Raw genomic sequence first — 66344 nt, forward strand, 5'->3', positions numbered from 1 at the left:
CCTGGTGTCATGGCTTTCTTTGAAAACAAAGGACAAACATCATCATCATCATCATCATCATCATCATCATCATCATCACCACAGAGTGATTCCAGCCTCCTGGTGGGCCAGAGCAATATGGAGATAGAGAGGTCCAGACCCTTTACGGCTTTGTTTCCTCTCACAATCTGGACAAGATGGCGCTAGGCTTTCAAGATAAGCTAGGCCCTGACGCTTGTTCTGTGCCACATTGTAGCCAGCAGGATTATCGGTCTCCTTCATGCAGTCTCCCTCCTCCGAAACTTTGCCCAGGCTGTGCCCCCTGTTTCTGCAGGACGCTCCCCCTTTCCCCCGGGCTCTTGGAAACACTTGCTTCCTATAAAGCCCAACTTGAGTGCCTGCTTCTACGAGAAGCTTCTCCTGATTGCCCTCCGGCGGTAGCCCTCTCTCCACCTTGAAATGACTTTGTATTTATTCCTGCAGGAGGGCACGCAGGCCGCACTGGCAGAAAACCCTTGTTCTGCGTTAATGGGGTGCGCTATCTGGACGAGCCACCAGGTGGCGCACCAAGCTCGAGTTCTTCTAGTGGACTCTTGCTGCACCAGTCACCCCGAAATTAAGGACAACCATCTGAGCATGCTCAGATCCTAGGCAAACGGACAGCCTTGCAGCAATAGGGAGCCACGGACGTTTCTTAAGCAAGGTATAACAAAGCAAAAAGGGGGGACAGCTAGGTGGCAAAGTGGATAGAGCTCAGCCCCTGGACTCAGAAGGACCCTGAGTTCAAATTCAGCCTCAAATACTTAATAATGACTTAGCTATGTGACCTTGGGCAAGTCACTTAACCCCATTGGCCTTGCCAAAAAGAAAGCAAAAAAAAAAAGGATAATGAACTTGGAGCCGGAGGTCTTCCATAACTATGTCATACAGTAGAAAGGAACCTGTCTTTAGTCCAGAACCAGATCAGGGTCTCGTCTTGCCTCTGCTACTTATTAGTTGGGTGCCCTTAGGATTCTCTGAGCCTCCACTCTTTTCTCTGTAAAATGGAGATGAAGATCTTTTCCCTAAAAGCCTGGAATGACAGGAGACCTAAGTTCAAATTTGGTCTCAGACACTTAATAGCTGGGTGACCCTGGACAAGTCACTTCACTCTGTCTCGGTTTCCCCTTCTGTAAAATGAGCTGGAGAAGGAAATGGGAAATCACTCTACTATCTTTGCCAAAAAACGCTAAATGGGATCATATCCAGGAGCAGTGCAGCCCCATAAATGGCCAGGTGAGACATCTCACCCTCCCAAGAAGTGTCCCTATGAAACCGAATAGCAACATAAATAAGGAATGTCTGTTGTTACTAATAATTGCTATCGTTATTGTTTTTATTAGTAGTAGCAATACTGCGTTGAATATTTTCAAGCATCTCCAGTTGAAGCCCAACTCACATTTTCCCACTGAAGCAGTGTTATTAACGATGAAGGCAAAGGATATTCCCACAAAAGTCTTTTGTGCCCCGAGTGTGTAATAAATGTTTGTTAGCTAGCCGACTGGTTAATATTAATATTTCTATTTACTGTTGCTGCCTAGACTTGTGATTTTAATGGTGTAGGGACACGGTGAAGAAACTCTCAATGAAGACTAAGAGGCAGAGGGGATTTGGGGGGGTCATCCAGTTCCCCCCCAAAAAATTTGATGGATGTCATTGTTGCCCTTCATTCTTTTTTTTAAGGTTTTTTGGCAAGGCAATGGGGTTAAGTGACTTGCCCAGGGTCATACAGTTAGGTAAGTATTAAGGGTCTGAGGCCACATTTGAACTCAGGTCCTCCTGGCTCCAGGGCCAGGGCTCTATTCACTGCATCCCCTAGCTGCCCCCTGTCCTTCACTCTTTTTTTTAGGGTTTTTTTTTGCAAGGCAAATGGGGTTAAGGCCACACAGGTAGGTCATTATTAAGTGTCTGAGGCCAGATTTGAACTCAGGTCCTCCTGACTCCAGGGCCCATGTGCCACCCAGCTGTGCCCCTGTCCTGCATTCTTGAAGATCATGATATCAAGGAGGTGATGACATGACATGCAAGTGAAGTGGATTTTAGGGAGACAGGACTGTACAAAGTCACCAGGCTCGCTTCCTCCTCTGGAGCCATCTGGGGGCCATTTTTTAGATAGGAATACTGAGGCAGAGAGTAACTTGACATGTCAGGTTACATAGGTTCTTTATTTGAACCCAGCTCCTCAAGATGATAACCCAGAACCTGGAGCACCAACTGGACAGAGAGAGTATCCCAGCAAAGTCCTTCCTTGATTTCAATATTGACCAAATCCTCCAACAAGTGAAGTAAGTGCATAGTCTTAACAAGACTATGGATCTGAAGAGCATAATTACCGAGCTGTGTGACCTTGGACAAGTCACTTAACTCCATTACCTTGCAAAGAAAACCAAAAAACAGACAAAAAAAGAACTGGATAAGATAGAGTTGCACAATATGAAATGAATGCTTGGACTGAAGGGAAGGGAAACATATTCAAAATCTTTCTCTAGTATTTACTATCTAGATGATATCTTGGACAAATCATGTCATTGTCCTGGGCCTCAATTTCCTTATATTGTATGGGATGCTCCTAGAGAGGCAGAATAGGCATCTCTAGGATTTCTTCCCCTACTCATCTCCAAAGGAGGTTCATTTCTTCTAGGAGAAGAAGCAAGAAGTTAGGGTCAGAGATGAGCCACTCTATTCTTCTCAAAGACAGGGGATTCTGGGATTTAGAAGCACTAAAGACAGGGGGAACTAGGTGGTACAGTGGATAGAGCACTGGTCCTGGAGTTAGGAGGACCTGAGCTCAATTCCAGTCTCTGATACTTAGCTATGTCACCCTGGGTATGTCACAACCCAAATTGCTTCACTGAAAAAAATTCTGGGTAATTAATCATTTTATTAATAATGTTAGCATATTTTAATAAAAAGAGTAAGTGACAATCTTGAATGTCAAAGACCAATCATGGAACCCACTAACTGCTTATACCCCTTGGAGGGGTGGGTGTCCCTGGGGGTAGAAATCAACTCTGATTGGTTAATAAGTAATGAAGAGGATTAATATTATAATGAGAGGTAGACCTATTCTAGTGAGGGGCTAGAGAATGTGACTTTCATTTCCTTCAAATCACACTCCCACCTGGAACAATTTTATCAAAAAATTTATCTCCACCCAGATCTGAGCAGAGCACAATAGGCTTCCTCACCCAGGTGGGGTCAGAATAAGATAGTTAAGAACTTTGACATAATAATTACCTAGTGACCTTGGGCAAGTCACTTAATCCCACTGCCTTGCCAAAAAACTAAAAAAAAAAAAAAGCTTGTTCCATCTCATTAATCTCATTATCAGCAGTGTCCTTTAGAGACTGAATAATCTAGATCTGAAACAATTATTGATGTTTTTGTCCTTCCTTCTCAAAGAAGACCATGACATCAGGAAGGTGATGCCATGACATGCACATGAATTGGATTGGAATGAGGGGGGGCTGGGCTAAGTCACCAATCCCACTGTCTCCTCTGGAAACATCTAGATTCTGTGACCAAATAGAAATCAGGACGACTGGAGATCTTCCTTGGATGCATAGCAATTAGGGTTAAATGACTTGTCCAAGATCACATAGCTAGTAAATGTTGTGTCTGAGGTGCAATTGAACACAAGCTCTCCAGACTCCAGAACTAGCACTATCCATTGCACCACCTGGCTGCCCCAATTGAAGTGATATGAGAGAAATAATCATTTTTTTCAAGACTAAATCTGCTTCTTTACATACTATTAATCTAGGAGATGTAATTTTTATGTTCAAAGGTCGCTTATTTATTTGATGGGAAAAACTTTATTTCCAAGGCCTGACTTCCTGCTCATCAAATACCAATTCCACAATGAATACACATAATAATTAGGAAAGGATTGATCCAAATCAGCAGCAAAACAAATCAAATTAGACAAACGAGAATGCTTTTCTGACAATACAGAGTGATGGCACTCTCCACTTAGGTTTGAGGTAACGCAACTCTACCAAGTGAGAGAGTACCAGATCTCATCCATGAAGGAAATTCCCCAGTTTCTAGCATAGTAAACTGGGGGTGGTGATATCTGGAGATTGCCAGCTCTTCTCATGTTGGCTTCTTCCCTTTAGTGCCCTGAAGAAGTGTCGGCATCACCCATCTTCTTTCCAAACTGGAAATCAGAAGCATCCAAAGAGAATGAAGAGGCAACAAATCTCTTCCACCTCACTCTTGACAAATTAAATCCACCTGTCATGGGGTGCTGATCTCGAGGAGAGATTCCCATACCAATGGACTTTGGGGCTTGGATTATCCAGAAGATGCAACAGTTAGATTAGATGGCAACTGAGATACCATCCAACTCTGTATTTAGAATCCTGTGGTCTCACTTTCCAGGTATGTGACCTGGGCTAAGCTTACACTTTACATTTAGGTGAAACCTAGAGCTTCTCTCCAAAGTTCCAGGTGGCTCAAGAAATCTATATTGAAGAAAGGAATTCTTACTCTGGGGGGCTATTGCTTTGCAAATATCTTGGCTCATTTGAGCTTCACAATTATCCTTTTCAGTGAAACACAACAGGTATTATCATACCCTACAGAGATTAAAAGTTCTGCTCAGAGCACCCAACTAAAGTCATGGGATTGTAGATTTAGAGCTTGAAGGAATATTATTAGAAATCATTTTATAGATGAGGAAACTGAGGCATGGAAAGGTTAACTGACTTATCCAATGTCACATGTGGCTAACAAGAATAAGAATAAAGAGTTGAACTCAAGTCTCCTTGACTCTCTATCAAAGGATCCTAGATTTAAAATAATGGGGGAGAGGGAGAGAGAGAGTGATGTAAAGAGAACAATTTCGACCTGATAAAAGGAAAATTTTTCTAGTAATGTGAGTTGTCCAAAATTAGAATGGGTTACCTTGAGAGGTGGTGAGCTCCCCATTGCTGGGGAACTTCAAGCAGAAGCTGGAGGACCACTTCTAGGGTCCTGTTGGAGGGATCCCTTTTCAGGTACAGGTGGGATGAGATCATAAATGAGGAAAGATGTTTAGTGACTTAACCAGGTCACATAATTAGTGAATATTTGAGGCAGGATTTAAAATCAGATCTTAAATTCAGATCCAGTGTTCTATTCATCAAAAAGCCCCTGAGATCCCTTCCATCTCCAGAAATGGATTGTTTGGCATGAGGTGATTAATGATGTGCACTCAAAACACATTTCTCCAAGCATAGAACTATTTCCAGAGGAAAAGCTAACATTTCTTAGATGTAGCTAAATAGCCCAGTGGAACCTACAGCCAGATTCAAACCTGTCCTTAGATAGTTACTGACTGTGTGACCCAGGGCATGTCACTTCACTGCTATCTGCCTCAGTTTCCTCAACTGTAAAATGGGGATAATAACAGCATTTACTTCCCAGGGTTGTTACAAGGATCAAATAGGATAATATTTGTCGAGTGTTGATACATTTTACAAAGCGTGGTCTGACACAAGGTTCAGGACACGGGTCATCCCTTGAAAAAATTCACTCAGGTTTTCTCCAAATCAAGTGAAGGCATTTATTTGGGGGATCACATTCCTCAGGAGTGCGCTGGTCTCCCAAAGAGAGAGAGCAACTCAACTGAAGAGAGTGGGCTTTGAAAGAGGCAGGAAGACGAGGTCATCAGGAATATGCAGGTGAGGGGTATGGCTCAAAGGGCAAAGGTGAACTAACCAGGGATAATCAGGGTGGTAATTCAAAGATTTAATAGTTTCAGACTGGGGCAGAGATTTATTATCTTGTTGATAGGGTGGTTATCTTGTGTCTGGTGGCAAGAAATTTCACTGAGGTTCAACAACCTCATCAGCTATTATCAAACCAGGGTTTGCCCAACGTACTTATCAAGGAGAGTTTTTAACTATGAAATTCAATATGGGCAAGACTGTGGTGAACCAGGTTATGCTATTACATTGTTGTTGGAATTGCATGTTGAACTTTTGAGAAAGTATTTTTTTACCATAAGAGCTGCAAAACTGTTTATACTTGCGGCTGGGGCGGCGCAGGCTCCTGCTGCTGGGCCTCGGCCTGGGCCGGCTCCTCCGGAGCAGAGCCGGCCGTGGTGAGCGGGCAGAACCTAGTGCTCATGGGAAGCATCTTCAGTATCCTGTTGGTCACTATGATCCTTATGGCCATTTGTGTCTACAAGCCCCTTCGCCGTCGCTAACTGGAAAATAGCTGAACTCTACAGACTCCTGTGTCAATGGGAACACGACAAGCAGTGGTACGTGGGGACCACTGAGGCAGCTGGGAACAAAACCCAAGTACTTGAAACCCACACATTCTCTGAAGGAGGCAAAAGGAAGATAGAGAAGAGCTTCTGCTTATAATCAAATAGACCAACCACTAACAAGTGTTTTTTCCCCTCATTCTGTAGTATGTAAATAATCAGATACTTGAGAGATTTTTGCTTTGGTGTAACTAACAGAAGACAGACTTGAATTATTCAGGTGTGTACTGTGAAGACAGCAAGTTTACTTTTGGCATAGTGTATGTACAAGCCCTCTTGGAAGGTATTAATCCTTAATTTTTACAGATGTTAATAAGAATTCAAACATAACTTTGTTAGGTTTCATGTTCTGTCAGATGGAAATGAAAAATGAGAAGAGAAAATTTCTTTTCAATGGCAAAGTTCATGGTTGACCTGAGAAAACCTAAGTGCAAAGCCTTTTTCAGGGAGCTGGTACAACTGTGCACACTTAACTATTGCTTCAGCTTTTCATTCTCAACATAGCTCTGCCCCTTAAAATCAATATCTTAGCAAGGCATGTCCCATATGCCTAAAAAGCACTGTTTAACTGGAAATGTTGTGTATTTTTTGTGTATGCTTGATTCGGCTTAAAGCACTGAGCTATATTTAATAACTATCTGAAAAAGCCAAAGTCCCACTTAGAAAAAGGTGCTCAGGTAGGCACCCTGGTGATGCTCCAAAACCAAGGGCAACACTTTGCATCTGGAAAGTTTTATCTTAAAATCAGCTATCTACCTTTAAAATGTAAATGTAAAAGCTAAAGCCCAGAGACTCATTACAAACTGTGCCCAAACAAATCCTATACTTTAAAAAAAAAAAAAAAAACTGGAGCTCCAGCCATGACCAGTCCTGAGTTGAAAGGGTAAATCAAGGCTTCTCAAGGGCAGCTTTGCATATCCACTGTGTATGGTGGACCTGAGTGTTTACACAAACTAAATCTTGACTAGTAAATGCTGCTATTATTTTGCACTGTTGGAATAAACTGGAAGGTTTTTGTGCTTTCTGTTTTTTCAAATATGACAATTTAAGTACAGAAGTATCACTAGTATTTATTTCAGAAGTGCTAGATTTAATTATTTGGTTTGTCCAAATGTTTCCTTTATGTTCCATTCAAATATAACACTGGTTTTGTGTAACCAGGGTCTGGTGAAGTGGTTTTTCTGTGTGTGTGTGTGTGTGTGTGTGTGTGTGTGTGTGTGTGTGTGTAGTGTGTGCCCACACATACATTTGTGCATTAAACCTTGGTAATGTATCACTTGATACATTGTTATCCATAATAGCAATTAATTTAGGTGGCCAATTTTATGTTTTCAAGCAAAATTTGAATTAAACTGAAATCCTACATTATAACAAAAAAAAACTGTTTATACTTTTAAACGCAATGATTTCATTGCTGGAACTACATCCTCCAGAAAAAAAAGGGAGCTGAATTTGGACTTAGAAAGTCCTTGGATTTTATTCTCATCTCTGGAGTTATAGCCATGTTACCATGGACAAGTCACCTAAGCCCTTTGACCCTTCCACATGGGGCTGGTGTCAGGATCCAGTGAAATGATATATATAAAATGTTATGCATGTCCTTAAGCACTCCGTTAATAATAGTTATTATTATTAATAGTATAATAACCAACAAGTTTTTCTTAAACACTACTATGTGGCAGGAATTTCATGAAGCAATCTCTATTCTGGAGGAGACATTTTATTGGTTGAGGTAACAGATAGACATAAAGATATAAAGCATAAATATACATATTTACATGCATATTACTACTTTCATATATAATAATAGTTCACAGTTACCTCCTGTCTTGAGATATACAAAGGCTATATTATCTCATTTGAATAAGCGATCTCATTTGATCTTTACAGGAACTTCTAGAGCTAGGTGCTTATTAGAAGTTGTCATTTTTGTTAAACTGTTTTAGTCCTATCTCTTTGTAATCCCATTTTTATGGGGTTTTCTTGGCAAAAATCCTAGAAGAGTTCGCCATTTCCTTTCTCCAGCCCATTTGACAGATCAAAAAACTGAGGCTTCAAGAAGTTTAAAAGATTGGGGGCAACTAGGTGGCACAGTGGAGAAAGCATTGGCCCTGGAGTCAGGAGGACCTGAGTTCAAATTCAGTCTCAGACACTTAATAATTACTTAGCTGAGTGACCTTGAGCAAGTGACTTAATCCTATTGTCTTGCAACCCCCCCCCAAAAAAAAGAAGTTAAAAGATTTTCTCAAAGCAGGAAATCTCTGAGGCAGATCTTGATTTAAGATCCAGTGCTCTATCCATATAGCACTATCTCATAAGATTTCACAAAAAATTTTGCTTAAATCTTTTCATTTGATCCTTATGACACCCTGGACAGCACAGATATATTATTTGTCAAAAAAGAGGGGCATAAAAAAGAAAAGCAGCTGGGGAGAGTTCTGATCTCAAGGAACTTATGATCTAATGGGGAGAGTGAGAGACAATATTTAAAAAAAATGAAAAGCTAAGAAGACGAGGGATGGAGAGAGAGAGAGAGAGAGAGAGAGAGAGGATTGTTGGTAAAGGAGCCAGGTAGGAAAAATAAGTTGATTGCCCCTGCACACCCTCTTTCATTGGAGGAACCAGGAGGAATTCTTTGGTGATCCCAAGGGTTTTCATGTGAACCAGGTAAAATTGAGGGGACTTCTCAATTCTTTGGCCTGTTGCCCCTGCTCAGACAATTTGGGAACTTTACACTATGAAAGGACTCAATATGTTGTCACAGATTCCACTTACAAGCACATAGATCACAAGGCCCAGAGAATGAAAAGGCTATTTAATAAAGAAAATAAATAGAATTTGTAGGGAGGAGCCTAGATGATAGAGTTGCAAGAAGAAATACAGCAAGCTTACCCAACCCCAACTCCAAATTCCTCCAAACAGAACTAGAAAATGCATCCAACTAAACCCTGATTGGGAAATCCAAGAAAAAATCATTTTTCCAGTCCTGGTGATCATAGAGAGAGAGAGAGAGAGCTTGTTGGTGTTGGGAATGGGATCTTCCTGGGAGCATCACATAAAGCATTTCAGTATTCAGAGACTAGAAGAGAACCTAGGCTGTGCACCAGGCTTAACTAAAGTCCCAGACCCACACCAGAGCACGAGACCTCATGTAGGATGTTGGACAGATACCTAGTGGCAACACAGTTCCAGGTCACAGTTCTAGGAAGGACTGGAGAGGAATGCGATCTGTGTCAAGGATAAGGAACTGTCCCAGAGTAAGAGATGGTTGCGGGCCCTATATTATGTTAACTAGGAACAAGTTCAAAACCAAGCTTCAAAGAAAGGCCTCAATTTAAAGCCTGCAGAGGAATTATCAGGGCAAAAAACCAGTAGAACTTTTCAGATGGCTTGAATTCAGTGGCTGAATCCAATCGAGGTCTCTACTGGAACTCCAAAATGGACAAATCCACAGGCCTCTTATTCAGACTCAAACCCAGGTCAGGAACTCACAGAGTTCAGACCTTGAGAGACAGTACTCAGTCTTGCCCAAGATCAGAACATTTGGGGAGCTCTGAAAGCTTTACAGGCCCCCAGATGATGAGGATGTTGTCCTTCGTTCTTGAAGAAAAGCAAGACATCAGAGAGGTGACGCCATGACAAGAACTTGAAATGGATCTGAATTGGGGGGGTGGGGGGTGGCAGGAGTTGTGCTAACTCTCCAGCCTCACTTTCTCCTCCAGAACCATCTGGATCCAGTGGCCAGATATGAAGGATGACTGGAGTTTGAGTCAGTGTAAGGTCACAGTGAGTATCAAATGCCTGAGGCTAGATTCGAACTCCCATACCTCTGACTCCAAGGCCAGTGCTCTGCCCATTGTGCCATTTAACTGCCCAAGTCCCCTGATGGAACTTCCCTAAGAACCTGAAATAAATACAGCACCCAATCCTCCAAGCAAACAACAGCAAGATCACCCCAGATATACTTCTAGAAAACAGAGAGCCTGGCCCTAGCATAATGTCCAAAGTCAGGAAGTGGCAAGAGTGAGCAAATTTTAAAAATAATAATCCTACCACAATAAGCTATTATGATAACAGGGACATTCAAAACACAAAGCCAGCGTGAATGATAGATTCCTGCCAAGAGAATCTGAGTCCTTCTGAAAGGATTCTGGGAGCCCCTCCTCCATACAAGGTAGAATAAAAGCCCCAGGCTTCTTGCCCTGATAGTCTGACAGACTGGGGTAGGTCTTTATCATGTCCACTTCTTCCTTCATGGGGACTTCAAAATCCCCAGGAAGATGAGGAAAAAGTTGGAGTCAATGCTGGCAGGAAGGGGCAGTCTGTGCCAAGAACCTGGGCCACAGATTCTGGGTACCACGATTCTTCTGGAGACCAGAGCTGCCTTTGTAGTCATCGATTTGGCAGTAAGCCTATTCTTTTTCCTCTCCATGACTGAGCTCATCATCTCAATCTGCCAGAGACAGGCTAACGTGGCAGCAGAAGGGAGTTTCACGTGAGAGCCTGGGCCCTGATTTCTCCTCCTCTGCAGGCCAAACTAGGGGAAAAAAGCCTGTGCTGCCAACCTCCAAGCACCACACCAGCCCCTATTGAGCCTTTTTTCTGAATTGCACTGGGGGAAAGGCAGCAAGATGACAGAATCAGAGAATTTCAAGAGTTGGAAGGTACCCTAGTCTCATATAATAAAACCCAAAAAGAATCCCGGTGTGTGAGGCAAGTCACTACCTGCCAACTTATTCCCTTTCTGACAGGTTCTCATTGTTAAGAAGTTTTTTTCCCTGACATTCGATCTAAATTCACTTCTTTGTAATCTCCCCCCACTGTTTCTAGGCCTCCCAGTCTGTGGCCAAACAGAATAAGCCAATCCTCCCCTCACAGGAAATCTCTTATACCGCCCCCCCACCCCACCCCTTTTCTCTAGGTGAAATATCCTCATGTCCTTCAATATATCCATGTGGAATATAGATTTGTACCCATTGACACCCTTGGTGCCTTCCTTTGCATGCTCTCCGATTTGTCAATATTTTTATGATTGTATTTTGTTTTTTCCAACCAGTAAAAATCTACCTTCTCCCCCTCCCATCCTGAATCCACCCCCTTCAACTGAGAATGAAAGAAGAAACAAATTTTCTGTGGCAAGCTTGTATAACAAGACAAAATTTCCCATTTCATATTCAAGAAAATATTAGCCTTATTTTGCATTCTGAGGCTTTTACCTCTCTATCAGAAAACAGACACCATGTTTCATTGCTGCTCCTCTGGAACTGTAGTAAGTCATTACCCTGATCAGAGGTTTTAAGTCTTTCAAAGTTGTTCGACTCTATGATGTTGTTGTCACTATAGAGATTGTCTTCCTGGTTCTGCTTACTTCCCTTTCCACCAGTTCATCCAAGTCTTCTCCTGTTTCTCTGAAATTGTCCCCTACATCATTTCTTACAGAAGGTAGTGTTCCATCATTCCATAACTTGTGTGTTGACATTCACCAACTAATGGATATTCCCTAAGTTTGCAGTTCTTTGCCCCCCTAAAAGAGTTATAAAACTTGTATCCATCTAATGTATAAAGCTAAACCTAACCTTAATCTACTATCAAATTTTCCCTTCTCCTCTCTCCCTTTTATTTCTCTAAGTGAAAAGGGTTCCTGTACCCAGTTCTGAGTATGAGCATGTGTGTGTGTGTGTGTGTGTGTGTGTGTGTGTGTGTGTGTGTGTGTGAACAAACGTGTGTTTTTTACTCCTTTGATTAGTTCAGATGAGAATGATGTGTCAGCTACTCCTTCTACCCTTTTATATCTCTGACCTTCAGCTTTAAAATGAAGGGACTGGACTAAATGACTTCAGAGAAACCTACTGCTTCTAGCTCCATGATGTTAAGTGGAAAAAGCAGGGTTGGGATTTGAACCCAAGACATCTCATTCCATATCTACTGCTCTTTCCAGCCTACCTCTGGTCATCTATGTCATTGTAGACCCAAATGCTCCTAAATCAAAACTGAGTGACCCCACTACGATGGCAACAATCATACACATTGATAGATATCTTTCCATACATTAACTTGAATAATCTTTAACACAATCTATTTTATACTGGCAGTGTACACTGGGCATTTGATACTTGAGGTTTTATTTCCTCAACTATAAGAGTGGCACATGGTTTCAGTGTCTTAAACTCTATGCTTACATGAATCAGCTTCAATATAGGGGAGGGAGACAGAGGAGAGAAAGCTATCCCCCCAACCATTATCTTTGGTTCCACTACATGACTTAGTACATAAAGTGCAGGACCTAGAGGCAGGAAGACTCAGCTTCTTGAGTTCAAATCTGACCTCAGACACTTGCTAGTTTTGCGATAGTGGGTAAGTCACTTAACTGGTTCTTTGACTCGGTTTCCTCATCTATAAAATGAACTGAAGGAGGAAATGGCCAACCACTTCTGTACCTTTGCCAAGAAAATCCCAGATGGCATCAGGAAGAGTCAGACACAACTCAAAAATGACTCAGTGAAAAGGGCAACAACAGAATCTAGCTCACCTCAAAATTTGCACAGAAGTGGATCAAAGAATCAGCACTTGAACTGCTTCTTACTCAGGGTTAGAATGCACATAGCGTATGGGACAGATCAAATTCAGAAATACATGAAGGAATCCATGGAAGACGACTATCTATGGATGTTCCTTCTCTAACGCAGTAGTTATAAACTCCATAAAGGTTAGGGACTCTCATGTGTTGTCTTGGCAGCCCCAGGTCAATCTTACAGTGACTATTTAATGAAAAACGTCTCTCGAATGGAATTGTTTGGACTAAACAAGGCCACTAGCTTTCCAGTCAAGGTCAGAAAATCAAAAGAGCATCTGGTCCAACCAGGACAATAATTTTCTTTACTTCAATTCTGGAGTTGGGGAGGAAGAGAAAGGGACAAGAACTTCTATTCCAGGGTTAGTTCTCATTCCAGAAACTCTGTGTCATATCCACGTAGTTGCTGCCAAGTAGTTTCTCCAAAGGAGAAAAGGATCTTTTGGTATCATTATCCTGGACAGGATGACCTGGCAGGTCAGGATGACGATCTGGTCAAATGATGACTCATAAACCTCTGGCCTTGAAAGTATCTGGGCCCCACTTACTTCATGACCAAAAGTTCTGTCAACCAACAGATGCAGGGCATCCGGGCAGGGTTGTGTTCTAAGAGAGTCCACAGAAACTTAGATTTGGGGTCTGCATGCAATACTGCAACTCCCAGAAGAATTACAAGAATAAACTCAGGCTTGTTTTCACGCTAACCATAATAACTGGGTTAGCTTGGCCGGGTTATATGGCTTTTGCAAGCCACAGCCAGTGGCTGCAAGGGAGCTGCATTCAGAGATGTGATAGACAGAAGCCTGGACTTGGACTCAAGAAAACTCAGATTCTAATCCTGCCTCTGACAACTAGCTAGTGATCTGTCCCTGGTTAATTTATTTGACCTCATTTACCTTCTATTTCCACATCTGTCAAATGAGTTGTGGTAAATATTATACAAGATATTGTATGGAAAGTTATCTACAAATGTAAATTATTATTCCACTCCTAATGGGCTACTCTAGAGACTTGAATCAACCTTGATTTGGGGGTATTTGGGTCTATAATGACATAGGTGACCAGAAGTAGGCTGGAAAGAGCCTGTTTGGAATAAGATGTCTTGGGTTCAAATCCCAACTCTGTTTTTAACCTTTGAACCATGAAGCTAGCCTTTGAATTCATTTGTTCTAATCCCTTCATTTTAAAGATGGGGAAATTGAAGACCAGAGAGACAGAGGGATTAGCCCAAATTCACAGGAGTACTAAGTGGCCAAGTCAGAATTCAAATTCATATCTTATAACTTCGAATTTAGCAGGAAAGTTCACTGCTCTTTCCCATGGGCCAGGTGTCTCCCAATGAGATCTTGAGAAATTCACAGATGGAGCACACTGCCTTGGAAAGATCCCTGCCCCATAAAGAGATTTTCAAGTCAAAAATAAAAAAAAAGGTGGAGAGGATCACTTATCAGGGATTTATTTTATAAAAGTTCCTCAACCAGATACAATTTGAACTAGATGATCTCCAAAGCACAGTTTTTCCAGTCATTTCCTTCCCTGTGCCTCGGTTTCCTCAGCTGTAATAGGAGTTGGATGAGATGATCACTGAGGCTCTTTTCACTTCCGAATATGGGATCTTATGATAACCTTTTAACGGAGATATTCAACACCAAAGACTCCCAAGCTCCCATTGACAATGGACAAACTTTTAAAAAGGATTAAATAATTTAATTTATAACTTCTGTGACAATTGCTAGGTGCCTGATGCTTAAGTTCATCACAAACTGCCATAGTTCACAGGATTCCTAATTAAGCATTGTATATTTTATCTTAGCTCTGCACTGTCTAAGCTACTGCTAGGACATATCTTCTTGGTAAGACCGTCAGACTTTGTTCAGTTCTCTTTCCAGTGGCTATCCTCTCTGACGGAGAAATTCCTCCTGTGAACAGTCATCTCCAACCCACTAGAGAACATTTGGACCTCTCAAACTCAGAAGGTGGCCTTTAGGTCTGTGCACCTCCATTTCAGGATAGGCATTTATTCACCTAATAGCAGAAAAGGTCATACACACAAGAGGCAACAAAAACCCAGACTGGGTAGACCATGTGCTTTAGATGCCATGTGCTTTTGGACCTCAGGGAAATTGGGGTAAAGGCTAAGAAGTCATCCTTCCTTCCATCCCTCTTCAGAAGAAGTCTGCCACAGCCTTGATACCATTCATAGCCAGAAAGGAAGAGAGAGTGAGGAGGCCAGTGGCCCTTTTTGTACATTTATTGAATTCTTAAGTCTTCCTGCTCTGCAGCCAAAAAGGGAAAGTTTCATTATCTCCAAGAGCATACTCCTCAAGGATGAGCCACCTGTGTCCAGAACCAGCCCTCCCCCCAAAGTTCCTGTGTGGTACCCTTGAGCCAAAAATGTCTATTCTGAATATGTTCCATGGCATGTCCAGAGTTTCTCCAGTGGGAGACACTGCTAGAGTTCTAGGATTTTTTCAATTTGCTTTTGCCTGGCATTGAATCCACAATCTGGAGCTATTCTATATCTCTAACTAAGCAGTTAGGTGGTACAAGTGGATAGAGCACTGGCCTTGGAATCAGGAGGACAGAAGTGCAAATCTGACCTCAGAAACTTAGCACTTACTAGCTGTGTGACTCTAGGCAAGTCGCTTCACCCTGATTGCCTCACATCCAGGGTCATCTCTAGTCATCCTGGTTCATATCTGACTACTGAACCCAGATGACTCTGGAAGAGAAACTGAGGCTGGTGACTTAGCACAGCCACTCCCCCTCACTCAAATCCAATTCATGTGCTTATCATTGCCTCACCTCCCTGATGTCCTGGTCTTCCTTGAGAACAAAGGACAAACAGCACATCTCCATCCTCTATTGTGTTAACCTTTTAATGCTTGTCTTGACTCTTGTGTTGCACTTTAAAGTGTCTATATAGCTCGGGTCTTTCTGTCAGACATTATTTGGGCATCTCAATTTCATTAAAGGTTCATTTTATGCACATAGGATTATTCACAGTTTTCTTGGAATTAATTCAAGAATATCCTTTGCCCCCAACCTGGGGCTGCCAAGTGGCAGTAGTAGTAGCTGCAGTGGAATAACAGAAGTAGTAATAATAGTAGTAGCATTACTAGAAGTAGTAGTAGTAGGGGCGGCTAGGTGGTGCAGTGGATAGAGCGCCGGCCCTGGAGTCAGGAGGACCTGAGTTCAAATCCAGTCTCAGACTCTTAATAATGACCTAGCTGTGTGGCCTTGGGCAAGCCACTGAACCCCATTGCCTTGCAAAAAAACTAAAAAAACTAAACAAACGTAGCAACAGTAATAGCAGTAGTAGCAGCAGCAGCAACAGTAACAGTAACCATAGTAGCAGCAGTAATAGAAACAGCAGTAGCAGTAACTGTAAGTAGTAGTAGCAGCAATAGCGGTGACAGTAGTAGTAGTAGTAGTAGTAGTAGTAGTAGTAGTAGTAGTAGTAGTGGAAATAATAGAAGTAGTAACAGTAGTAGTAGCAGTCACATTACTGGTCGTAGAAGTAATAGGAAAAGTAGTAGCAGCAATAGCAACAGTAATAATAGTAGTAGTGGTGGTGGCAGCAGGAGGCACAGTAACAATAACAACAGAAATAGTAGTAGCAGCAGGAATAGTAGTAGCAATTGCAGTTGGAGTAATAGTGATAGCAATAGTAGCAGCAGGAGAAACAGTAGTAGTAGTTGTAGCAGTGGTGATAGTAGTGGTGGTAATAGTAGTAGTAATAGTGGTAGTAGTGGTGGTAGTGGTAGTAGTAGTAGTAGTAACTGTTGTTGTTATAGTAGTAGTAATAGTAATAGTAATAATAGGAGTAAATAGGAGCAGTAGTAGTAATAATAGTAGTGGTAGTAATAGTAGTAGTAATAGAAGTGGTGGTAGTAGTAGTAGTAGTAGTAGTAGTGGTAGTAGTAGAAGCAGTAGTCGTAGCATTACTAGCAGTAGTAGAAATTTTCCCTTGAATTTTTCCCACTGTGAAGGACATTTAAGGTGAGGAGGTGTGGATGGAAGAGCCATGGGATTTTCTTTAGCAGGGGAGTGCCGTGCTCAGATGGGGAGGAGCCTCAGAATCCAGGGAGCCGGCTTCTGATGCTTAGGAACTGGTGGTCCCAGATCAGTTCTCTGATGCTCAGTCTTCTCAGGTATGAAATAGAGATGATAAACGATCCCCTCTCGCTATTCCCTTACAGGGTGAATTGTGGAGGACATGACATGCTCTCACCTGCAGTTAGGAAAATCCCTTTGGTGGCTATCTGCCAATCAATCAGCAAACACGTTTAATGCCCTCTGTATTGGGAAAGACTTGCCATGAGACCAATTCAAAAGCTATTGGGGAAGTGAAGCCGAGATGACAGAGTAGCAGGAAGCACAACAAACTCCTCCCCATGTAACTCCACCAAACAGATCTGGAAAACACACTAGGACAAATCCTGATCAGGAAAGGCAAGAAAAAGGCACAGTGAGCTTTGGTTTTAACCCAGCTCACCAGACACACACACACACACACACACACACACGCACGCACGCACGCAAGCACGCACGCACACACATGCACACACACACACGCATGCATGCACACACACGGTCTATGGATGCTGGGGACAGGCCGGCCAGGACACCACATGGAGCACTATTCCAGAACACAGACATGGAAAGAGCATCTACTTGCCCCAGGTTAGCATGAGGCTCCAAGCCCATCCCAGAGCACGGTGACCTCATGCAGGATACTGGAACAGGTTCCAACCAGCCGCTTTGTTACTCACTCCCCAGTTCAAGGGAGCAGACACAGAGGGGAATGAATTGTGCCTAGGACTGGTGGTCTGGGGCGGGGGGCAGTGAGGTGCCAGGCCTTGGTTGTGTACTGAGCAAGGAGTAAGCTCAGCAGATGGGTGACTTTGACCCCAGGAGCAGAGAAAAGTCACAGTTCCAACCTTCAAGACAATCTGAAACTTGCAGAGAAATAACTATGGCAGGAGTCTCAGACCAAAGGCAAGTCTGTTATTCTGTCGTTCTGAACCAACGGAGGGCAGGTAGTGGTTTAGGACTATGGCAGCCAAATGGAAGTCTAACGAGAACGGAGCCCAAAGGCTTTTTGTTCAGACCCAAACAAAGGACAAGAAGTTGCAGAGCTCGGATCGGGGAACAAGGGTAAGACTTGTCCTAGATGAGATTCTGGGAGCGCTGGAAGCAGCCCAAGTCCCCAGCCTGAACTGGCCCTGAAGCCTGGAATAGCTCAGCACCCCCAATACCCCAAGCAAACAACAGCCAGACAAGCCCTGACCTTTCCTCCAGAATTGTGGCAATGCCCAACTATAACATAAAACCCAGTCAGGAAGGAGACTGGAAGAATGAACAAACTCAAAAAGAATTCCGCCACAAAAAGCTACTATAGTGACTGGGACACTTTAGACACAAACTTAGAAGAAGCAAATGAGTCTAAATTTCTCCAAGCTAAGCCTCAAAGAAAAAGACAACCTGGGCACAAACTCAACTAGAATTCCTGGAAGAGATGATGCAAGACTTTTAAAAAATAGCTTAAAATGTTTTTACAAAAAAATTGCAAGCACTAGAGGGGAAAATAGAAAAGATGTGAGAACAATGAAAGAATTAGAAAGGGAATTGGGACAGTTAAGTGGCTTAATGGATAGAGCACTGGCCTTGGAGTTAGGAGTACCTGAGTTCAAGTCCAGCCTCAGACACCTAATAATTACTTAGCTGTGTGACCTTGGGCAAGTCACTTAACCCCACTGCCTTGCAAAGAAAGAAAAAAAAGAAAAGGAATTAACAGCTTGGAACAAGAGAAACAAATCTTTGTCCAAGCAACAAACTCCCTGAAAATTAGAATGATCAAATAGAAACCGAAGACTACACAATTCAAGAAATATTCAATCAAAATCAAAAGCCTGAAGAAAATAGAAGAAAGTGTAAAATTATCACACAGGGAAAAAACTGACCGACAAGACTGAACAAGGAAAGTTCTGACTAAAAACAAGAGCATAGTCATCCAAGTAATAAAGAAGTAATAAAAGAAAACTCTCCATACTTCCCAGAACCAGAGGACAAAGTGGAAAGACAAAGAATTCACCAATCACCTCCTGAAAGAAACCCCCAAATGAACCAGAACCAAGAAGCCAAAGTCATAATAACACAGTTTAGAGCTAGTGCTACAAAGGAGCAGAGAACTTGAAATTTGATATATTAGAAGGCAAAAGATATAAGTTTAAAGTCAAGAACAAGTTACCCAGAAAAACTGAGAATAATTCTACAAGGAAAAAATGGTCTTTTAATGAAATAAAGGATGGGGGCAGCTAGGTAGCACAGTGGATAGAGCACTGGCCCTGGAGCCAGAAGGACCTGAGTTCAAATCCAGCCTCAGACACTTAATAATTACCTAGCTGTGTGGCCTTGGGCAAGTCACTTAACCCCATTTGCCTTGAAAAATCCTAAAAAAAAAAAAAAAGAAGAATGGAAAGTGCTAAAGAGGAAAACACTGGGGAGAGAAAGGGAGGTAAGGGGAAATTATCTTACATGTTTTGGATGCACAAATAGAAATCTATAGAAACAAGGAGGGGGTAGGGGGACCAGTAACACTTTAACTTCATTCTCATCAGAACTAGACACACCACACATATACACACACACACACACACACACACAGAGACAAATTGGATGCAGAAATACACTTTATTTACCAGGGAAATGGGAGTAAGAATAAAGGAAATTAGAGGTAGAGTATATTAAGGGAATGAGTAATTCTAAGCAAAAATAAAAAAAAACTTCTAAGGATATATTTATATATTATATAATTATTTTTGAATATATTTATGGGGTTTTTTCTGTACTGGCAAAGAATTGGAATCTTAGGACAGGAAAGAGGTCCCTATCCATTGGGGAATGATCAACACAAGTTGTCTTATAGGAATGTGATGGAATGCTATTGTGCTATAAGAAATGAATGGGGTGGTTTAAGAGAAAACTGGGGGACAGCTAGGTAGTACAGTAGATAAATAAAAGTGCCTTAAGTAAATAAATTTTTTTTAAAAAATAAAATTGAGAGAACTTATGTGATAATTCCTCTTTTTGCAAGGCAATGGGATGAAGTGACTTGCCCAGGGTCATACACAGGCAATTATTAAGTATTGAGGCTGGATTTGAACTCAGGTCCTCCTGATGCCAGGGCCAGTGTTTTATCCACTGCACCACCTAGCTGCCCCTGGGAAAATGTATAAGAACTGATGCAGAATGAAATAAGCAGAACCAGGAAAATATTTTATACAAACACAATAATATCATAATGTCTTGAAAGTCTTGGGCTCTCTGATCAGCATAATGACAAACCACAATTCCAGAGACCTAATGATAAAACAAACTGCCTACTTCCTGATGGGTGAAAGAATCAGAGTGAGAAATGAGACAAATTTTTGTGTGACCAATTTGGAAGGTTTTGCTTGAGTACATATTTGTAATAAGTGTTTTATCTCTTTTAATTTCTCAATTGAGGTACAAGACAGAGACTGAAAAGATGGATTTTTGCTAATTGAAAAAAATACTAATTTTTTAAAAGAAGGCTATGACACCTGAAGAGATGATGAAAAAGGGTAAAAACATCACTTATACAAAAATATTCCTAGTAGCCCTGTTTGTGGTGGCAAAGAATTGGAAATTAAGTAAATGTCCTTCAATTGGGCAATGGCTTAGCAAACTGTGGTATATGTATAACATGGAACACTATTGTTCTATTAGAAACCAGGAGGGATGGGAATTCAGGGAATCCTGGAAGGATTTGCATGAACTGATGCTGAGTGAGATGAGCAGAACCAGAAGAACACTGCACACACTAACAACAACATGGGGGTGATGATCAACCCTGATGGACTCGCTCATTCCAACAGGGCAACCATCAGGAACAATTTAGGGTTCTCTGCAATGGAGAACACCATCTGTATCCAGAGAAAGAATTACGGACTTTGAACAAAGACCAAAGACTATTACCTTCAAGTTAGAAAAAAAAAGTTATATTATTAAGTAATTTTACTATCTCATACTTTATTTTTGTTCCTTAAGGATATAATTTCTCTGTCATCACATTCAACTCAGATCAATGTATAACATGGAACTAATGTAAACACTAACAGAATGCCTTCTGTGGGGGGGTGGGGGGAGGGAAGCAAGAATGGGGGAAAATTGTAAAACTCAAAATAATTAAAATCTTTCTTAAAAAAAATAAAGAAGGCTATGATGGAAGTCCAGGCAAGGAGTGATGACAGTCTGAATCAGGGACGTATCTCTGTGAAAAGATATTTGGAAGAGATGTTCATATATGTGATAAAATTATGACAACACATTAGATACATGGAATAAGTGAGACTGAAGGGTTGATGAAAGGTAGGACCTTCAACAAAGAGGGAGGAAAGTTGAAAAGGAGGAGAATTTGAAGGGAAAGAGGAGTTCTATTGTGGATGTGTAGATTTTTTAACAAACCCAATGAGCCAGGTTGCCTGTGGGTGATTAGTGATTTGAGACTGGTGTTCAAAAGAGAAATTAGATAGATAGATAGATAGATAGATAGATAGATAGATAGATAGATAGGTATTTTTAAGGATAGGAGAGACTTAAGTATGTTTGTTTGCAGGCAGCATGTTTCCAATAGATTGAGAGTTTTTAAATAGTATTTTATTTTTCCCACCTACATGTAAAAACAATTTTTAACATTCATTTTTTAAAATTTTGAGTTCTAAATTCTCTACTGTCCTCCCTCTTACCCCAGACTCCATATAGAGAGAAAAGCAATTTAGTATAGGTTATACATGTGCAGTCATGCAAAACATATTTCCATATGGGTTTTTTTGAGGCAATCAAGGTTAAGTGACTAGTCCAGGGTCCTACAGCTAGTTCGTATCTGAAGTCATATTTGAATTTAGATCCTCCTGGCTACAGGACCAGTGCTCTATTCACATCATCTATCTGCCCCTCCATTATGCTTTCCCATATTTTTCACATTGTGAAAGAGGAAAAAAAAGGAAAATAATGAATGTTTTAAAAAGAATACTTTGATCTTCATTCAGACCCCCTCAGATCTTTCTCTGGAGGTAAATAATATTTTTCATGAATCCTTTAAATTTGTCTTGGATTTCTGTAAAGCTAAGTCATTCATGGTTGACCATCATACTATATACAATAACTTCCTGGTTCTTTTCATTTCACTTTGCATCAGTTCTTGTAACTCCAAGTTTTTCTAAGAGCATTTTACTCATCATTTCTTATAGCAAAATAGTATTTCATCCTAATCATATGCCATAACTTGTTAAGCTATTCCCCAATTGATTGGGCACCAATTCTTTGCCACCACAAAAAAGAGCTGCTATAAATTTTTTTACATTCTGGTCCTTTTCTGTTTTTTTATGACCTCTTTGGGATACAGAACTGGGTCAAAAGATATACACAGTTTTATATCCATTTGGGCATAGTTATAAACTGTGCTCCAGAATGGTTAAATCTATTCACAACTCTACCAACAAGGCATGTGCCTCAATTTTCCCACATCCCCTCCAATATTTGTTATTTTCTTTTTCTGTAATATTAGCCATCTAATAGGTGTGTAGTGGTACCTCAGAGTTGTTTTAATTTGCATTTCTCTAATCAATAGTGATTTAGCTCATTTTTATATGACTAGCTTTGATTTACTTCATCTCAAAACAACTTGGTCATTTATCAATTAGAAAATGACTTGTATTCTTATAAATTTGGCTCAGTTTTACATATATATGTATATGTGTATATATATATATATATATATCTGAGAAATAAGCTCTTTATCAGAGAAATTTAATGTAAAGATTTTTTCACAATTGTGATTTTTATCATATTTTATCATATTTCCTCGCTGTCCTTCTACCCTATCCATTCTCAAAGGTGTTTTATTTCTGACCACTGTCTACTTCAATCTTCCCTGGCTTGTATCACACCCCTCCCCTTCTCTTCTCTCCCTCCCTTCCTAAATAGATTTTAATACCCAGCTCAGTATTCCTTCTTTGAGGAAATTCAAATTCAAATATTGTAAAAGTTCTTTTGTGTTTCTTTTATGTGAGATAATTTACCTCATTCTACCTCTCCCTACCTCCTTCTCTCGGGTCATTCCTCTTTCTATCCTCCTTAATTTTATTTTTTTAGATATCGCTCCATTATATTCAGCTCATCCCAGTATCCTCTATCAATTTTCACTCCTTCTAACTGCCCCAATAATGCGAACGTTCTTAAGAGTTACAAGTATGATCTTCTCATCTAGGAATGTAAATAGTTTAACTTTATTGAATCACTTATGATTTCTCTCTGCTGTTTACCTTTTTGTGCTTCTCTTGAGTCTTGTATTTGAAAGTAAATTTTTTCTGTTCAGCTCTTGCTTTTCATCAGAAATACTTGAAAGTTGTTTATTTCATTAACTATCCATATTTAGTTTTGTTGGCTCAGTGATTCTTGGTTGTAATCCTAGCTTCTTTGCCTCCAGCAAAGTCCTCCATTCCTTTACTGAAGAAGCTGATAAATCGTTTGTTATTCTGACTATGGCTCCACAATGTTTAATTGTTTGTTTCTTACAATTCACAGCTCTGAAAATTGACTACAAGTTTCCTGGGAGTTCTCATTTGGGGATCTCTTTTTTTTTTTTCAATTGATATTTTATTTTATTTTTTCAATTACATGTTATGAAGGTTTTTTAACATTCATCCATATGCACATACATATTTTAAGTTACATAATTTCCTTCCACCCTCCCTTTGCCACTCCCCTCACCTCAGCAGTGAATAAGCTGATGAATATTATACATAAGCATTTATGTTTAAGATGTTTACAGATTAGTCATTTTCTATATGAGGAATTGGGATTAAGGGAAAAGAAAATCAAGAAATAGGAAAGAAAAATAAGAGAATTTTTTTAAAAAATGAATGTAGTGTTCATTCAGATTCTGTAGGGTTTTTTGGTTTGATTTGGGTTTGCTTTTTTCCCTTCCTCTGGATGCGGATAGTGTTGGTGATAACAGATCTTCTAGGGTTGTCCTAGTTCCCTGCAGTTGTCCAGTTCTCTGTTCTGTTTTTTAAGAAATTATTTCTTCAGTGAGCTTTTGTACCTGCTTTTCCATCTGTACAATTCTACTTTTTAAAGAGCTCTTTTCTTCAGTGAACTTTTGTACTAAATTTTTGTACATTGATTTTCTTCATGAATTATGAGGTGAAGTCTTTTTCTGAGAGAGTGGGGAAGAGGAGATTCCATGGGTGTCTTGAAGGGAAGGTTTGGAACAGCTATTATGGTGTATAGGATAGAGAATCGGTCAATGAGGAGCAAAAGGACTGACTTAATACAGTGAAAATCCAGTGGCTATAAATATGTAGCATCCCCCAAGCAACACAATTGAATGTCTTCTTCCATCTCCATTTAATAGCACCTGAGTGGGAGGGGAAGCAGCAGGTAATGGGAGCAATCTAAGACTTGGGTTTCACCAGGTGGGAGAAGCCATAGACAGGAAGTTTCTTTGATTTGAGCTTGGAGGATGGTAGAGAGTTTAACTGGTTGTGGACTGTCATGGTGGGGGAGGGAGAGGGGCCGAAAAGCAGCAGGGATGATGGACTGGGGTATGAAGAGAACAGAGGCACCGTGAGAATAAGGAATTAGGTTAAAAGCAGCGAGGCAAAGGGAGAGATGGAATAATAGGAGATGCAGATCAGATAATGACAGTTCAGAGTTCTTCATCAAGGAAGTAGAGCATTAGTGGGGGATGGCAAGAACAGGGGTGTGACCATCCCCTTGGGGAACTGAGGCCGAGTGGAGGAGTGAGTCATGGCATTGGAGTAGAGAGAGGAACTGGTAGCTTAGCAACCAACCATGTTGGAGTTCACTACTATGAGGGCAAGAACTGAAGTAGAGAGGGACACTGTGGACCTACTGAGAAAATAGAGGGAAGATCCAGGAGGCTGTTGGGTAACAGCCAGCAGAATCTAGAAGCTGGGCTACAGCTAGCTCAGAAAGTTTTCTTAAATGCAGAAACAGCCACCCCTACCTTGGCCCAGCTTCCTTTCACCTCAGTCTGAGATTTAAAATTTGCATATAATAGTTTATAAATGCAGTGTCATCTGAAGGGAAGCATGCCCTAGTGAATGCTAGTAGAAGGAGAAAACAAGAATTGAAGGAAAGCTTATTAATTATGGACTAGGAGTCCCAGGGACCCAACGAAAGAGGTGGATAGATATGGAGTGAGATATCGTTGGGGTAAAATTGAGCTGGATGTGAATGAGACAATGAAAAATGAGGGTTGTGGGGAGCAGTGTGCTTGCTGTTGGACAGGCAAAGACTCGGTGTTCCTAGGATAGGGAGATAAAGGGAGGGGTGCGAGTGCTAACCATGAGAGAATAAACCCAAGCACAGCATCAAGGGTGGGAGCAACTCCGATGAGCCAATGACCCAGGTTCCATTTCCACCTCAGCTCAACCATGACCTTGGCACAGTCCTAAATTTATCATCAACTGGCCCGTGACGTTCCTGTCCTCTAGGACTCTAAGACCCATCCAACTCAACTTGGCCCGAAAGGAAAACGCTTTCCTAAAACCCATGTTCTGCATGACTAGAGCTGACAAAGATAGTCTTTCAGCACCTGTTGCAATCATCACGTACAAATGATTGGTTAAGGAGCATGCCACAGGATCATCTCTGTCCACAGGTTTTCTTGAGAGACTGGAGTGATTGGCCATTTTTCCCCCTGTGACAAACTGAGGTAAAATGACTTGTGCAAAGACATACAGCTAGAAAGTTTTGAGACTGAATTTGAATCAGGTCTTTCTGACTCTAAACCCAACACTGTCTGCTGCACCACCTAGATACCTCAAGGGAATTAAAGATGAAAGGGATCTTAGAACTATCTGGTCCAACCCCTTCATTTTACATGTGAGAAAACTGAGGTCCACAGTAAATAAGTGACTGCTACAAGGTCACTCAATGAGCTTGAACTCATGTCCAAAGACTGATTTTTCCAATGATCCACTCTGATTCTTTTTTGGGGAGCAGGGAGGGAGAGGAAAGAGGAGAGTACTCAACTAATTCCCTTATTAACATCCACTCCTGTGCTCACAGCTTGGAACCCACAGACTCAGGATGCAAACTGACCATCCATATTACATCTCAGGCTGAAGTTCCTATCCTAGAGGTAGCAGACTTGCTGACTCTGATCCATAGATGAGAGACAGGTAGAGAGAGACAGAGACACAGAGAGAGAGACAGAGACAGAGAGAGAAAGAGAGACAGAGACAGAGAGAGAGAGAAGAGGAGAAAGAAGAGAAGAGAAGAGAAGAGAAGAGAAGAGAAGAGAAGAGAAGAGAAGAGAAGAGAAGAGAAGAGAAGAGAAGAGAAGAGAAGAGAAGAGAAGAGAAGAGAAGAGAAGAGAAGAGAAGAGAAGAAGAGAAGCAATCCCCTTGAGTTTTCCTTAGGTTTTAACTGATCTACTTAAGGAGAATAGTTTTGCAGCAATTCTATTTCAGGACTTCCTCCCAAGCCCCTGTCTCTGGTCTTTGTAGTACAAAGTCCTGTGGTCACCAAAGACATGCAATCAGCCAGCCTACACCAGGGGATTCTGCAACAAGCCCCAAAATGGCAGGTTGAAGGAAGAAGCCCCATTCTTTATCTTTATTCAGTCATCTTCTCCAATGAGGAGTAGAATCCAGACTGGCTTGCTTGGACGTGACAGATCAAATCCAAGAGAAATTTCCAAGAGTAGGTGGATTGGACAAGCCCCTTCTGTTAGATTCTTTTGGCCCCTTGAGCTGGCAACATGGATTCATTATTCCATTCAGGTACCAAAATACATTTAGTTTCACATCAGTCCTAGAATGAATCTATCTGATGGCCAATTGTTCTGGGTGTCATTTTTCCATCCCCTGACTCCTAATAGACTGAAGAGAACCCTTTCCTTGCCCTTGGGGAAGAACCGCAGCATACACAGGACAACTTCTCTCCAATTATCCCCTTCCAGCTCCTAGGGTAGATACCACCACGTTCTGTGGTGCTGCAGAGAAGAAACTGTTCTGCTGTCCTCTGTTCAATTCAGTCGGAGCCAAAATGGATTTTAATGCTCTTGTGAGCAGAGCACTGTTCTAGGTGCTACAGATACAAAGGCAAATAGAAAACCTACTTCCCTCTAGGAGCTTACATTCTACTGGGAAAAAAAAATTCAATGTGTACAAAAATAAGAAAATAGCAACTGAAACTCAAAGGAATCTAAAGGGCAAAGATAAGGAAGAAGGGCATTCAAGATCCGGAAAGAGCACATGCAAAGAGACAGAGATGGTAGATGGAGAGTACAGCAAATCGGTCAGGCTGGTCAGAATCCCTTGTACCAGTTTCTGAAGTTTTGTTTTGTTTTGTTTGGGGGTTTGGGGTTTTTTTTGTTTGTTTGTTTTTGCAAGGCAATGGAGTTAAGTGACTTGCTCAAGGCCCCACAGCTAGAGAATTATTAAGTGTTGGAAGTCAGATTTAAACCCAGGTCCTCCTGACTCCAGGGCCAGTGCTCTATCCACTACACCACCCAACTGCCCACCAGTGTCTTTTCTTATGACTGTTTCCACAGGAACTCTCTTCTTTTTCCTTCATAATAGATTACTATGCCATATTCTTTTTTTTTTTTAGGTTTTTGCAAGGCAAATGGGGTTAAGTGGTTTGCCCAAGGCCACACAGCTAGGTAATTATTAAGTGTCTGAGACGGGATTTGAACCCAGGTACTCCTGACTCCAGGGCCGGTGCTTTATCCACTGTGCCACCTAGCCGCCCCCCCATATTCTTTTCTTCTACAGAGGCTAACCTTCTATGGAAAAATGCTCTCCTTTTTTCTCTCCAATGATTTGAATCCCAAACTTACTTCAAAAACCACCTCAGGACTCTTCTCTGGGAATCCTTCCCTCAAAACAAAATCATATTGAATTGGCTGCTGGAAAAATGATTGGATTTGGAATGGGGGGGGGGAGTACCCAAGAATACAGAAGTGAAAGTCCCATCATCATCTACACAAGTTGAACCACACCTAGAGTCTGCTTTCAAGTTGGAACCTCATCTCTTAGGAAGGATATTGAGAAGATGGAGAGTAGCTAGGTTGCTGAAGGGTCCAAAATCATGCCATCTGAGAAGTTAATAGATGAAATGAAAACTCCTTGAGGGTGGAATTATTTCATTTTTCTAACATATTCAGTAGGACTAAGATAACTGTCTTTAGGGGTAACAAGGACCAACCTACAGAGCACATTATAAGTTACTCTTTTTACTTCCATTCAGCTCAGTTTGGGGGAGGACCCAACTGAGTGCTGGCAGATATGGGCACTTTGAAATGATGCTGTAATCCCTTCATTGGTTGCTGGGCCAGAAGAGCCCATGACTCAGTGGATTTAAAAAAAAAAAGAGATTGAGTTTCCATATCATTCACTTCCAGCTTCACATTCGCATCCACTCTCCCAAACTGGCAAATACTACTTCTTGTCTCCACACTTCCCATACCCAGGGAGAATAACCATTGCTCTCCCACTTTGAAGTTTCTCTCACATGGTGCATGGGCAAGTAGGCAACCTCAGTGAGTCTGGTTTGCTATTTCTAAGTATGGGGGCAATTTGGAGGCAGCCTCAAAGGTTCTGTAGCTCCCCTGTCCAAAGTGTACCACTACCTGGGCTCTTTTCTGCATCAGAGAAAATAACCACTGACAAGAGGAGGAGTCCAAGGGGCGGCTAGGTGGCGCGGTGGATAAAGCACTGGCCCTGGAGTCAGGAGAACCTGAGTTCAAATCTGGCCTCAGACACTTAATAACTACCTAGCTGTGTGACCTTGGGCAAGTCACTTAACCTCATTGCCTTGCAAAAACAAAAAACAAAACAAAACCCAAACATAGACACAACTGAAATGACTATCAACCTCTGGCTTTAGAGTCAGGGCTCATTCCACTGTACCAGAATGTTGAATCAAGTAGAGAGCAACAGTTATTAGTTAAATGACTGAGTCCATTCTAAGTCATTCAATGTGAATTATGAGTCTCTTAGACCTTTTAACATTTCTCTGAATGCAGGAAATAAATCTGTCCCATACAAGATCCATAGGGTACCTTGAGTACTTTCCTATCCCCCCCTACACATACTCCAAATGTATGTGGGACTTCAAGTGTAGGTAAGAAGCGGTTCCTTGAAATTAGACTAGTATTTGAAGGGCTATCCTGTGGAGGAGGGGTTATTAGCTTTGTTCTGTTTAACCCAAGAGAGAGAAGAACAAGGAGCCATGGTGAGGAGGAAGGGGCAAAGGTTCAGATTGGATGACAGCAACAATATTCTAATAATGAACACAAATCCAAATAAAGCTCCCAAATCAGAAGTGTTTGCCTTGGGAAGTAGGGAGCTGATCCCTACTGAAGAGCTCCGGATAAAAGTGGGGCAGCTGCTTGCCAGGCCCATTCGGGAGGGTCCTCTCTTCCAGGCCTAGGATGTTACATGGATTCAGAGGCCCCTCCTGGGTCTAACTATAATCTGATCTTTATCCTGCATCCTATTACCAGCAGAGGCTGTTTTGGGAGTGTTCTTGGAGCCATTCCCCAGCAGAAAAATGGAAAAATGGCTAATGGGGGAATTTGTTTGCCTGACAATACATATTTGCAATGGACTTTTGTTTTCCTTGCTTTCTCCATGGAAAGAGGAGGGGGAGAATTCAGAATTGAAGGCAACATTGAATTTTAAAAATTTAAATTTTTTCTTAAAAAGATAAATGGCAAAGAACTGACTGGGCAGTTTTCAAAAGAAGAAAACAAGTTATCAACAGCCTTATGGGAAAATCCTCCATATCATAATAACTAGAGAAATGCAAATTGAAGCAATTCTGAGGTTCCACCTCATATCCACCAGATTGGCAAATAAGACAAAGGAGAAAAATGACAATGGGGGGAAGGGATTTCTATAGCACATTAATGCACTGCTGATGGAGCTGTGAATTGACCCAGCCATTCTGGAAAGCAATTCGGCACTGTGCCCGAAGAGCTACTCAAATGTGCATGCCTTCTGACCCAACAATACCACTACTAGGCCTATACCCCTAAAGAGATCAAAGAAAAAGAAAAAGACTCATATGAATAAAAATATTCATTTTGGAGTGGCAAGGAACTGCATGTTAAAAAGGTACTCATCCATTGGAACAAGATTAAACAAATTATGGTACATGAATTTCATGGAATATTACTGTGGCACAAGATAGTTTTATAGAAAACTAGGAAGATCTCTATGAACTGATGCAGAGTGAAGTGAGGAGAACCAGAGAAACAAGTGAAATAATAATAGCCATATAAAGACAAATAACTTTGAAGGACATAAGCACCCTGATCAACCCTAATGACCAACCATAGGTCTGCTGATGAAGCCTGTTTACCCATACCTCCTATAAGAGGGATGATAGACTCAAGATACAGAAGGAGATATCATTTTTTGACATGACCAATGCAGAAATTTGCTTTGCTTGACCATACACATTTGTTGTTGGGATTTCTTTTTTTTTAATTTGTTTTTAATTTGGAGGAGAGAGAGAGAAATCATGCTTATTAATTGAAATAAATAATTTAAAAAGAAGAATCAATAGTCTTTTCAAAACATGCAATTCATTGGCCAAACTGGGATATTTCTTTTTAATTTATTTTTTCTAGGTTTTTGCAGGGCAGTGGGATTAAGTAACTTGCCCAAGGTCACACAACTAAGCAATTATTAAGTGTCTGAAGCTGGATTTGAACTCAGATCCTCCTGACTCCAGGGCCATTGCTCTATCCACTGTGTCATCTAGCTGCCCCTCAAACTGGGATACTTCAAGGAAGAACTTGAATTCTCTACACCGAATAACTAAAATGGTTTAATTTTTTTTAATGGTCACTTTTGGCTTTCCCTCGAGTATGGAGAGTCACCACACTCGGGTTGGCCAAGTCCTCTTGGAACAGGGGGCAAAGGAGCCCCAAGTTGGAGTCATAGCTAGAAGCAAAGTAATGTCCAGTGAGTTCAGTTTGTTCCCTGAAATTTCAGTTCCCTTGTGATCATTGACATCATCCCAGTATGGATCATCCCCTCTCACCTTTCTGTCCCCTGTGATGCCCAGACTCTCCATAGAGCATCCATGCAGGAGGCCTTTCATGAAGCCATATGGAAGCATCACTTCCATGTCCAGTCATTCCTTCTCCTGCCTTCCTCCTTTTCCAAGAATGCCTCTCCTGAACACTTTGTGCACCCCTTCTTCTTGCACTCAAAGCTGCTTATCTCCTCCATGGGTCTTCCCAGCTCCTTTGGAGTCAGAAACAATTCTAATTCTTCAGAGCTAGTGATGTTTCAAGACTCAAAGAACCTTGAAATTATTGTATTTTGACTGCAATATCTCAAAGCATATAGGTAGGCTTTCATCCCCAGATGCAACAAAGAAAACTGTTCCTGAGGACTGGCACAGATCATGGAGAGAGTGCTGGTCCTGGGTTCAAATCCTTGTTCTGTTACTTACTAACTTTGTCAGCCATTCAGTCAATGAGCAGTCTGCACACTGCTAAGTGCTAGGAATACAAAAAAAAAAAAAAGGCAAAAGATTGTTCCTGCCCTTAAAAAGCTTATGATCTATTGAGGATACAACAGAAATAGCAGAGGGAAGGCACTAGAATTAAGAGGGGGTGGGAGTCAGGGTTTCTGTAAAAGGTGAGATTTTAGTTGGGACTGAAAGGAAGCTTGGGGTGGGGGAAGGAGGTAGGTGAATAAAGCAATGGATAAAGCACCAGCCCTGGAGTCGAGAGGACCTGAGTTCAAATTTGACTTCATAATTGTCTGGCTGTGTGACCTTGGGCAAGTCACTCAACCCCATTGCCAAGAAAGAAAGAAAGAAAGAAAAAGAAAAAAAGGTCAGTGGTCAGAGCAGAAGAGGGATCACCTGTCCAGGCCTGGAGGAGGAGCAGAGAGAATGGCCAGAATGGCTCTGGGTTGTGCAATAGCAGGAAGTGGAGGGGTGAGGGTGGGGGTGGGATTGGAGAGCATGTGTCTGACAAGAAGGTGGAAGAAGCTTGGAAAGGCAAGTCAGAGGATTTTATATTCAATCCTGGAGGTGATAGAGAGCCACTGGTGGTCATTAAGGATGAGACTTTAGGAAAATTATGTCACCATTTTGTGCCTCAGTTTTTTCATTTATAAAACACCTACTATGTGCCAGGAACTTTGATAAATATTAGCTCATTTGATCCTCACAACAACCCTGCAAGATGTTTTCATCTCATTCTACAGTGGAGGAAACTGAGGTAGACAAAGGTTAAGTGACTCGTCCAATGTCAAGCTAATGACTATCTGAAATTAGATTTGAACTCAGATCATTCCAACTCCAGGACCAGAACTGTATCTATTTTACCACCCAGACATCTCTGATAGAGAACATCAGTACTGAATTAATCAATCCAGCATGTAAATGAGGTTAAGAGCGAAACCCATTGGATGAAATGAGATGATACTATGCAGGACATGCATTAGAATTGGTTGAAGAAGCAATCATGTCCCATGGGACTTTGACAAAAGTAGAAGAGTCAGAAATCTAACAAGCCCACCAGGAGATGGAACAGCTTCAGTCAAACCCGGGATGGGAGTGAAGAGAGCCTTCATCTCCTCCCCAACTCCTTTGACCAGGAGGACTTTGTGAACTTCAAAAGATCAGAAGATGTGACATTTAGACACAAGTGGTTAATGGCCATAGAAGAGAAAAGGACTTCTGAACGTGACTTCCCCATTGGAATGTGAGCTCCTTGAAGGCAAGGATGTGTTTACCCTTCTTTGTATCCCCAACCCTTAACACAGTACCTGGATAACGGACATCCAGAAATTAGCAGTTGTGAGTTTACCCTTTTGCTACATGAGCTCTCTAAGCTTGATACCACTTGGATATGAAGTAGACTCTAGATAGTACTGTAGGAGAGTGTGCCCCAGACTCTTGGAAAGAATATATATATATATATATATATATCTCCATATACCCATTGCCCACTGCTTTAGTAGATATCTATTTCAAAAAGACAACCAATTAATATGAACTGATAATAGGGAAGCACACTGATGGGGGCTTATAAACACTAGTATTTGAAAAAACATCAATTTCTTAGAGTCATGGCTAGCAGTGATGCCCAGTGAGTTCAGTATGTTCCCTGAAACTTCACTCCCCTTGTGATCATTGACATCATCCCAGTGTGGATCATCCCCTCTCACCTTCCTGTCCCTGTGATCCCAGATTCTCCATAGAGAATCCATTCAGGAGGCCTTTCACGAAGTCATACGGGAGCATCACTAGAACCTTGAGAGACAGCATTTAGCTGACCTCTTGGGAACCTGACCTGCTAGTCTGAATTAGCTTGGAAGAGTGAGCCCAAATCTAAACCATCTACAACCTCTAAGATTATATATTAAATATAAATCTATCTTTTATAAATATATAATATGATGGGGGATCCCTGGTCTAATTGAACTTGAGGGTTCCAGGCTTCCCCAAGAGCCAGTTGAACTTCTCACTCAGTATCCCTCCATAACAAAATGGAACTAAACAGCTGGAACTTGTGGGTATCCTGAAGGAGAAAGAGTAGAAGATTCCAAAGACCGTCAGGGTAAAAAAGTTGTCGTACCAGCCTAGCGTCTTCCTGAGGGCCCGGGGTGGTTCTTGTTTGGGACATCATATGACTCACAGCAATAGTTATTGGGAAAGAAATAGAACTGATATCCTAGAAATAGAAGCCTAGCTACTTTCAAGACAAAGAGACCTGGGTCCCTCCCATCCCATTCCACTCTCCGGGGAATTTCCCATGCAACCTCCTTTTAGCAGCCCTGACTGAAAACTCTGAGCTCTCAAGGATTATGCAAGGCCAGGATAGCAAAGGAGCCAAGGTTTGCTTTGGGTGAGGATGAATCAAGGTCGGAATGAACTACAAGGCCACCCAAACATGACTATAAGATCCTGAACTTCTACCAAATTGTACTAATTCATACATCACCTGTGACTATGCCACCCTGACTCTTTCCATGGCTCCCTATTGCCTCAAGGATAATCTATTAACTCTGTAGACTAGCATTCAAAATCTTCTACCCCTATGCTCTGGTTTCTTCTCAGATCGTATAAATCTTTCACCTTTTACAAAACCTTCTTCCCCGGTTCTAGAGAAAAAGATCTCTAAAATATAGTTGATGTGGTATATTGAGAAACTTAATTTTTTCTCAATCACAAATCTAGTGAAATACCACCAGATAAGAGAGGAGGCAGTGTGATAACAACAGTTAGCACTGGTTTTGGAGTCAGAGATTGTTTTGTTTTCGTTTTTTGCAAGGCAGTGTGGTTCAGTGACTTGCCTAAGGTCACCCAGCTAAGTATCTGAGACCAGATTGGAACTCAGATCCTCCTGATTCCAGGAGTCAGAGATTCTGGATACAAATTCCACCACTACGACTATCTGTGACTTTGGGTAAGTCAATTCAACTCACTTGGCCTCAACTTTCCCTTCTGTAAAATGTCCTCGACAATCTTTGAGTTTCCTTCTAGCTAGAGATTTATGATTCTGTCACTGAAGCTGCTGTCACCCCTTCAACCTTTGGCCTCACACACCTTTGCCCAAGGAGAAATCTTCCATCTCAGTCTTGAAATCAGAACCAATGCCAATTTGGGAAATGATCATTTGAGTTCTGACTGTCCTTCCTCCTTCAGACACTGCAAAGGGGGTATTTCCACCCAAATAAACACTCGGAGCTTCTTAAAGCTCTGCCAAAGTACCCCAATCTAATAACTAGCTAAGACTTCCATAGAGCTTTGAGGTTTACAAAATACTCTACAAATATCACCTCATTTTTAATCTCACAACAACCCTGAAAGGTTGCTCTCATTTTCCAGATAAGGAAATTGAGTCAGAAAAAAATTAAGTGTCTTGCCCAAGGTCTCACAGCATGTAAATCTTTGAAGCTGGGTTTGAAATCTAGTCTTCCTTGGGTGGAGCAGGAAGTTGGGTGGTGCAGTAGATAGAATGCCAAGCCCAGATCAGGAAAACCTGAGTACAAATCCAATCTCACTTAACTGTAAGACCTTGGACAAGTCCCTTAAACTCTCTCTGATTTAGTTTCCTTATCTGTGAAAGAAGCTGAAGAAGGAAATGGCCAACCATTTCAGTATTTTTTTTTTAGGTTTTTGCAAGGCAAAAGGGGTTAAGTGGCTTGCCCAAGGCCACACAGCTAGGTCATTATTAAGTGTCTGAGATCCGATTTGAACTCAGGTACTCCTGACTCCAGAGCCCATGCTTTATCCACTGCTCCACCTAGCCGCCCCCATTTCAGTATTTTTGCAAGAAAATCCCAAATGAGGTAAAGAAGAGTCAAGCACCAAAGGACCAACAAAACCTTCTTCATTTCTCATCGCCTCTATACTCCAATTTCTCCCTAATTATCTATTTCAATCCTGAAGAAATGCAAGAAGAAACTGGTTGCGATTACTCATATCACCCTAAGCTATTTCAAGGTACACCTAAATTGAAGGGAATGTGAAGGAGAAAGGTCCAGAAGCATTTGTATATAGATTCCAACGGGGTGCAACCTCAAAAGGAAGTAATAGGTAAAGCTGGTACAACCCCTGGCTGTGGCAGTTACATCCTCCCCTCAGTGAAAAAATTTGCATTCCTGGCAACTTGCACCAACTTCTAGGTAGGGTATGATACTCATGTATCTCTTGTATGGTGAATCACATACAATGCTAATGATGGTAAATGCCCAAGGAGTAACTTGTACAGACAGTTGATCGCTGGTGGGCCATCCTCTCTTGAAAGTAGCTAGCTGTCCAGCGGCTTGTAAAAGTCACCTACACCCTACCTTAGCATCAGCCCTGATCATCACCCTGGGGCATTGTACATTACCCATGTATGGGCACCCAGATACTGGGAATCAAAGTCTCATAGATCTGGAGCAGGAAGGGACTTTAGAGACCATCTAATCCAACTGTTATTTTATAGAAGAGGACATACTCGAGATTGCATAGGCAGTAAAGGATTAAGTGTGGATTTGAACCCAGATCGTCTGTTTCCGAATCAAAGTGGCAATAATGCTGCCTGCATTCCCTCTCTTTCAGGGTAATGAGAATCAAATGATACAATACAGGTAAAACATTTTGCAAACCTTAAAGTTCTCTACGAATGTTAGCTATCATATTAATAGCGTTAATAATGAGAATAATAATGACAGGGAAAAGTTAATGTCCTCTATATCCAGAAGCATGGATGCCTTCAGGGAGACCACAGAGGGTGAGTTGTCATTCTGATTATTTTATTCAACTGTAAAAAAGTAGTTAATTGATCCACCTGTGCAATAATAGTCCATGAAACACTGAATGTCAAAGAATAGAATGAGACCATGTGAATAGCCAAATAATCGATCCTGCATCATTGCCTATGGCAGCATAACTTAGTGGTTAATCTCACAACCTTGAAACAATCTCACAAACTTGAAATAGAGTGGTTAGAGAGCTGGCATGGCAGTCAGGAAGCCTGTCTCACCTCTAACACATGTGTATCTGTATGACTGGAGGCCATTCAGTCTCTGATGAGCACCCAGGTAGTTCCCTAAGAATTATAGAGCAGGTGCCAATGTACACAAGTAGAGGAAGTTTCCCCACTATAGAGAAAAGGACATTTAATGAAGCTTGGCAATCACATTCGTTTTCTAGTTCATTAACAAACAAACATAAAAATGTATCCATAAATAACTTCTGGAGGAGAAAAGAGGGAAAGAGAGGAGAAAAAAGGAAAGAGAGGGGAGAAGAAATGAAGGGAAGGGAGGGGAAAGACTATATATCCCTTCATCCCATCCACCACTTCTATTCCTGACTGGTGATCTTTGGCACAGATGAGGTTTCAAGAATTCGAAGCAACTGAACATAGCAGCCTAGTGTTCAATGCATCCCCAAACTCCAACTCCTGGGCTCACTATTAGATAAAAGCTGCTGAAAAAAGCATAATTCAAGAATTACATCTCACACCCAGCTCCAAAAAGACAGGACATACATTTAATGTTTATATCATATATAAGCTAGGGGAGCAAGGAAGGAAATGTCTTTCTCAACTATTGCTAAGGGAAGAGTTCTTAGTCAAGCAAATGAAAGAGAAGATTGCAGAGGACAAAATGAATCATTTTGATTACATAAAACACAAGTTTTGCATAAACAAAATCAATGCAATAAGAATGAGAAGAATAGCAATTAAATGGAGCATCATTGGTGACTTCACAAAGAATGGGCTCAGAGAAGTCATGGGAGAGGAAGCCTCTTTGAAAGGGGTTGAGGGGAGGAAGTGCAAGTCTGGAAGAAGGAATGTTTTTCAACACCTACCTCTTGAGAAGGAAGAGGGAGAGCAGATGTGACAGTAGCTGGATGGACAGAAGGGCTACCAAATGACATAATATTAATATTTTTGATTATGTTGTCTATGTGCCATTTTACAAATATTAACTCATTTGATTTTCACAACAATCCTGTTATTATTATTATTATTATTATCATCCCCACTTTACAGTTGAGGAAACTAAGGCAAGTGGAGGCTAAATGCCTTCACACAACTGATTAGTATCTGAGGCTAGATTTGAACTCAAGGCTTCCTGACTCCAGGCCCAACAAAGCCATTGTGCCACCTGGCAGACCCAACCCCCTGCTTAAAAAACTGTCTCCTGACTTGTAGAATCAAACCACTGAGTGATGACAGTTAGACGGTACAGTGGTGAGAATCCTAGACTTGGAGCCCATCAGAATTGAGTTCAAATACCCACCACTGGGACTACATGATCCTGGGCAATTCATTCATTGTTTTAAAAAAAAAACCTCCATTTGAAGTTCAAGTAATATATAAGTATTATAACATATTAAATATATTTTATGCTTTATTTTAATTTTTTATTTTAATTTATTTAATCTCCCTCCACTCTGCCTCTGGGGCTCTGCCAGATTTCAAGTCCTTCCTTTCCAGTCCCCGGCTCCCCCTCCAACTCTCCCCACTCTCCTCTGCTCCCCCACCCACTCCCCCCAATCTCTCTCCCATTCCCCTGCCTCCTTTTCTGTGTCTCCCCCACTAGACTGTAAGCGTCTTGAGAGCAGGGACTGCCTTTTTCTTGTGCCCCAGTATTTAGGACATATAAAAATGTTTATTGGCTGGATTAAATAACACAAGTAAAATGTTTGATGATCCCTAAGTTTCCATAGACAGAAGTAGGCCAGGAACCCCACTCCCCCACCCCCTGCTTCCCAGATGTCCCCAGGAGCAGTAAGTTCCCCTTGGGCCAGTAGATGGCGACAACTCCCCTGTGGCTGCAGGACCACCCAGACAAGTGTCCTGAGCAGCCCAAGCAGGTAACTGGGGTCTTCTTGTTATCCTTCCACATCTCCCACCTCCAAGCTTTTGCCTAGGCTGTCTCTCCTGCCTGGAGTGCCCTCTCTGTTCTTCCACCTCCAACTTTCTTTCAAGGCTGAGTTGAATCATCCACATCCCCAGGAAGCCTTTCCCAATTTCCCCTGCCCCAGCCCCTAGTGCTTCCCCATACTCTCTTTCCATCCCATGACTCAAGAATGCTCCCATGGTGAACAGATCCCATGTCTCCTCTGAGTGACCCACTGATAGTATGGGGGAGAGCCAGAAATTTAACTCCAGTCCTTGGACTCCAGATTATCCCCTCTGAGGCGCACTGTGCCCAAGGGGAGCAGACATCTCAAAGCCCAAGATGGTTCTTCCCACTCTCAAGGGGATCTGGTGTCCCCCTCTAGATTCAAGGCCTTTGACAGGAAAGAGGTCTATGGTTAGCAAAGGGGTCAAATAGAGCTTCCCCTTTCCTGGAACTTCAGAACCAGTCTTCCCTCCCCTCCCCTGCCCTGGTTCCCCTTCACCCAAACAGTCATCCCTGTGCCCCCCAGGCTATGGAAGGCATCCAGTGTCTCCAAGGACCACAAAGACACACAAACCCACTTCACATCCATCCACAAAATCAGAACCCACAACCAGAAATCGGATTGGGATTTTTATTTTGAAGTCAAAGGCACGGCCTGGGCCGGCTGAGGCAGTGACCAGAGAAGCAATGTGGGAGCCCCCTCCCACAGCCCAGCAACACCCCCCACCCTCCCCAGCACCCCTTCCCCCAAGCCTGGGGCAGCTGCACAAAAGCAGGAGGTGGGGTGTCAGCTAGTAGGGCCCTCCCCAGAGGGAGCCCTTCTCCTCCGCTGTGCCTCAGTTATTCCATGAGGGAGACCCACCCAGCCTAGTGGAGGAGGGGAGCCACGGGAGAAGGCCCACCTGGGAGGTCTGGGACAAGGAGGAGATGGTCAGCTCACAGTGACTCTCAGCAACCCCTCTCCTTACCCAGGGGTACAGCGGCTTCCACAAGACTTTGAGTCTTTGGTGGAGAGAATTGCACAGACGCCCCATTAAAGTGACAGTTTTGGACTTGGGGCCAACATCCCCTTCCTGACAACAGGGTCCCCCCACAATACTCCCCAAAGCAGGCAGGGAAAGGGGAGCCCCAGTCCTCACTATGGCCACTCAGCTCAGTGCTTAAAGAAATGGGAGGAAGGGAGGGAGAGAGGTGGACCTGGGCTCATCAGATAGAAAGGCCTCACCTACCCTCTCTCAGGCCCAGGCCTAACTGGCTGCAGGTCAAGCTGAAAAGGAGCCAGGGAGAGAAGGGCAGGGCTGGCCAAGCATGCCCACCAAGCAGGCCTGGATGAGCAGATTCGCCCGGCCCCCTGGCTCTGCAGCTGCCATACCAGAAAATACTGGCAACAGGAGCAGAGACAAAAGTGGGGATGCCAGCAGGCCCTATTGCCCCTCAACTCCCCTCAGAATCCCTGCATCACTAACTCTACCTGGAAAGACATAAAAAAGTTCTCTTTTTATAAAAATACTTCTGTCTCAGTCTCTGGGAGGGGTGGGGGCTTAGAGGGGGAAGGAACAAGGACTAGGTGGGCCTTCAGGGACAGGATGGATTGGAGGGTGCACGGATGTCAAGGAGAGAGGGAGGGGGCAGATATGTGACCAGGAGGAAATGGGGGGAGGTTGGGCAAAGGATGTGGTCCCCCCATGCGGCACCCCCAGGCCCAATCCAGAGTCATTAAATCCTCCCACTTCCTCCTCCCAGGGTCACAATTTCCCTCCCCATAGAGCTGACCTGTCTCCAATCCCAGGATCACAATGGCCTGGCTCAGGCAGCCTCCCTTTCCCAACACCCTGCCCAGCCCCACTAGGAGGGAGGGAGGGGGCCTTTGGCTCGACGAGAAGTCCCTTTGGCAGATGGGGCACCTCGTCCCTGGGTGGAGGGGGCAGGGGCTGGGGGAGGAATAGGGGAGCCCTTATGGGCTGGCTCGGAGCTGCCTAGCTTCATCTTCCGACGTTTGGCCAGGGGAGCATTTTCCACACTCTTCAGAAAGAAGCCCTCCCTCTTGCCCAGGTTGAATGCCTAGGAGAGAAGGGCAAGAGGCAAGAGATGAGTAGGGGTCCTAGAGCAGGCTGTACCCCCTTCCCCAGCCACCTGCCTTCTGGCCACCCACTGCCCGGAGGCCAGACAGCCCTTCACATCCCCTTTTCCCCTCACTTCCTCCTTTCACATCCCTCCTCCCCTCCTTCAGGCCAAAAATAACATGAGGTCACAACTGAAACAAATGGTTTCTCCTCCAATATGGCAGCAGCCCTCCACACCTCTTGGATCGAGGCAAATTTCATCACAAGCTTTCTCCATAGAGAATGAGATGTCATTACTGGGAACAGACCTCAGCTCCAGGCCCCAAGACCACACACCATGCATGACCTTAGGCCAGGAATTTCCTTCTTCTCCCTAGGTCCCTCTTTCCCCATATGCAAGAGAGAGAGAGAGAGAGAGAGAGAGAGAGAGAGAGAGAGAGAGAGAGATTTGGAAGAGCTCAGAAGAGATGATCTCTGAGATCTTAAGTAAGGGGAGAAAAGTAATGGGTAATTAGACCTTTCTAAGGCCATCTTGCTGGTACCCTCATGCAGCAGGCGGCCAGGGAAGACCTGTTCACACCCCTGGTAGGGATGAAATGGAGAACAAAAGAACTGCAGCAAGAAGGACAAAGACAGAAGACCTCACTTCGTAAGAAGCAAATCTGCTACATCTGTGTTTATATCAATACCAAGCAATTAGTTTTGCTCCTAGAGTTGAGAATGAAAGATATAGTGAAATGTAGTGGTATGTTGGTAATAGTTTAACAATCAGCTCTCCTGGGGCAGCTAGGTGGCCCAGTGGATGGAGCACCGGCTCTGGAGACAGGAGGACCTGGGTTCAAATCCGGCCTCAGACACTTAATAATGACCTAGCTGTGTGGCCTTGGGCAAGCCACTTAACCCCATTGCCTGGCAAAAACTAAAACAATCAGCTCTCCAAAAATAAAAAAAGACATGTGCACATAACACCCTTTTAAGTTTAATTTGCATTTTCAACATTTTCTTTCTTCAGATTAGTTTGCATTATTAACATTTTCTTTTTCATTTTTAAGACAACCAATAAAACAAAAACTCAAGCCCTGACTTGTAATAATTGCCAATTTCCAAAGTATAAATGCTCACAATGAACACTGAACAACTGGCTCTCATACACTACAGTGTGGTACCAGTTGGCTCCAACATAGCCCTGAGAGAATGACAACCTTACAACAGTAATAATAACAAAAACAGGTCACATTTATAGAGTGCTCACCAGACCCTGTGCTAACTGCTTTATGATAATCGTTACATTTACTGCCATTATTTGATCTTCACAATAATCCTGGAATTTAGGATTGTTAATCCCATTTTAAAGATAAAGAAACTGAGGCACAGTAAATTTCTGAAGCTGAATTTGAACTCAAGTCTTTCTGACTCCAGGGTCAGCACTCTATTTGCTGTGGTGACATCTCCTTGACATTGGGTTATTTCTTTTTTTTTTTTTTGCCAGGCAATGGGGTTAAGTGGCTTGCCCAAGGCCACACAGCTAGGTCATTATTAAGTGTCTGAGGCCGGATTTGAACCCAGGTACTCCTGACTCTAGGGGCAGTGCTTTATCCACTATGCCACCTAGCCACCCCCATTGAGTTATTTCTTATTGGAATGGAAGAAATGCCAGTGGATTGGATGAGATAATTTACATAAATTGTTATATAAACCCTATATAAATGTTAAAATTGAACGTATAAGAAAGAAACACCCCTACTGATCCCCTTGAGGTCAGTTTATACCCTTAAAGGAAATCCCACCAGATTCAGCTGACTTTGGTCAATTTCCTGAAATTTGAGGCAGGAAAATGGAGCCTTTCCGGGCCCAGGTGGTATTTTGCTCAAAGATGCCAAGGGAAGGTTGGGATTTCCAAGAGAAAGAATCAGGAAGTGAACAACTGGCTAAAAAGAGGGAACCTGCATAGGATGTAGATTCCTAGAACCCAGCTTAGAACAGAAGAATGATAAGGTCTTGGCCAGGACCCTAATGAGGGTGGGTAAGAGTATTTCCCTGGAATCTTAAACATCTTACTGAGAAGAATTGAAAATACAAGGGTAGCAAAGCAAAACCTAAGTATGAGTCAGTCCCAATACAAAGGAAAATAACATACACAATAGGAAGGACAGAAGGAGGAAAAAGCCATTAATTCACAGTAACAATACTCAAGCCAACAACAAAACACATGACTCTCGAGGTCTGCCCACAAATGAACAATGCAAGGTGTTGGCAGGATCAACTATACACCCCAAGGCAGAGAGACTTTAGTGAGATGGGACTCCTGCCTGGAATGGATGGAAGAAAAGACATCGATGAACCAATGTCTCATCCGACCTAGAAAACTACGAGGTGAAACATGCAGGAGAATTGGGCAAAGATCAACAGAGGACAAAAGAGAGAAAAGATTCTCATGGAGTAGACTAAAGACCACTGGTCCAGAAGGAAGAAACAGACCATAAGTCTGACCCTAAAGCACAATATTACAATGGTAGGGACTTCAATCTTCCTGACAAAGGCTGATGCCCCCCCCCCCAAAGGCAGAGTGGCTGACCAATTCCTAATTTGCCTTTAGTGACAGTTTGCTTCTTCAAAAGGGACAGGAAGCAACAAGAGGAACTGTGACTCTAGACCTGAATCTCACTAGCAAAGAGGAACTAGAAGTTGAAGGAGAAATGATGGGAAGCTGAGGGGCAAAGGACTCTTCCATCTGAGAGCCTGTGACAGAGAAGGAAGAGAAACCTGGGGAGATGTGAAAAGCTCACCCTCATTTGGGGAAGGGCAGCTTGCAAACAGTTCAGAAAAAGAAGACAGAATCCCAAGCCAGAAGACTCCTAACAATGGAATTCTGAATTCCCAAACAGGTGCAATGTTGACAAAAATATCTACCCTATGCCAACCACAATGCTGAAAAAGAAGCAATATTTTAAATGAGTCTATCTACATATCCAAAGAAACCAATGTAGATTCCTAGGAATTTCGTTTCGGGGTTTTGTTTTGTTTTTTGTTAAGAGACAGAGGAATGGAAGCCAGGGCAAAAAAAAATAAGAATTGACCAATCAAAATGCAATGCAAGTGTTAAGCTCCTACTGAGTGCTAGGCAAAGATACAAAAATGAAGACATCAAGGAGTTTACCTTCTATTTCGGGAGAAGGTAAGATCACAAAGAATAGATAGAAACTGAACACTATTGTTCTATTAGAAACCAGGAGGGACGGGGATTTCAGGGAAGCCCGGAGAGATTTGCATGAACTGATGCTGAGTGAGATGAGCAGAACCAGAACATTGTCCACCCTAACAGCAACATGGGGTGATGATCAACCTTGATGGACTTGCTCATTCCATCAGTGCAACAATTAGAGACAATTTTGAGGCTGTCTGCAATGGAGAATGCCATCTGTATCCAGAGAAAGAACTGAGCAGTTTGAACAAAGACCAAGACTATTACCTTTAATTTTTTTTTTAAAAAAGGTTATCTTATTATGTGATTTTACTCTCTTATGCTTTACGTTTCTTCCTTCTCTCATCACATTCAACTTAGATTAATGTATACCATGGAAACAATGTAAAGACTGGCAAATTGCCTTCTGTGGGGGTGGGGGTGGGGGAGGGAAGCAAGAATGGGGGAAAAATTGTAAAACTCAAAATAAATAAAATCTTTCTTAAAGATTTTCTTCTCTTTTACTTAAACAATGATTAACAGAGCTCATTGAGATGCAGTGCTCATTAAGGAACCAGGAGATGATCAAAACTGCCTGGTAATGGCTAAGAAACAGAGTAATGGACCAGAGGATTAGGCTAGGTACAAAAGAAACAGTAGTGAATGACTATAGTAATCTATTGTTTGACAAACCCAAAGACATTGCCTTCTGGAATAAGAACTCACTATCTGACAAAAACTTTTAGTATAACTGGAAAATAATCTTATGGCCAGACTCACATCTCACCCCTTTTACCAAAATAAAGTCAAAATGGGTACAGGATTTAGAAATAAAGGATGATACCGTTAGTCCAATTAACAAATCAAGAAATATTCTGTTGGATCTATGAAAAGGGGAGAAATTTATGACTAAATAAGAAATAGAGTACAACATAAATTGCAAAACAGACGATTTTGACTATATTAAATTAAAAAGGTTTTGCACTAATAAAACCAATGCTGCCAAGATTAGAAGGAAAACAGAAAGCAAGGAAAAAATTTTCTCAACCAGGGGTTCTGATAAAGGTCTCATTTCTAAAATACATAGAGAATTGAATCAAATTCATAAGGTTCCTAGTCATTCCCCAATGAGTAAATGGTCAAAGGATATAAATAGGCAATTTTCAAATGAAGAAATTAAAGTTTTATATATATATATATATATATATATATATATATATAAAACCATATGAAAAATGCTGCAAATCATTATTGATTAGAAATATTCAAATTAAAACAACTACATAAGAACTACCTCACACAATCAGATTGGCTAAGATGACAAGAAGGGAAAAAGGTCAATGTTGGAGAGGTTGTGAGAGGATTGGGACATTTAATGCATTGTTGGTAGAATTGTGAACTAATCCAATCATTATGGAGAGCAATATAGAACTATGCCCAAAAAGCAATAATACTGATCATACTCTTTGACTCAGCAATACCAATACTAGGCCCATATGCAGAAGAAATCATAAAAAAAAAAAAACAGGAAAAGTCCCACAAGTTACAAAATATATTCATAGCAGCTCTTTTTTGGAGTGGCAAAGAATTGGAAATTGAGAAGATGCCCACTAATTAGGGAATGGCTGAACAAGTTATGGCACATGAATATTATTGTTCTAGTAGAAACCATGAATAGTAGGACTCTAGAGAAGCACGGAAAAAATTACAGGAACTGATGGTGAGCAAAGGGAGCAGAACCAAGAGATCATTGTACACATTAATAACAGCTATGTTGTGAATTGGGCAACCTTCATGGATGCAGCTCCTTTCTACAGTCCTGGGAGCTAGGATAACCCTGGGAGACCTGTTACAGGCCATACCATCCCCTGGTTGAGAAAATGTTTTCCTTGCTTTCTGTTTTTCTTCTAATCTTGGAAGCACTGGTTTTATGAAAATGCTAAAGCAATCTTATTAGAAGGATGGTTTGTGAGCATTTAGAAAGGGAAGCAATGATTCCAAAGAGGCAATCTGCTTTACCAATAATAGGATATGCTAGATTGCTCACAGTAAATGTAGCTTTTCCAGATTTTAGCCAAACATTTAAGCAAATATCTCATGCAAGCCTCATGGAGAAAATGCAAAGATGTGGGTGAGGTGTTTGCAGATAAGTATAATTCAGAACTGGCTGCTCAACTAAATCTGAAGAGTAAGAATAGGGTGATGCCAGTTTGTAAGGAGACTTCCTGTGAAATATCCAGGACATTGGCCTTGGACTACAAGATTAACCTTTTGTCCAGTGACATAATTTGATGTCCCATTTATTGCTTTTGTAGAGAACATCATTCTGGGAGGTACAGTCAATAAACTAGATGAAAGATGATTCAGTCCCTGAAGTTACCTCAACAGACTGGAACATGGGGTCAAATCAAATCAGATCAAATGAAACTTAAACGGAAAATCCTACTCTTGGGGTCCAAAAGGCAACTTGATAAAGAAAGAAAACAATGGAGGTAAGTAGGGGTTCATGTGAGAAACATCTCAACATTTGGTGCAGTCCTGGTTCTATGAATCATCGAGTTACCAGGGGAAGCAATGATGCTACTGGTCACTTTAAGAAAGATGGAATGTCTAGGACCAGAGGGATGGTGGTACCACTAACCTTTCTGCCCTCTTTGGTCCAGGACAAAGACAAAGACAAGAACAGGCAGCATTGTGAAAGGCTTCAAGACCATGCCGCATAAGAATCAGAGGGAAAAACTGGTATAGTTTATCTAGGAGGAGATTGAGGGGGCACAGGAGACCTGCTTCCCAGTCTCCATTGGTTATCCTATAGAAGAGCAAAGAACTGGAGACAAGGGAGGGAGGAGGGGAAGGTGCAGAGAGCTAGCTTTAGGATCAAAAGACAGAAATATTTAACTATCAGCTGACTTGAGAGACAGTGAGACACCCATTCCTGGAGGTCTCCAAGTAGAAGGCAACGTGATCCAGAAGTGGTTGGAGAACAACTTTTCAGGGATGTATGGGCTGGTCTAGGTGTCCTTTGAGGACCCTTTCCATTGAGATTCTCAGATGCTGTCTAACATGCCCCAGTCCCACAAACATACACACACACACACACACACACACACACACACACACACACACACACACACCCCACACAGACCTACCACCTCACTAGCCTTGCCCTCTACCCTTGAGCTCCACCCCTTTCTCCCACAGCTCCCTCACCATAAAAGTGGCATTGACCCCAGAGCGCACAGCAGACCCTGCAGACTCGAGCACATCCGGGGTCCTGAGGGGAGGGGAGGAGCGGGCACTGCCATCCTGCAACCAGGAGCTGTCCCGAAGGTCGGCCAGCTTCAGCCGCTTGGTCGGGTCCACTGTCAAGAGTCCTAGGGAGAGAGAATAAGGGTCACTTATGGAAAAAGAGGGCATTGGAGCAGGGGAGAGTGAGGAATGGGGGAGGAGTGGGGGGGGGGGAATCTTGGCTCTGCCCCAGAGGAACCTACAGTCTCCCCATCTTTCCAAAGTTCCCCATAGGCTGCTTCAACACAGGCCTTGCTCCTAACCCCTGCCCCCCCCACAATTCCTGACTCCTGCCCCGCCAGTTCCCTGCCCACCCAGCATGCCCTTCCCTGTACCCAAACCTCGGACCAGCTCCTTGGCTTCCTCCGAGACGCCCTGCCAGGCCTCCCCATCCAGGGAGAATCGGCCCTCCCGGATCTTCCGCATGATCTCAGCTGCCTGGCTCTGTCCACCCCGGCCAGGTCCCCCCTGGAAGGGGACTTGCCCTGACAACATCATGTACTAGGGGAGAAATGGGGTAAAATTAGGTCAGGTAGCCCACCCCTCTTCTTAGGTCAAATCCTGCATCCCAGAAACCTGTCAATGATAGACAGCATTTTATAGAGCACCTGCTGTGTGCAAGAGGCTTTAAAAATACACAACAACCCTTCAAGGTAGATGTCATCATTAACCCCCATTTTACTATTAAGGAAACTAAGGCAAATAGAGGCTAAGTAACTTGCACAGTCACCAACTAGTATTTAAGGTTAGATTTAAACTCATATCTTCCTGACTCCAGGCCCAGAGCTCTATCCACTGGGCTGTCCACCTAGCTACCTCTGATGCTCCCCAGTCCAACTCTACTGTTGCAGGTGGCCCCCTCCCTTTGCCCCTTGGTAAAGGCTCCATACCAGGATGACGCCCAGGCTCCAGAGGTCACAGGACTCATCATAGCCCTGGTGGGCAAGCAGCTCAGGGGCAGCATACTGTAGGGTGAAGCAGGGAGTCTGCATGGGCCCTGCGGGGCTCTGAGGTCGCAGTCGGGCAAAGCCAAAATCAATAATCTTCACTGGGGCTCCAGGGGCCTCCTCAGCATAAAGGATGTTCTGGTGGGTCAGGACAAGGAGAAGGGGTCAGTGTAGGCTGTAGTAATCACAAGGGTCCTTCCACTTCTGACTTCCATCCTTCCCAGTTCTGACATTCCACGCTCTAAGGCCTCTCCTATCTATATCTGACAGCTAAGAGCAACTGGGGAAGGAGGACAAGAGTCCCAGCTGGGGCAGGGTTCCCTGTACCCCCCACATCTCCAGTTTGCTCTCAGAACCTTCTCGCCCTCCAAGGACCCCCAGGGGTGGCTCTGGCAGAACCTGGCTGGAAGCACAGTGAATGGGGGGTGGGGAGCCCTCACCTCCGGCTTGAGGTCCCGGTGCACCACCCCAGCCTCTTCATGCATGTAACTGACGGCCGAGACCAGGCTGCGTAGGATCTGGCTGGCCTCTGATTCGCTGAAATGTTGCTTCTTGCGGATGTGCTCCAACAGCTCCCCACCCCGCAGCAGCTCCAACACCAAGTACGTGTGGTACTGGGAGGGGAGAGGAGAGGGGGCCAACGGATCAGCTCCCAGCAACACCAATCCACCCATGGCCACCTCTCCCAGCTCCATCAGCTGTTCTGGGAACCAACCCCTACATGAGGCTCCTGATTGGGTCCAGAGGTGGAGCAGGCAGGGGGGACAGGGCTCCATCCTCAATGTCCAAGTGCCCTGAAGATAGAAGCCTGAGAGATTCCCTGGGCTTTCAGAACCTGCTCATTCTCCCCATCACCCCAGTGGCTAAGCCCCAAGTCTCCCCAGAGCCTGCCTGGAAGCCTGACTTCCTGCCCAAGGCTTCCCCAGGGAGATCATGAGCTTGGACTGTCCAACCTAGGGGGAGGCAGCAGGAGGATGCTGGTGGAGAGTCCCATTGTTGAGTCCAAGTCTCATCCTTTTCCCATGTGGCAGCCCTCCTGGCCCCCTGAGCACCAGGGGCCCCTCCTCCCAATGGTCATCTTTCTTTTTTTTTTGACACTGCCAATGTGATTAGTGTGAGTTTTATCTTGTGCCCTTATAATTTCTCTTCTCCAGGGCTAATCTACTCAGTTACTCTGATCTCCTCCCTCCTGGTATAGGCTGGTTTCTAGTCTCACCACCCCACCTGCCCACTGTTGGATCAGCTCCAGATGAAACAGGAAGTGGGAGATGAACTTTCTAGGGGGGGGGGCCCTAGAGAAGTCAGCGAGCTGCTCCTCCCAGACCCCATCTCCTCTCACTCTGTGGGCGTATTGAGGCAGGGTCTCACCTGGTCATGATGGACTTCATGGAGTTTCACCACATTGGGGTGTGACTGGCAAAGCCTCAGGGCTGCTATCTCCCTCTGGGTGTTCACCTCCAGCCTAAGGGTGGGGAAAGAAGTAGGTGGGGTGGGGTGAGGTCATTTTAATTACTTGGCTTTCAGTTTCATTTAATTTTTATAAATTAGTCCAATTGCCTAAGAAGCAATGGGGAGATGTCAATTAAGAACTGATCAGGAAGACCCAAGCAAGACTCTAAGCATCCTGGGAAACTCTTAAGCCTATAAAACCTTGCAAAGAAGGTGGCAAACTATATTAGTAAGGGAAGTTACTCACTGAGAGCTGGCTACATCAGAAAAAGCCCAGGTCCTAAAAAAAAAAAACGTAGCTAACCAGGTGCTAAGCTACTCCTGAAGGCTAAATTTAGTGCCCTAGGACAAATCTCCTATCACCTCACCCTAGTTACCTGTCTGCCAAACTACCCTCCCCTGCTATGAAGATGCCATACAACTGTCCACCCCCCACATACCTGCGACTGAGGATCTTGACAGCATACTCCTGTCCACTCTGACGTTGGCGACAGCGGCGACACACTGAAAAGCTACCCTGGCCTAAGGCGGGTTCCCGGAGGTCCAGCTCATAGAGCTGGAAGAAGGATGAGTCCTGGAAGGAAGAAGGCAGCCAGTTCAGAACTACCATTGGGCAGGCTTGGGACTTACCAGGGGCAGAGTCAGCTTCCCAAGGGCAAGGGCATCTTCTGTCCACATTTTCCCCCCACCCCGTGGCTCCCTCTCATTTCCATAGGATGTCAGAGATGGACCCCCAGAGCTCATCTGTCCAATTCCCTCTCTTTACAGATGAAACTATTGAGGTTCACCAAAAGGAAGGAACTATTACAAGGTCACAGGGCAAATGAGTGACAAACCCAAGCCTAGACTCCAGATTTCCTCTCTCATCCCTAACTCTGAGAGAGAGAGAGAGAGAGAGAGAGAGAGAGAGAGAGAGAGAGAGAGAAACAGAGAAAGAGACAGAGACAGAGAAAGATGGTAACCAAGGGAGAGAAAACTAGACAGAGACAGAAAGAGAGACAAAGAGAGACAGAGGAAAAGAGAGAGAGGAAGAGAGACAGAGGGGAAGAAAGAAAGGAGAGTGGGAGACAGCAGGTAAGAACACAGGACACTTGGGCCCTCCATGGCTTCTCACCACTGTCTCACCTAAACCAGGAGGGTCTGAGCTTAGGCTCTGCCATGCCCACTCCACCTTGGTTCCTCTGGGATCCTCTCCTGCCTGATAGAGCCTCTTCCAAACTTCTCCATTTTGGTCTCAGGTCCCCCATTCTTGCTCTCCCCAAGGCTCCCAAACTAAGTCTTCCCTGGCTCCTCTTTCCCCCGCCATTCCACATCTGGAATCAGTTGCCACATATTGTGAATTCTGTCTCCAAAAAGTCTCTTGCCTCCAACCCCTATCCTCATCATCCTGGCCCCCTCTCACACTTGGTCTCTGCACCTCAAGTCTCTCCTCTCTCCCATCCATCCTTCACAATGTGATATTCCTATAATGACACTCCCACCTCAACAATCTGCAGTGGCTCCCTATCACCACAATGTCTAAGTTTGCCAATTAAGACCCTCTATAATCTGACTCCAGGTGACCCTCTCTCAGATCATTAGCATCCCTCTTCATACACTCTCTTCAACCAAGCGAGGCTCCCTTCCATTCCTCAAGGATGACATTCCATCTCCAGTCGCCATGTACACACTGGACGCCCTCCCGAGAAAGCTCTCCATCCTCACCTCTACTTCCTGTCATCCTGAGTTCCCCCAAGACTTGACTCAAGGACTCTTCCCCCAGGGGTTGGCACTGTCCCTGACTTTGCCCCAGAAATGATTCTGCAGATATGTCAAAACTATTTGGGTACGGATTGTTTCTCCTGAATGTAAGTCACAGGACCTGATTCTTTCTGTTTCTGTGCCTCCAGTGCCCAGTCCCACGTACCCAGTATATAGTAAAAGCTTAATACGTATTTAGTGGATTTAATATAAACCATAGCCCATGAAACATACCCAAAGAGCTGTCTCCAAAGGAATGACTATAGCATAACCTTATACATCAATCTGCATGTTAATTCACGTATAATGGATCTTGCTGGTCAAGAGACATTGAATTTCACCTAGGGTCAGTTCTTGCCAAGGCCCCCCCCCCCCCCCCCACCCACCCCCTGCCCATACATCACCTCCAGGCACTACCTGTGCCTTGCCTCTGCTCTCCCTGACCTGCCCACCCCCCACCACCACTCAAGGATCATTCCCCACCTTCATCATAGCACTCCTGGCCACAGCTGCCCGGCCAGGCCGGTCCCTATCCCCCGGAAGCTCCAGGACATCGGTCATCACAGCATTATTACAGTCAAACAAAATGGAAGGGGCCACAAAGGAATAACCCTGCAGGAGAAAGGGAGAAGCTGAAGGTAGGGAAGAGAGGACCCAGCCATTAGCCATCAGTCCAGGGAATCCCAGGTGGCAGGAAAGAGAATGGTTTCCTGTCACTCCCCTCCCCAAGATGACCGACCTGGAAGATGCGGGGGTCCCCAGGGGGTGGACTGCCAGGGGGTGAATAGACAGGCTCCAACCGGGTGAATTCTTCTGCAAAGTTGCCCACATCCAGCTCTGAACGGATCTGGGGCCGGAATGGGGCGGGGACTTTCCTGGCGGCCAAAGCTGCCCAATCCAGACCCTGGGGAGTGGAAATTAAAAGGTCAAAAGTCACTGAAGGACAGCACCTTCAAGATGAAGGTCACTTCAAGGTGAGCAAGAGTTCCCTCCACAGCCATACCAGACCAGTGGTATCTAAGCCTCTGATAAGTGACCTCCAGCGAATAGGAACCTATTCCCTCCAGAGGCAGCCTCCACCCCATTAGACAGCAAACCTTTCTCTCTGCAAACATCCATCCCATGTTCCAAGTTCTGACCTCCAGGGTCAAGCAGAAAAGGGCAATCCCTTCCAAACAAGGTTATCAATCCTTGAAGACACATTACCATGTGATAGGACCTCGGGGCTCTTCCCCATCCAGGTCAACATTCTCTGACCCCATCTTGACTTTGCCAGTGTCCATCTTAAAATGCGGTTTCCAAAACTGAGCTCAATGCTCCAGATGGGCCAAAGGTCAGAAGTGAAGGAGAAGTCCCAGGCCTGCCCTGCTTCATCCAGATCTACCTTCTGCCAGAGATATCTAAACCTCTATCATCAATTGGACTGAAGAATCAACATGCATTGCTGTCTCAAGGACAATGGTCAAAACATCCTCAGTGATGGCTGTAGGAGATGCCCACAGCCCCCAAGCCTATGATGGACTTGGAATCTTACTGAAGTAGAAATTCCCCCCAGTGATAAAGATTGCAGCCCACCCATGTCTACCATCCAGAGGAACTACTAAACATGACCTTCTACAGGTTCAACATAGAATATCCACCCAATGGACCAGAAGCCTTCTTCCAAACAGAGTTGTCCATTGGTTGGTGTTTCTGCCTCTGTCTGTTTCTGTCTATCTCTGTCTTGCTCTCTCTCTCTCTCTCTCTCTCTCTCTCTCTCTCTCTCTCTCTCATTACATGATCAGATCATCTTCTTTTCTCCAGATCCCTCATCTCTCTGATGACCTTCTTAAAGCTTTAAGCCACTGCTATAAGATTTGAGTAGAATCAGGCTTCATAGATCAGTAACTCCAATGCTACAGAGACAGTAGTGTTCCATGGATTTCAGCAATACAGTGTATTAAGGCTATTTCCATCCAAAATATGGGCCTGTATTTCCAAATGCTTGAGAATTGCTCATTTGCCCAAAGGCCATTCAGCCAGTTTTGCATTTCTTGCTCCTTTCTGGACTCAGTCCCAAGTCCATCTGTAACATGATCCATGTTCTCCTTAAAAAGCATAGAATGGGAGGCAGCTAGGTGGTGAAGTAGATAGAGCATCGGCCCTGGAGTCAGGAGGACCTGAGTTCAAAGCCGACCTCAAACACCTTATAATGACCTAGCTGTGTGACATTGGGCAAATCACTTAACCCCATTGCCTGGCAAAAACCAAAAACAGACAAACAAACAAAAGCATGGAGTGCCGTCTAACCATTCTGGAGAACAATATGGAACAATGCCCAAAGAGCAATAAAACTGATCATAACCTTTGACCCAGCAAAACCAACACTATGCTTATATTCAGAAGAAATCATAAAAAAAATGGGAAAATTCTCACATGTTCCAAAATATTCATAAAAGTTTTTTTTTTTTTTGTAGGGGCAAAGAACTGGAAATTGAAAGGATGTCCATCAATTGGGGCATGGCTGAAGAAGTAATGGCATATGAATGTTATGGAGTACTATTGTTCTATAAGAAACTATGAATGGTCAGACTCTGGAGAAGCATGGAAAGAATTACAGGAACTGATGCTGAGCAAAGGGAGCAGAACCAAGAGAACAGTGCACATTAACAACGACACTGTGAGTTGATCAACCCTGATGGATGCAGCGCCTCTCAGCAGTTCAGCTAGGACGACCCTGAGAGACTTGTTATGAACTACGCTATGGACATCTGGATGAAGGAAAAAAACAAAACCATCAAAACAAAACAAAAAAAAAAAACAACTACAGAAACTGAATGAAAATTATGTTCCCTTTTTTAAAACTTCTCTCATGTTTTTCCTTCCTATCCCATGGTTTTCTTTCTTTCCCCTTAATTTTAATTCCTCATACATGCACAATATTCACTAGACTGTTTGCCACTGAGGTGGGGAGGGAGGGTAAAAGAAAATTATGTAACATAAATATGCATGTGGATGATCGTTGAAAAGCTTACATAACATGTAATTGGAAAAATATTTTAAGTAAATAAATTATTTTTTTAAAAAAAGAACCATGGAGTTCTTGGAAACTCTAGGCTATCAGTTCATCAGTCGCCAGGTATTATGAGAATCTGACATGAGCAAACCTTTAAAGAACAGCGTCTCAATTCAATTTCCAGAAAATACTAAACTTCTCATGCCCTTTGACCCAGACATTCCACTACTTGGCCCCAAGGAGATCAAGAATAACAGAAAGGGCCTATGCATATAGAATGACAAAAAGAATTATTATTTGATTTCATTACTTATTTTATTTACAGAGGGGCCCATAGTATGATGACTAGAGGAATGACCTTAGAGTCAGAAAGTCTTGGGTTTCAGTCCTGACTCGGACAGTAGTCAAATGCCCCTGAGCCCATCACTTAACCTCTCAATTTCAGAGAAGGGACCAATTTTCACTGTGGATGGGAATTTACTCATTAGAAAATTCCTTATATTAAAGAAATTACAGCCCCAGTCCCTATTCTCAAGATTTTATATCATTATAATTAATAGTAACAATTACTAGCATATGATTATGGTTTTATTAATCATATTGTTATATTTTATTAATTTTTATATAACTTATTATTATGTTTTATTAATTAAAGCAATTATAAATAATCTCTTTAATGTTAGCAAAGAGTTTGATGGATATTATTAGCTCCTTTTCTATGGCAGTTGGGGGTGGGAAGAGAATCTTGGGAAATGTGTGTGATGAACATAGCTTCCAAACCAAACTATAGGATTTAAACAGGCAGGTTAAGAACCACTGCTCTGATGGCAGCCCCAAGTCACCCTGGTCACTGAACCTTGTACCCGCCTAGCTCTAGGAGCTGAACAGAGTCCCAATGTGACTGACTGAGATCTCAGGGGTCTCTTCATCCCATAAGAGAGCTGGAAGGGTGAGACTCAGCCTCTGATCCTCTCTGGTCCCACAGGTTGGGAACCTCACCTGGAAGAAGGGATGATCCTTCACCTCCTGGGCCCCCTGGGGCCCTGATCCCAGCCGCTTTTTGGGGTCCTTTTCCAAGAGCCTCTTCAACAGGTCTTGAGCAACCGGCCCGATCCGAGAGGGAAAGGGAGGAGTACATTTCAGAATCCGCCTGGGAAAGTAAGAGGAAAATCACAAAGAGCCCTCCTTACTCAGCCTTTGTTACGCCTCTGCCCCCAGTCTGGCGAACTGACCCCATAACCTGGATCCCAAATAGCCTGCCCCACAAACCCTGCCCCTGTTCCCATTCCCCCCCAGGGCCTGATGCCCCTCCTCAGCCCTTCAGCCCCAAGCGCCTCACCGGGAGACCTCGGCCTGCGTGTTCCTCTCACCCTCCAGAGTGAAGGGGGATGCCCCGGTCAGCAGCTCAAAAAGAAGAATGCCCAGACTCCACCAGTCTACAGACTAGGGGAGCCAGAGGGGCGGAGGGGTGAGGTCAGAGCCCAGGCCAGCTGTCTTCCGGCCCTGCCCCCCCACATCTTCCTCTCCCAGCCCAGACCCCAACTGACCTTGCCATGGCCCGATTTCCCTCGGATAATCTCAGGAGCCATATACTCAATGGTGCCACAGAAAGAGAAGGTCCGTTCTTTCTAGGAGGGTAGCAGTGTGTCACCACAGAATCATAATTAATGCTAGAAGGGATCTGAGAGCTCGTTCAATCAACCCGGCTCCACCATTTTACCAATTTGGTCCCAAGCTTGCCCACAGTCATGCCATTAGTGTCTGAGGTGGTATCTAAATCCAGGCCTTCCTGACCCTACAACTAGAGTTCTAACCACTACCAGCAGAGGCAGCTGGTAGCACAGCAGATAGAGCACAGAGCTGGGAGTCAAGGAGACCTGAGTTCAAATCTTGCCTCAGCCGCATAATAGCTGTTTGGCCCTGGACAAGACACTTAACCTTTATTACCTCAGTTTCCCATCCGTAAAATGGAGATTATAATACAACCTATGTCCCAAATAAATGTGTATTCCCTTCCCTTCTTATAGACTCAAGAAATCAATAGGCATTTATTAAGCCCATTTTATAGGCCAGACATCCAAGAAGACACTCTGAGTACAATGGTGACCCCAGGATGTCCCAGACTACAGGGCTAAAAAAGACCTTAGAGATATCTAGTCCAGCTAGCTCCCCTCATTTTCCAGATAAGGAAACTGGGGCCCAGAGATCTGCCTGAGGTCACATGGTGGGGGGGGTAACTGCTACTCAGGATACAAGGTCCTCAGGTTTCAATTATGGGGTTCTTTTCATCTGCCTGACACCCATATCTTCCTGTTTCTTAGGCCCCTCCCAAACAATGGCCACCCTCTAGTATCCCATTCCCCCCTTCACCCCAGTCCTGCTTCCATCATCCCGGTGGCCCACCCTTGACCCAAAACCACCCTAATCCTCCAGGTCATTCCCAGGCTGCCCCAGTGGAATTGGAGGCCAGGGAGGCCTGGGTGGGGCCAGGGAGGAGGCAGTTCCTGGAAGAAGGAGGGTGCTAGTCCTGGGTGGAGGCCAGAGGAGAAGAATTAACCCTTTGCTCACCTCCTCAGACAGGAATTCCTTGCTGAGGCCAAAATCCGTGAGGACGATATGACCTTCAGAGTCCAACAAGACATTCTCCAGCTTCATGTCTCGGTAAATGATACCCAGCTTGGGGAAGAGGGGAGATGCAGGTCACTGAGAGACTCTGGCCAAGTCGCCAAACCCTAGCCATGCTGGCCATTCCCATGATGCCCCAAGTCTCCTACCTTGTGGAGATGCTCCAGGGCCAGTACAATCTCACCCCCGTAGACCCGCACTTCGGCTTCCGAGAAGTGTTCACGCTGGTAGAGGTGGGTGAACATCTCCCCCCCACTCACATAGTCTGGGAGGGGCAAGTTGGGGAGTGGTCAGACGTGGGGGCAGGGCCTGGCCAGGCCAACAGCCCTCCCAGCCCCAAAGGTGCCTACCCAGAATGAGATGCAGCTTGGCATCCGTCTGGAAAGCATAGTGCAGCGTGACCAGAAAGGGCGCCTGGCGCACCAGCTCTAGGACTGAGCGCTCCGTGCGCGTGTGTTCTTGCGTCTTGGCACGCTGCACAATGGCCGCCTTGCGCAGGACTTTCATGGCATAGAGCTTCCCCGCATCGTGCCCACCGGCCTTCCGCACCAGGAACACCTTTCCGTAGGCTGGGAGAGGGAGAAGGGAAGGCGAGGGTCTGGAGTCGGTGCCAGCCTGAGGCCCGAGAATTGGGCAAGGACCATTAGGTAAACCTGGGATGTGCAAATCTAGGAAGCGTGCAAATGGGGGTGGGGGCACGCAATGTCAAGGGTCATTAGATAAGTCCGGGGATATGCAAATCTAGAAAGTTTATAAACGGTGTGTATATGCAAAGTCAAGGGCCATTAGGTAGCCCAGGGCCAGAGGGTTGTGCAAAGCTAAGGGCTGTTAGGTTAAATCCAGGGATGTGCAAAGCTAGGAAGTGAGCAAATGGGGGTGGGGATGTGCAAAATCAAGGCCATTTGGTAAATCCAGCCACGTGCAAATCTAGAAAGTGTACAAACAGGCTGTGTGTGCAAAGACAGAGGATTGTACAAAGTCTTAGGGATATACAAATCTAGAAAGTGTGCAAATGGGGGTGAGATACATAGAGCCAAGGGCCATCAGGTAGACCCAGAGGTATGCATATCTAGAGAGCGTGCAAACGGGAGTGTATGTGCAAAGACAAAAGGGTGTGCAAAGCCCAGGGCATGTAAATGTAGGAAGTGTGTAAAGCCTAGGGCCGTTAGATAAATCCAGGGTGGTGAAAAATCTAGGAAGTGTGCAAGCGGGAATGTGTGAGAAGACAGAGAATTGTGCAAGGCCAGGGTAAAAATGTGCAAATCCAGAGAAAGATGATGCACATGCCGAGGAGGGTGCAAAAGGCATGGGGTGGGGGGTTGTAAAGCCAAGGGTCATTAGGTAAGCCCAGGGATGTGCAATCCAGAAAGTGTGCCAATGGGAGTGTGTGAGTGTGTGTGTGTGTACAAAGACAAAGGGGTGTGCAAAGCCAGGGGTCTTGGGGATATGCTAATCTAGGAAGTATGCCAGTGGGGGGGGGGGGGGAGGCAAAGCCAAGGACCATTCCATAAACCCGGGGCCGTGAAAATCCAGGGAGTGGGGGTACAAAGACAGAACTGTACAAGGCCGGGGTGAAGATGTGCAAACCAGAAGAAGATGATGCCCAGTCAGAGAAGGAGGCTGGCAAGGGCAGTGGGCAGACCCAAGGAAGGCGCGGGAGCCCATGAGGTCGGGAAAGAAGGGGGGCCATGCTGCAAGTCGGGAGCCCCGCACGAGGGGACCGAGCACGAAAGGGGGCGAAGCGGCATGGGTGGGGGCGGTCCGGCGGAGGGGGCCGGGGCGTCCTCACCTCCCGTGCCCAGCACCTTCAGCAGCTCGAAGTTCTCCACGCTCACCTTCTCCTCGTGCCCCGTCAGGTTGGCTGTGGACACAGAACGGGCAGCGCTCGGCCTGGGGGCCCCCTGCCCGGCGCCCGCCCCCCGGCCCCCCCGGCCGTGCCGGCCCCCCGGGCGCACCCTCGGTGATCCGCAGCTCCACGGCGCAGCCCTCCTCCTCGTCCTCGTCGCCCATGGCCGGGGGGCTCCGGGCGCCCGCGGGGCTCCGGGGCGGCGGCGGCGGCGCTGCGGGCTCCGGGCGGCGCCGGTTACATGGCGGCGGGGCCGGGGCGGGCGCTTCCTGGTGCCGCCTCCCGCCCCGCGCCGCTGCGCCAGCCCCGCCAGCCCCGCCAGCCCCGCCAGCCGGCGCCCCGCCCCGCGGGCCCTGACTCAGGCCCCCGGAATGTGACAGCCCGCCGGGCCCGGCGCCCCCGCCGCCTTCCCGAGCGGCGCGGCCCGCGGGGACCCCGGCCCGGCCGGCGATCCCGGGCCCTGGCCACGTGGGCCCCCTTCCGCAGGGCCCCCCAGCCACGCTCCTCGCCCCGGAACCAGGACGGGCCCGGCTGGGCCCCGGCGACCTCGGAACCCCGAGTGCTGGACAGCTCCGGCCCCATCCAGGGAGCCCTCCCACCCCTGGCCTAGGGTCCTTCCGGGGAGCCCCCACAGAAGCTGGTCTAGGTGGGCCCCTTCACCCAGAGTCCCCAGGACCCTAGGGAGCCAGGGCCTTATAGCTCCCACCCCCAGCCACGTGTCTCCAACCTGCCCAGGACCCTGGGGGGGGGGGCGCCCCGAGTCTCACCCAGGACCTTGTACCTGGGATTGCAGGGCACCTGGGCCCTGGCTTAATCAGGGAGGGAGCCCCCAGTCAGGACCAGACACCCTGGGCTCTCTGGCGTGCAATCACTGCTCCTGAAACAGCGATGCCCGGGCAACCGGGAGCAGCTGCCTAGGGTGGCGGGTTGTGGCCTCTTCAGGGCTCTGTAGCAGACAGCACCAACAGGAAGTAGAGGCCACAACCCGTGCCAGGCCCAGAGCCACAGTAGGGCTCCCCAGAGCCAGTCCCCAGACCGGGCCCTGCAAGCCCAATGCTGTGAGGTCGGCCCGAAGCTAGAAGTCTGGGCTGGCCTGGGTATCCTCACCTGGAGAGGAGAGGCAGGTTGGGGCAGGAGGGGCAGGTGGGGCAAGAGAGGAGAGATAGAATGGGGCAGGCACGGGGGTGGGTCAGGAGAGGAGAGGCGGGATGGGGCGGGCGAGGCAGATGGAGCGGGCGAGGACAGGCGGGCCTGGGCTAAATGTTGAGGATGCAGCAAGGCAAAGGCAATCCCTGCCCTCAAAGGGTTCCCTCTCTAACTGGAAAGACAACAGGCACACGACTGCTCAGGTTAGAGTTACGCCCTATATGCAGGGTGGGCAGCTGAGTGGTGCAGTGGACAGAGCCAGACCCAGAGGTAGGAAGACCTGAGTTCAAATGTAGCCTCAGATACTTACTAGCTGTGCGACCCTGGACAAGTCACTGCACCTTAGTAACCTCATCTGTAAAATGAGCTGGAGAAGGAAATGGCAAATCATTTGAATATCTGTCAAGAAACTCTAAATGGGGCCATGAAGAGTTGGACAGGACTGACCCACAACACGTGCAGGATACATAGGAAATAACCAAGGGAAAGCAACTGGGGAAGGCTTCCCATAGGAGGGGGCACTCTGGTTGGGACTTAAAGGGAGCCAGAGAGGTCAGTAGTTGAAGTGGAGAAGGTGGGGAACAGCCGGAGGGCCTTAATGGAGGAATGCCAGGAGACCAATGTCACTGGATTTTCTGGCAGGGAGGGCCATGGGGAGCCACAGGAGTTTGAGGAGTAAGGCAGTCTGACCTGGGCTTCTGGAAAATCCCTTTGGTGTCTGTGTGGAAGATAAATTGGAGTGAGAAGAGACTTGAGGCAAGCCCAACCCCAAGCACTACTGCAACAGTCCAGAGCTGAGGGGACAAGGGCTGCACCATAAGAACAGAGCACTGGACAGAGGAGGAAACTGAGGTCCTAAGTGTTTCAGGCTGCACAGGATTGGCAATAATTATACTGACTAACATTGCATGGTATATTAAAGTTCCCAAGGTACTTTGCCTACAGCCTCCCCCCACCATCATTGAGCTCCCATTTTTCCCCCCTTCTAGATCCAATCCTTTCCCCATGCTACTGAGAGCTATGGAAGGTTAAGGACAGCATCGGGAGACCTCCTAATGTTAGTAACAATAACTGTGTGACCCTGGGCCAGTCCATTCCCCTGTCTGGGTCTCAGAGGATTGAGGTTGTGTGATCTCCAGCCCCTCTCTCTGCCCATGTCTCCATAGATGATTTTTCTGTACGAGAGCCAATCCAGTGACAACAGAGAAAGCGTGATGTAACCCTGGAAATCCTGTCAGGCCCCTAAAATGAGAATAGTTCTGGATTCCAATCCTACCTGTGATATGCATAGCTATACAAACCTAGGGAAATCCCTTGACCTCCAAGTCTTAGTTTCTCATCTGTAAAACAGATGTGATAATGATGAGAGTCCAACACCTCCAAAGGCAACGTGCTTTTTTAGGCCTTTGGGGCCATTATATAATTGTACCAGGGAAGATGCCCCAAATCCCACAGAAGATCAGTTATTAGTTTTTGAGTTACTGAGTTATTGAGTCAGAGGCTTAGAAAGAAAACTGCCCCAGCTCCACCTACCAAGGGTGGTCTATCAGGAAACAGGACCCAGCCTCCTTAGGCCAGGTGTAGGTCTGTGAACATACCTTGTGTCCCTAAGGCAACCCCAGGGGGAAGAAGGACCATCCCACTGCCCAGAGAGCTGACCACTTTCCTCTCCAGCAAGGGCCATTGCAGGGGTGCCTTCGTAAATGTCCCACCCCAGGAGTCCCATAAATGTCAGCAACTGTAGACCTCAAAGATTCCCTACTCCAACCCCATCCTTTTATACATGGGGAGATTGGCATGAGAGAAAAGGAGCCCTCCAGAAGGCCTACAATGTCATGAGATTTCAGAATATTATGGATCACAGCCCCATCCCCCTTTACTGATGGGGAAACTGAGACCTGAGTGTGATGGGCATTGCCCTCGGTCACATAGATAGTAGCATGTTTGCTGACAGATCAGAGAAGCACAGATTTAGAGAGGGGAGGGTCCATCCCCTTGTTTTACAGAAGGGAAGAAGCCTTGGATAACTACAATAGCAGGAATTCTGACTTCAAGGCCCCTGCTCTTTCCACAACACCCCAATCAAAGGGCACTGCCCAGGGTGAGCTCCTGGGAGGGGGCTGGGAAGGTGAATCAGGTTCAACTAGATTATTAGCTCCGCCATATCCCACCCCAGGCCTTCCCAGAGGCCTTCTCTGAGAGCTCAGGTGGGGAGGCTTGGGATACTGATGACAGAGAAGCCTCTGGCTTGGGCCAGCAGGTACCATCCTCTGGCTGACTCCAAGGCAGCTGGGAATCAAACTCATTAGAGCCCCCTGCTCAACAGCAGGAGAGGAAGGCAAACGGAGCCTGTCTTGGACTCCCCTTTGTCACCCATTCTCCGTGATCCTCACACTCCTCCCCAGGACTGAGGTCTCCCACCCATGGGTGACCCCTGATTTAATAAACTCCCTCCCAAGAGGTGCTCAGGTGAAGCGGAAAGGGTATTGTATTTAAAATGAGAAGACTTGAGTTTTAATACAACACTCCATGCCAAGATAAACCATAGTGTCATTTCTAAGATTCAGTTTACCTTTTGTAAAATGGGAATAATATCCTTATTGGCCTCCCTTGTTGGGGGGCATGTTATCAAGCCAAAATAACAGTGATCAGTGATGGCTCATAACATGACCCACCCCTGGAGTGAGTCATTTGCAGACTTCACAAGAGTTTGATGCCATAACCACAAAGTCTGAGAAATGGGTGAGCAGCTGGCTTCTGGCAAGAGGCAACTATTGAGGCCACTGCATGCAGTACTTGGTGGCAGCTGAATCAAGCCCTGAAGAAGGGAGTATACAAAAGTGGATACAGGAACGCACTCAGGCGACATTCAGGATTGGTGAGGCCATTTTGGAAAGCAATTTGGACCCATCTCCCAAAAGATACTAACTTGTGCCTGCCCTTGGGATCCAGCCATGTCACTACTAGGCCAATATCCCCAAAGAGACTAAAAAAAAGAGGAAAAGGACTCAAATGTACAAAAGTATTTCCAATCGTTGTTTTTATAGTGGCAAAGAATTGGAAACTCAGGACCAATCCATCCATTGGGGCATGGCTGAACAAACTGTGGTATATCCCATGGTACTATCAAAAATGATGAAGGTCCTGGTTTCAGAAAGGTGTGAGAAGACTTGATACAAAGTGAAGAGAGAAGAACCAAGAGAACAATTTGTACAACAATATTTTAAAGAGATCTTGAAGGACATGGGAACTCTGAGCATTGGGAATGGCTGACCACAACTCCAGAGGACACATGAGGAAACCCATACCCTGACCAAGAGATGGGAGACACAAGATGCAGAATTCAACCTGCTGTTCTGAATGGGACCAATGCAGAAATGTGTTTTCCTTGGCTGAATAATTGTAAGAATTTTTGTTACTTTTTTTGCAAGGTAGCGGGGTTACATGACTTGTCCAAGGTCACACAATTGGGTAATTGTGTCTGAGGTCAAATTTGAACTCAGGTCCTCCTGATTCCAGGGTCAATGCTCTATCCACTGTGCCACCTAGCTGCCCCTGTTACTATTTTTCGAATTGGGGAAGGCAAGGGAGAGAAAAAATAAATTTCTGTTCATTGAAAAAATAAAATGTTTTTAAATATTTGAACCAATTAACCTTTCCAGTTTGAAATTTTATATTCCTTTATAAGCCAGCCTCCCAACCCAGCTAATCCTAAAACTTCCTCCCCTACCCCAGTCCCAACTCCATTGCCCAAGCAGGCCACTCCCTGTTAGCTGTCAAGTCAGTTTGTACCCCAGTCATATTCCTGAGCCCGCCAGGGGGTGTGGCCACACATCCCAGGGAAGAGAACTCTGCCATCTGGACAGAAACCAAGATCGGGCAGCTCCCTAGGAGAGTGGCTCAGCTACAGGATGGTTCAGCCAATGAGTGTAGGCCTTGCTCAAGGCCGGCCTGGCCTCCGTGGCCGGCTCAGCAGGGGAGCCCGGTGCCAGGTCGGTGTGTCACTCAGACAGACAGGGTGACCTTTGCAAGTAAGGACACAGAGAGCCGGGAAAGTGGTGAGGCTTGGGGGCAGGATGCCTTCCTCCTTTCTCAGCCTTCTTCCTGACTGGCTGAATCAAGCTCAGGAAACTGGGGGAGAGAGATTTTCTTGGGGGCTGCCCTCTGTGGTCCCTTCCTGCCTCCAATTTGCCATCATCCTATGATTAAGGGAAAGAAAATTTAAGGACTGAATAGCTCAGAAAGATGAGAGCAGCTGGTAGCTACTAAAGAGTAAGGTAGGGACAGTTCCAAGGTAGACTGAGGTCATCCCACCTCTCTTGGAGGCCTGAGCTTCCCTGGAGGCCTATTACTGTTCCTCCCTTCTTGGGGCCCCCACCAACCTCCCCACTCCCATCTGTTAGGGAAATACTGTTATTTATATCGATACATTCTGTATTTGTTAGTCGACTTGCGTGTTCCGTCCATGGCTGAGGTTTTTGCATGAAGTAGGGATTTGACAACTCTAGTTTTCAGAGGTAGCTAGCTAAAAGGGAACCATTAATTAGTCCGAATCTTTTAAAAAATTAATTTTTTCAATGACAAAAAAATCTATTTTTCCTCCTATTTGTCTTCCCTCATTAGAAAAATAACAGCATGTAACATGTGACATGTAAGTAGATTAACAAATAAAAAACATAGTGGCAGCTAGGTGGCACAGGAGTCAGGAGGACCTGAGTTCAAATCCAGCCTCAGACACTTAATAATGACCTAGCTGTGTGGCCTTGGGCAAGCCACTGAACCCCTTGACTGGCCAAAAAAAAAAAAAACCCATTTATTTTAGGGCAGCTGGGTGGTACAGTGGATAGACACTGGCCCTGGAATCAGGAGGGCCTGAATTCACTCAAACACTAATTTCTTGGCTGCGTGACCTTGGGCAAGTCACTTAACCCCATTGCCTTGCAAAAACAAATATAAAATGTATCGAAGTAAACAACAAAGTAGTTTTGGTGGTAGGGAGATCCCTAATACAGTGAGATATTAGATAGAGATATAGATGTAGATATAGATATAAATATATAGATATAGATACATACAGATGTTCATATATATACATATATATATATATATGTATGTATGTATATTAAAAGGACAAAACGAATTGTTCAGTGGGATCACCGAGTCGGACATAAGTGCACAACAACTATTTAACAGAGGATTGAGAGCAATATTTCCTAGCTTATTTTTTGTAGAAGAGCCAAGATTTTTTCCCATAATCTTGTTTTCTTCTTCTTACAATACCTTTTGAATTGATCCCTTAACACATTCACAGTGACAGCACCCCCAGCATGAACTTCTTTTGTGGACATTGGTCTAATCCAGCTATCTTTCCTGCTTTTGTTCTCTTTAATGTTATTTCTACCCCCTCTAGAGGCACCTCTAAGACTATGATATTAGTATGATGGCTTGACAGTCCTGGATGATGAAAAGGATTCGTTATTAAAAAAAAAAAAAACCAACTCTGCAGATCTTTTCTGATTGTTTGCTGGCCCCCTTGTGTTTGCCATCCTTAAGTGCTCTCAGGATAACTTGGCTCAGTTGAGTCCCCTGCTAAGCTTCCTTTCAGCTGATTTTACCCATACTGCTTCTGTCTTATGACTTAGTGCGGCATATAGTCTTGCATACAAGATTTTATAACCAAGTGTCTATATTGCCTCTGGCTGCCATCTTTCTCTGCTTAACAAGTCAATCTGATTTTTGGTGACTAAGGTTCCTCCTTAGGTTCTTATTATAGTCATTGGTTCAAAACAGGTAGATTCTGGATGAAATGATTATAATCTACTCTATGTCCCTTCTTCTGTCTGTTGCGCATTTTTTCTTCTCTGTAGCCAGTTGGAATGGTCAGGATCGATTTTTTTTTTCGATTGCCCGCCATAGCTGTTGTCTCATTTTTTGCTCTTTCCTCCAGCCTTATGCTAATTTAACAAGTCGGTGGTCTTGACCACAGTGTTCAGGAATTGACTACCACATTGGTAATGAGTCATTTCCCACTTGTCAAAATAGAATATTTGCAGCATTACTCAGTTCATGTCTTGTGGAGACCCTAACTGAAGCTTTTCTTGAAAATGTATACTCGGGGTGGGGGGCAGCTAGGTGCCACAGTGGATAGAGCACAGGCCCTGGAGTAAGGATGACCTGAGTTCAAATCCGGCCTCAGACACTTAATAATGACCTAGCTGTGTGGCCTTGGGCAAGTCACTTAACCCCATTGCCTTGTTAAAAACTAAAAAAAAAAAAACAATGTATACTCATTTAAAAAATAAAAATAAAAAATCTTTAAAAAAAGAAAACATATATTCACAACTATAGACATGAGGTTTCATCCATGCAATCTCCCCATCTTTGACCCATCTCATTCCCTCTCCTTCTGATTTATTCCTCATCAGCTCATGGAGTAACATACTATATGCTGCCTTATCATGGATGTCTCTAGTGAGTTCTTCAGGAAATTTCTCTTCCTCCTCATTCTCTGCAACACAGGCTGCAATTATTTTCATGCTGATCTAAATACTCACAAATACTTATCTTGAGCTCTTCCTTAGGAGATGATCGAACGTCTCATTGCCTTTGCATGCAGGACTAAAGCACTCTCTACCCACTCCTTCCATGGCCTCCATCATGAATACCTAGGAGTCCTCCTTCCACTGAGCCCCACCCTCCTTCTTTCTTCTAGCTTGAGCTACTATCAATGTGATTCACCTTCCCTAGCAGGACCTAGGTATTCTGGGCAGG

The 66344-nt window shown here is 44.5% G+C and overlaps 1 protein-coding gene across 1 annotated transcript; it reads right to left on the reverse strand.

Moving 5' to 3' along the window:
* Window positions 1–39037: 39037 nt before the first annotated feature.
* On the reverse strand, window positions 39038–58650 carry RPS6KA4 (ribosomal protein S6 kinase A4). The gene is made up of 17 exons (XM_074231159.1): window positions 58537–58650; window positions 58371–58442; window positions 56932–57150; window positions 56731–56846; window positions 56525–56632; window positions 55504–55584; window positions 55296–55399; window positions 54956–55106; window positions 51701–51865; window positions 51445–51573; window positions 49662–49795; window positions 49141–49234; window positions 48213–48386; window positions 47716–47910; window positions 47167–47326; window positions 46748–46911; window positions 39038–40354 (listed from the first exon to the last, which is right to left on the reverse strand). The coding sequence occupies exons 1-17, from the start codon at window positions 58589–58591 to the stop codon at window positions 40139–40141; spliced, it is 2337 nt and encodes a 778-aa protein (XP_074087260.1). The 5' UTR covers window positions 58592–58650; the 3' UTR covers window positions 39038–40138.
* Window positions 58651–66344: the final 7694 nt, after the last annotated feature.

This window comes from Macrotis lagotis, chromosome 3 (genome assembly GCF_037893015.1).
Source record: "Macrotis lagotis isolate mMagLag1 chromosome 3, bilby.v1.9.chrom.fasta, whole genome shotgun sequence".
Taxonomy (NCBI): domain Eukaryota; kingdom Metazoa; phylum Chordata; class Mammalia; order Peramelemorphia; family Peramelidae; genus Macrotis; species Macrotis lagotis.

Excerpts from the sequence above, each read along its gene's own strand:
- RPS6KA4 (XM_074231159.1), bottom strand. The coding sequence starts at position 58,591 with ATGGGCGACGAGGACGAGGAGGAGGGCTGCGCCGTGGAGCTGCGGATC. Across the intron at positions 49,235-49,661 it reads GTCAAGATCCTCAGTCGCAG|GCTGGAGGTGAACACCCAGA; the intron begins GTATGTGGGGGG and ends CCCCACCCTTAG. Across the intron at positions 48,387-49,140 it reads ATGAAGTCCATCATGACCAG|TACCACACGTACTTGGTGTT; the intron begins GTGAGACCCTGC and ends CTCCCCTCCCAG.